We start from the raw sequence: 72,089 nt of genomic DNA on the forward strand, positions 1-72,089 counted from the left end.
ATATTTAAACACTTTGGTCAAAGCTGCTTGAGTGGCCTATGATTCTCGGTACATAAAGAGAATTCCAAATCACTCTTTCACTCTTGTGTTACCCCAAGAGTAGAATAATAGATCTAATAGTTGTCCAAGGAAGGAGAAATAAGTTATATAAATTATGTGAGAGGATTTGGTCTTGAATGCCCAGGGGGACACAATAGTTTAATTCATTAGTTACCTGGTTATTTTGAAATTAGCTATTTAGGAAGCAGATTTGGGGGTGGTGGTGTTGAAATCTAGTAACTGATTCTTAAAATCAATTGTTCCTATAAACACAAACTGGTTTGGAAATTGGCAGCTGACATCATTTATTGTCAAGTAATATGGCTCTTCTCTACTGAACTAATTTCCCCTGCAGCCAGTCTGTCTCCTCCATGTCTTATGAATGCATTCCTTTCTTCCAACCATTTATCAACCTGTTATACCCGCTCCAGGGTCTTCTCCTCTCCCCTTACTAATCCGGCGCTGTCTAAATCCTTCAGGATTTGGTTCCATCCCACCTTCTGTCATAAATCATCTTAAATTGTTTTATTCTCAATGTCGCCTTCTTTTTAATTACATACCACACAGGTTGGCCCTTCTGTTATATAATTGATGAATTAATTACACATGTATTCAGAATCCACTATATTCCAGACTTTTTGCTTAGTCTTAGGTGACAGAGAATGTTTTCATAAATGGCCTGTACTCACTTTTACTTTTCACTTCTGTATCTTGCGTTTTAGTTTTCTTTTGCAATGAAATGAAGTGATTTCCATGGGTAGGAATATCTTTTTCTCCTGCATCTTCAAAAATACCCATAATGGGGCTTCCCTGGTGGCGCAGTGGTTGGGGGTCCGCCTGCCGATGCAGGGGGCGCAGGTTTGTGCCCCGGTCCGGGAGGATCCCACGTGCCGCGGAGCGGCTGGGCCCATGAGCCATGGCCGCTGAGCCTGCGCGTCCGGAGCCTGTGCTCCGCAACGGGAGGGGCCACAGCAGTGAGAGGCCCGCGTACCGCAAAAAAAAACCAACAAAAAACCCATAATGGAGATGTGTGCATTATAATAATGGCTAACATTTATTGAGTGTTTACTAAATGTTGGCACTGTTAAAAGCTTTACATATATCCATACATGTCTTCATACCATGCTTACCATATAACTGTCTCCATTTTACAGGCTAAGAGCCTGGGTCAGAGAACGTTAAGTAGTTTGTCCCAAATTATACAGTGGCATAACCAGGATTTGAGCTCAAGCAGCCTGACACAGAGCACTTGGTCGCCCCCATTTCCATTCCCCAGCTGCACGTACACAACTATCTTAATCACTATGCCCTACAGTCTCTGGCCAAAAAAATGCTCAACACTAGATGATTTTGCAGTTTGTAATTCTTCATGGAGTCAGTCATGTGCAAACCCCACTGTGATTTGTACACAGAAACCCATAAAAAATTAACATACTCAAGAAAATGAGAAAAGAAGCCACGGACTGGGAGAAAATATTTGCAAAAGCCACATCTGATAAAGGACTGGTACCCAAAATATACAAAGAACCATTAAAATTCAACAATAAGGAAACAACCTGATTAAAAAATGGGCCCAAAACCTTATTAGACACCTCACCAAAGAAGATATACAGATGGCAAATACAGACACACCTCATTTTATTGTACTTCACTTTATTGTGCTTTACAGATATTGTATTTCTTAGAAATTGAAGGTTTGTGGCAACTTTGTGTCGAGCAAGCCTATCATTTTCCCAACAGCATTTGCTCACTTTGTGTCTCTGTGTCACATTTTGGTAATTCACACAATATTTCAAATTTTTTCATTATTATTATATTTGTATGGTGATCTGTGATCAGTCATCTTTGATGCTACTATTATAATTGTTTTGGGTGCCATGAACTGCATGCAAATAAGATGGCTAATTTAATGGATAAATGTTGTGTGTGTTCTGACTGCTCCACCCACTCACTGGCCGTTTACCCATCTCTCTCCCTCTTTTCAGGCCTATCTATTCTCTGAGACACAACAGTATTGAAATTAGGCTTATTCATAACCCTACAATGGCCTCTAAAGTGTACAGGTGAAAGGAATAATCACATGTCTCTCACTTTAAATCTAAAGCTAGAAATGATGAAGTTTAGTGAGGAAGGCATGTCGCAAACCAATACAGGCTGAAAGCTGGACCTCTTATACCAAATAGTTAGCCAAGTTATGAGTGCAAAGGAAAAGTTCTTGGTGTAAATTTAAAGTGCTACTCCTGTGAATACACAAATGACAAGAAAGCAAAACAGCCTTACTGCTGATATGGAGACTGTTTTAGTGGTCCAGATAGAAGATCAAACCAGCCACAACGTTCCCTTAAGCCAAAGCTTAATCCAGAGCAAGGCCCTAATTCTCTTTAATTCCAAGAGGGCTAAGAGAGGTGAAGAAACTGAAAAGTTTAAAGCTAGCAGAGTTTGGTTCATGAGGTTTAAGGAAAGAAGCCATCTCCATAACATAAAAGTGCAAGGTGAAGTAGCAAGTTGCAGATGTAGAAGCTGCAGCAAGTTATCCAGATGTTCTAGCAAACATAATTAATGAAGGTGGCTACACTAAACAACAGATTTTCAATGTAGACAAAGCAGCCTTCTATTGGAAGAAGAAGCCATCTAGGGTTTTCATAGCTAGAGAGGAGAAGTCAGTGGCTGGCTTCAAGGCTTCAAAGGACAGGATGACTCTCTTGTTAGGGGCTAATGCAGCTGGTGACTGGAAGTTGAAGCCATTGCTCATGTACCATTCTGAAAATCCTAAGGCCCTTGAGAATTATGCTAAGTCTACTCTGCCTGTGCTCTGTAAATGGAACAACAAAGCCTGGATGACAGCACATCTGTTTATAGCATGGTTTACTTAATATTTTAAGCCCACTGTTGAGACCTACAGCTCAGAAAAAGAAGATTCCTTTTAAAACATTACTGCTCATTGACAATGCATCTGTTCACCCAAGAACTCTTATGGAGATGGACAATGACATTAATGTTTTCATGCCAGCTAACACAATATCCGTTCTACAGCCCATAGATCAAGGAGTAATTTCAACTTTCAAGTCTTATTATTTATGAAATACATTTGGTAAGGCTGTAGCTGACATACATAGTGATTCCTTTGATGGATCTGGGCAGAGTAAATTGAAAATCTTCTGGAAAGGATTCACTATTCTAGATGCTATTAAGAACATTTTTGATTTATGGGAAGAGGTCAAACTGTCAACACTAACAGGAGTCTGAAAGAAGTTGATTCCAACCCTCATGGATGACTTGAGGGCTTCAAGATTTCAGTGGCAGAAGTAACTGCAGATGTGGTGGAAATAGCAAGAGAACTAGAATTAGAAGTGGAACCTGAAGATGTGACTGAATTGCTGCCATCTCATGATAAAACTTTCATGGATAAGGAGCTGCTTTTTCTGGGTGAGCAAAAGCAGTAGTTTCTTGAGATAGAATCTATTCCTGGTGAAGATGCTGTGAAGATTATTGAAATGACAACAAAGGATTTAGAATATTACATAAGCTTAGTTGATAAAGCAGTGGCAGGGGTTAAGAGGATTGACTCCAATTTTGAAAGAAGTTCTACTGTTGGTAACATGCTATCAAACAGCATTGCATGCTACAGAGAAATCATTCATGAAAGGAAGGGTCAATCAATGCGGCAAACTTTACTGTTGTCTGATTTTAAGAAATTGTCTGGAATTCCCTGGCAGTCCAGTGGTTAGGACTCCACGCTTCCACCGCAGGGGGCAAGGGTTCGATCCCTGGTCGGGGAACTAAGATTCTGCATGCTGTGCGGTACGGCCAGAAAGAAAGAAAAAGAAAAAAGAAAGAAACTGCCACAGCCACCCCAGCCTTCAGAGCCACCACCCTGACTGGTCAGCAGCCACCAACATCGAGTCAGGACCCCCCCCCCCAACAAAAAGATTCTGACTCACTGAAGGCTCATATAGAGGTTAGCATTTTTTAGTAATCAAGTATTTAATTCAGGTATGTTAGTTGTTCTTTTAGACATAATGCTATTGCACACTTAATCAACTACAGCCTAGTGTAAACATAACTTTTGTATGCACTGGGAAACAAAAAGTTTTGTGAGACTTGCTTTATAGTAGTAGTCACTTTATTGCAATGGTCTGGAACTGAACCCGCAATATCTCTGAGGTGATCTGTAAGCACATGAAAATATGCTCCACATCATATGTCATCAGAGAAATGCAAAGGAAAACAACAATGAGATACCCCTACGCATCTATTAGAATGGCTAAAATCCAAAGCAGTAACAACTCCAAATATTGCCAAGAATGTGGAACAATAGGAACTCTCATTCATGCTGGTGGGAATGCAAAATGGATCAGCCACTTTGGAAGACAGTTTGGTCACTTCTTGAAAAACTAAACATACTCTTACCACATGATCCAGCAATCACACTCCTTGGTATTTACCCAAAGGAGTTGAAAACATATGTCTGCACAAAGCCTGAGCAGGGATGTTTATAGCAGCTTTATTCATAATTGTAAAAACTTGGAAGCAACTAAGATGTCCTTCAGTAAGTGAATGGGTAAACTGAGGTACATCCAGGACAATGGACTATTATTCTGCACTAAAAAGAAATGAACTATCAAGCTATTAAAAGATATGGAGGAACCTTAAAGGCATATTATTAAATGAAAGAAGCCAGTCTTTAAAGGCTACATGCTGTATGATTCCAACTATATCCCATTGTGTAAAAGGCAAAACTATGGAGACAGTAAAAAGACCAGTGTTTTTCAGGGGGTAGAGATGAATCCAGGGAAGGAGGGATGAATAGGTGGAGCACAGAGGATTTTTAGGGCAGTGACATGACTCTGTATGATACTATATTGTTTGTTACATGTCATTTATACTTTTGTCCAAACCTACAGAGTGTGCAATGCCAAGAGTGAACCCTAATGTAAACTATGGACTTTGTGTGATTGTGATGTGTCACTGTAGGTTCATCAATTGCAGCAAATATACTCTGGGGAGAGACGTTGATCATGGGTGAGGCTGTGCAGGTGTAGGGGCAGGGAGTAAGTGGGAAACCTCTCTACCTTCCTCTCAGTTTTGTCATGAACCTAAAACTGCTCTAAAAAATTAGTCCTTAAAAAAATAGATATCTTCCTCATTGTATCCCAAAGTCTTCCCAGAGATACTCCCTGACCCGTATCTTTGAGTGTGTTTGACTCCTCTCACAGGTAGCTGGGTGCCCACTTCACCTTGTCCCTGGAAGGAGTTTTCCTGTTGCTTTGTGCTAATTCTCAAGCCCTTCTTAGAACTTTCCCCAGAGTATCTTCCATGTACATGGTGCTGGAGTAGGTGGAGACATATGCATTTATTTATCGATTCAAACATGCCCAATTTATTTAAGTTGTACCGTCTGCCCTGTGGCCTCTGGGAATGTGTGTAATTCTCAGAGGCAACCTTTAAACTAAATCAAACTGAAAAATTTATCTTTAAGTAACAACTTACAGATCTAATAACCAAGGAAGGCTGCACCCGAACACAGATGTTGTAAATCTATTATCTAAGTATCCTCTGTCCTAACACAATTTTCCCTAAAGCCTTTGAAATGTTAAATTTCTGCCAGACAAGCACACATGAATTCCAACAACTGGCTTGATGGATTTTTCACAGTTTTTTTCCATGAGTCATATTGCATGCTAGAAATATGCTGTAAGGAGAAGGCTATGAATGGGGTGAGTCTACTTAGCCAGAGAGTATGAATCACAAAATCTGGGGTTATAATGAGGTTCAGCCTGATGTGGGATGGTCAAGTTTGGGGGTAGGAGAGTCTAATGCCAGTGTATTGATAGGATGTTGTGTGGGATTATCAGGTCTTCTGCTCATAAATGCCGACTTGTGGTGCAGGAACATTTTCTATGGAGGACAAAACCAGCAATAGCTGGGCAATATCAGAAGCAATGTCCAGTCCGGGGGCCAAAGCAATGTGGAATTAAGCAAGGTTGTTAGAGATTCTATTGATCATGTGGAAATTTAGAGTTGAACCTCTATCCTAGCAGGCCAAGAGGAAGAACCAGGAACCAAGGACAAAGACATCATGGGGGAGGGCATCTTACTTATCCCTGCCCAGGACTGACACCAGGTAGGAAGGGCTGGACCAATTCCAGAAGCCAACCTAGTAGAGAGAGCCTGCCAGTTTCTTCATGTATTTCTTTGGTGCTGAGCCTGCAATTGGAAATAGAAGGAAGGACCACAGTACTCAAAGAAGCAGCCAGCACTGGCTAAATAAGCCACTGCTTTGGTGTCAAGTAGCTTCATGCTCATGCTCTTAAGGAAAGAAAAATCTACTACAAGTATCTCTTGGAAAATTCTATAAGGAATCAGCATCATCAGAGTCAAAGTGAGAACTGTTATTCCCAGAAAATCAGATGCTTCTTTGTAAGATTAATTACTGGGATTCACCAAGCCCTGGCTTTGAGCTGATGGAGAAAGACTGTGAGGGCTGTTCTTCCCTTTTCCCAATAATTTAGCCTATGAGGTGGCAGCCCCTTGGCTCCCAATGTCACCTAGACATTACGAGCCACCTCTACCCTCCCTTTGCCCTCCCCTCTTCACCATACCTGGTGGGTTATTTTCCAAAGTGGTCGTTACCAAACTACACTCTCACCATTGGACTATGAAAATTCTAGTTTCTCCAGATCCTCACCAACGTGTAGTATTGCGAGTTTTTCCCCCCTTAACTTTAACCATGTTTGAGATGGTATCTTATAGTTCTAATTTAACTTAAATCATCATTAACCAGTGATGTGGAACAACTTTTCATTTGTTTACCTGCCATTTGGAATCCTCTTTTGTAAAGTACCATCTCAAGAATTTTGCAGTAGCATGTTTGTCATAAATCAGGTGATTAATATGTGTGAGTTTGTTTCTGGGTGCTCCATTGTATTCCATTGGTCTGGTTTGGATCTAAACTTGTGCCCATACCAGTTGTATTTTTTAAATTGAGATATAATTGACATATAACATCGTGTAAGTTTAAGGTGTACAGTGTGCTGATTTGATACATTTATATATTGCAATAGGATTACCACTGTAGCCTTAGCTAATACCTCTAACATGTCACATAATTATCATTTTTTTTGTGGTGAGAATATTTAAGATATAGTCTCTTGGCAGTTTTGAAGTATAAGATACAGTATCGTTGCCTATAATCAAATGTTGTACATTAGATCCTCAGAAGTTATTCATCTTCTAGTTGCAAGTTTAACATCTTTAACCACATCTTCCCAATTCCCCCCAGTCCCCAGCCTCTGGTAACCACCATTCTATACTCTGTTTCTAGAGTTTGGCTTTTTTTAGATTCCATGTCTAAAGATATCATATAATATTTGTCTTTGTCTGGCTTATCTCACTTAGCATAATGCCCTCAAGATCCATACATGTTGTCACAAATGGCAGGATTTCCTTCTTTCTCATGGCTGAATAGTACCCCATTGTGTGTGTGTGTGTGTGTGTGTGTGTGTGTGACACTTAGGTTGTTCCACATTTTGGCTGTTGTGAATAATGAATTATCTTAATAGGCACAATTTTATAATAAATTTGATATCCGGTAGTTATATTTTCCAACTTTTTTCTTCTTTAGAATTGCCTTGGCTGTTCTTGGCCTTTTGAATTTCTATCTAAATTATAAATTGACATTCTTAAAATATGTATTCAGTTTTCTGACATATTTACCCTTTCCACTGTTATTTTTAATACTTTGCTACCTAATTGTGTTTCTATATGGGGTCATTTAATATCTGCCTAAAACACTCTCTCTAGAATTTCCTTTAGGGAGCATTTAATGAGTAGCAATTTTCTCAGTTTTTGCTTGTCTGAAAATGTCTTTAGATCACTTTTAGTTTTAAAGGATATTCTCACTGGGTATATAATTCTAGGTTAGAAATAATTTTCTTTTGGAACCTTAAAAGGCACATTCCGTTGTCTTCTGATTTACATAATTGCTGTATGAAAAACAGCTCTCAGGCTGTTTTAAAAAATAAATATTGTTTATGCCTTTGAAGGCAACTTGTCTTTTTTTTTCTAACTTCTTTTAGAGTTTTACTTTGGCTTTCAGGAGTTTTATTACGATATGCCTAGTATGGCATTTTTTTGTATTTATGCTTGTAGGGAGCTATAAAGCTTTTTGAATGTGTGGTTTAATGTCTTTTGTCGGTTTGGGAAATTTTTCAGCCAGTGGGCTAAAAAGCAGTACTTCTGTCCCATTCTCTCTTTTTCCTCCTTCCAGGAATCTAATTATAAGTATGTTACACTACTTACCATGTGTTATATGTCCTGCACGCTACTTTCTGTAATTTTAAACATTGTTGCTCTCTGTGCTCAGTCTGTATATTTTTCTACCAAGTGACCTTCCAATATACGAATCCCTTCCTCTGCTATGCCTAACCTGCTATTAAACCCTTGATTTTCAATTTTAGCCTTTACTATTATTTTTTGTTCTAGAATTTCTATTTTGGTTATTTTTTATAGATTCTAATTCTCTGTTGACATTCTCCATCTTGTAACCTATTTTCCTAAACATATTATTTTAAAGTCCTTGCCTTACTATCTGTGTCACCTGTAGGTCTGATTCTTACTTCCATTTTATTTTTCCTCTTGGCTTTTGGTCACTTGCTCCTGCCTCTTGACTTGCATAATATTTTTTTTAATTGAATGCCAGACATTTTTATGAAAAGTTGTAGGGTTCTGGATAACTTTATACTCTTCTAGAGTGGACTGAAAGTAATTCTGGCTATTAGGTACAAATGCCTTCATTTAATCAGGGACTGGGATGATTGGAGACTAGATTTAAGGTTCTATATGGGCTTGCCTATTTTTTGGTTCATACTTGCTCCTGGAGCATAGACCCTTAAGGTCGCAATTAAAACTCACCCATGAGTGCTTAGCCAACTTCTTGGCTCTTCCTGAAGTCCAGTCTTTTTCCCTAGCACCACAAGACTGCTAAAAGTTCTATATGTACGTGTATATTTCTCTGAGCTGCCATTTTCTGCTTTATCAGTTTTTTGTCTAGCTCAGCTTTGGAGTCAGCAAATGCGGTGAAGTCAGAAGGGACACAGAATGTCTCTGTAGGTCCTCTTCTCCAAGATATCAACCCCTGGAAGTCTTTGAGCCCTGAACTCTCATATCTACCCATCCCCAAGGTAGTGCTGAAAGCTCTAGGCTGTCACTTTCTGCTGGCCATATAAGCTCCAGGCTAGGGCTTGGAAAATTCCTTAAGGAAGGGAAAGCATTGCTCATGTGGCTTCTCAAGACATGGTTGCCTTTGCTGTGTTCTGACGACACCAAAAAGATCTTTTTTTAATTTGCTTGTTTCTGGATCTCATCAGGAATCCTTAGTTGCTTTCAATGAGAAGATAGAGAAGAGAAGAAGAGAGGCACATTATAAAAGGAAGCAAAAGCCCTCAATAATTTAGTTTTAAGCAATCAACATTGCTCACTTGGATTGAAGGTTGGGAACGATGCTGCAATGTATAGCTTTGGTTACGAGCAGTGGTATGCTGATAAATGTTTAACAACTGGCTCTCTGAAAAAAAATCTGATTTGTGGTGTTTTACAATTTCTGTGGTGTAAATGCTCTACCATGCCAAATTTCCAGCTACCAACATGATGTCACTGTACACAGAGTTGGAAAGAGATGTGCACAAGTGACTTTTGAGGGCTGCTGCAAGCTGGCTCTAGCATACCACTCCAGTATGCCACTAGTCTTCAAAGAGACCAACTGACCATTGCTGGCAACTCAGCTGCATTGAGTTCCTTCCATCCATGAAGGGCCAGGCGTTCCTCCTTATAGAAATATATATCAAACCTGTTATGGGTTTGCTTCCCCCTCCCCATCCCCCAGAGCCTCCATCAGTCCTCTCTTTTGTGACTTACATTCCTGATCCACAAGTATGAAATCCCATACAATGTAGCATCCATCCAGGGACCTACTTCATAGTGAAGAAGATTTGAGCATGGGCATATTGTCCACCACTGTCATATAATCTATATAATCTAGAAGGAAATGACCTCAAAAAATGCTGAAGTAGCCTTCTATTGCTGAAGCAACACTGTGCAAGGATAGAGTGGCATCCTTCAAGATACAGCATATACATTAAATCAGAGACCTTTATATGGTACTGTGTCCCCTATGGGAAGAATATATGCATCTGGGAACAAACAGGTGGAGTCAAGTTTGCCCCTATTTATCATTACACCCAGTGACCCACTGAAGGACTTTGTATTTTCTGTTCCTGAAATTCTGGTCTCTGCAGGCTGGTCCCCAAAGGGGATATAGTTACTAGAGGGCAGCAAGAGTCCCACCAAACTACAAACTATAAGTGCTTTTCCAAGATACTTTGGATTCCTTGTGCCCAGGAATCAGCAGATGAGAAGGGGAGTCACTAACTTGGCACCAAAAATATTATTATGTTCTGTAAATACAATGGTAAATAGCTGTTGGCATTCAGCTTCACACTGGAGAGCAAGCAGTAAGGCATGGAGGGGAATGTGGCATAAGAAGGAGGATAGAGGCTACTCAGCCTCAGCTGATTGTTGTGTTTGTCTCAGTATTTGGAGACCTTCCAGTTTTTCCAAAGAATCCATACATTTGTAGGTTGGTATAATATCTCCTGGTTTTCAGAGGCTGGATGCTGAGCCTGGGTCTGGGGTCTACATTGTAGGACTGAATGAAAGATAGCTCAACTCCTTCTCCTAGGGTAACACATTTTGTCATGGTGCACCTGGGCTCCCTGGGAAGCAGACTCTGATACGGAGATGAGCATGTAAAAACTTTATTAGAGAGTGTTCTTGGAAAGGAGGAAGTGCCAGTGGAGAGGAGGAGAGAGAAGCCACCTTGGACTGAAGGAGACATTGAACTGTGTGACACTGTCTCAACAGAAGCCCCAGCCAAGCCTACAGAGAGGTCTCAAGATGGAAGGACCCTTCAGAGCCATCCCAAGTTGGGGTGAGAGGATCCAGCTTTCACACCCCCACATCCATCTGACATTGGATGCAGGCTGGTCCAGGAAGGGGCTGTGGTCTGGTGTTCGGTAGCTCTCTGCTGCTAAGGCAATGCCCAAAGGGAGCTGAGGGTAGGTGACTCTGCTGGCAGCACTTAGAGCAGTGGAAGCAGCAAGTCGTTTATTCCTGGATCACAGCATCCACTACCAATAAGAGCTCCGAGGGGACCTGAAAAAGAGAAAGGTCACCTTCTTCTCTGGATTCAAGAGGGAGAGTATTGTATTTAGAGTTAGAAACACTGGTTACTTACGAAGGGTCCAGGGTGATGTCTGTGGGAACCTTGATGATCTTTACAATCTTGTTGAAATAGAATGTCAATCCTCCCCTGACAGTGAGGACTTGAACACAAGTTTGGCATTGCCATGCTGGGAAGTATAGGCAGGACTCCACACACAAAGAATCTTGATGGTCCCCTAACCAACCCACTCACTTTACAAATGAAGACACTTGGGCCAGAGAAGGTGGATGAGTTTCCTGATATCACATATGGCCAATCCCTGGTAGGTTGAGAACCAGAATCAGAATCCCTCACCCCAGCCAGGGGTCTCTTACTCTCTGCAACATCATGTCACCTCTAGGCTGTCCCATCTACCATTTTAGCCTTGCCACCTGGAAGCCTAGATTTTAAATTCAATTACAATGGTGACTTACATGGATACTGGGAGTCCTACATCGTCCATCCCCTTATGAATAAGAACCAATTAAAGTATTATGTCAAAGTAATTTATGGACTGTGTCTAGGCAAAAACGAGAAATTCGATTTGCATAGAGCACTATTGATTAGCATGCTGTACCATTGCTCTGAACACCATTCAGGACGGCGTTCAAGAAACTCTGGGATGAGAGGGAGATATAGAGATTCACAGTGCACAGAGAGTCTCTATTTGTGAGCCAACTAAAACATATCACCAACCCCAGCTGCCTCTGTCACCCCTCCCTGTTCCCCCAGCACGACGGCACTGACAGATCTAAATATGAAGAAGAAAAATGTCTCCGGCAGGCTGTTAGTTTGCTGCCTGAATTGTGTCAGGGAAGTGTAAATATAATCACATTTTATCCGCCAATCTGAAATGGATTTCAGGGGAAGGGATCACAATGTAAGGAGAAATCCCTTTCATTGTAGCATGCCTTGATTGAAAATAACTCCCTTGTTACCATCAGTAATGTGTTCAAGGGAGAAAAACGCAGGGCAGTTCATGACAGAATTACTAGGCAATTCAATCAAAACCCCGTGCCTTGCTTTGCAGGTTATATGGGAGACAGGTAAGTCCAAGGTTTACCTCAAGAGCCTGTGGATTGTTCTGAAAATCTTCATTTAAACATCGGTATCTCTGGTGGTTTACGCCGAAAACCATTGTGGAAACACTGTCCTCTCCAATGCAGACCTTTAATATCTTGGCTTGGCCAGTCCTATGCCCATCAGGAGAGCCTTTTAATTCCAGAGCGGGATGAACGGGCCCCCCCTTGTTCCCTCTGAGTCCTAAACATACTGCATTTATAGTGTAATCATTCATCTCTTTGGTCTTACTTTTCTATGAAATGAATATATCTATACAGTTGTCAATCAGACCTTCTTTTCAACATTTGATAGTCAGGATGAGTCGAAATAATTCATTCCCCAAACAGAGGCATCTGATATTTAATTGGACTGTGGAACCTTGGTGTGTGTGTGTGTGTGTGTGTGTACACACACATATATATAAGCATGTATTCATTCAAATGCTAAAAATATTTAAAATCAGTACGAAGCACATTGATGGGCTTTTACTCTTTCTCTGCTACAGTAGCCCTAAGAGCATAGCTACTGAGCCCCAGAGAATAAGCACCCATTTAAGGATGAACAAATGCATGAAGGACCATTCAGATTGTCCTTGCGGCAGCCAGCTCCCAGAGATCAGGCAGTCTGTTCCCAGTTGCTCACTGTTGTCATAGCACTTGTAACGTCGCTTGAATTAAGAGCAAGGGAAAGCGGCAGAGATCACCTTAGGTGTCTGCCAATAATGTGACTTGACATTTTAAGCTGGTCTCCTATTACTTTTGAACTTTTCACTGAGAAATATCCACATGACACCTCCTCAGAATTGTCAAGGCACAAATGTAGCCCTAATCCTCCCCACTCAGGCATTAAAAGGGAAGGAAAACAGAAGTATTCATGACACAGTTACATTCTTGGATGAAATTACTGATCTAAATTTAGAACTAGGCCAGGCTTTGAGGCTTGCCCTTCATTCGAGGTCTAACGCATGAAAGACCTCGTGTCGGGGACTTTTTCAGGCTTGCTTGGAAGGGGGCATTTAACCCAATTTGATCTACAGTGAATGCATCGGGAGCTGATTCTCTGCCGCTGGGGGAACCACGCTGCCTGCCCTGTGGTTTCTCGGCACTTTGAGAGAGATTCTTTTTGATGTCAGTGGGAGCTCTATTTCCAAAAAAGAAGCAGACAACATAGAAAAAAGGAGAGCCAGGGTCTCTGTTTCAGAAAATTTCTCCCCTGGTTTGTCAGCCAGTAACACCCACTGTGCCAAGGGCGGTGGCAATGGCATTACTTGGAGAGGGCTGGATGGGGGTTGGTGGGGTGACTTTTTCTTCTGATGAGAGAATTCGGATGGGATTCTCAGCTCAGACATTTTTAAGGCCAAACCTCTTTCAGTAGAGAACAATTAGGAGAGTCATCACTTGAGGCCATGTTGATTTTTCTACTATCTCAGCTACTTCACTAATGAAAAAAAAATTCCCTAAAAGCACACAAAGTCATTGTCCATCAGTAAAAGAGAGTGAATTTGAATTTCAAATATCTTTTCTTTCACCCAGAGCCAAATGCTCAGTCAGCACAGCTTCTTCTCCCCGCCCCCCACCTCAGCCACCCCCATAAACACCCATAATCAAGGCCTGAGGTAGGGCTTAAATTAACAAATGATTGCCCTTCTTGACAATGTCATTGAAAACAGCACTCAAGTACTGTCAGGTGCCTCTCTGCTGTACAACGTGCATCAATTAGCTTTTGCTGCATAAAAAATTAGCCCCCAAATTAGTGGCTTAAAACTCTACCATGTATAGGTCACATGGGTGGGCAATTAGGGTTGAGTGCAGAGGGGGCTGCTGGGAGCTGCCTCTGTTGTCATGGACTGGGCTTGCTCAAGTGTTGGTGGGCAACAGGCCATCCAGGGCCTCACTCACATGACAGGGAGTTGGCTGGCTATTGGTTAGGGGGACAGGGTAACTGGGCCAACATCCTCATCAGTCACCCAGCAGGCTAGCCCTGGCTGGCTCACAAGCTGATGGATGCAGGGTTCCCACGGACAGCAAAGAGATAAAACTGCAAGTCTTCTGGGGGCCTAGGATTTGAGAGTGAGCAGTGTCATTTCTACCACATTCTAGCAAGTCGAAAGACCAGCCTGGATACAAAGAGTGGAGAAATAGACTCAACTCCTTGACAGAAGCTCTAAAACCCCATGGCCAGTTTTTCAATCTAGCACACAAGGATTGCTGAGGTTCATGTTTTAATACAATAAACCCCATACATATGAACCTTCAAGTTGTGAACTTTCAAAGATGGGAACATGCTTATGCATGTCCAATCGTGTAAGGCGTGAGTGAAATTGCATCTTTCCCTCCATCTCCTGTTGCTGATGATCCTTCAGCTCTACCATCTCCTACCCACTCTCCCTCCTCCAGTCAGTAAGGCTTCTTGCCTGTTCACTCAATGCCAGCCTCTGTATGCCAGTTGTTATACTGTACTACTGTGCCTTTCAAGGTACTGTACTGTAAGATTAAAAATGTTTTCTTGGGCTTCCCTGGTGGCGCAGTGGTTGAGAATCTGCCTGCTAATGCAGGGGACACGGGTTCGAGCCCTGGTCTGGGAAGACCCCACATGCCGCGGAGCAACTGGGTCCGTGAGCCACAACTACTGAGCCTGCGTGTCTGGAGCCTGTGCTCCGCAACAAGAGAGGCCGTGATAGTGAGAGGCCCGCGCATCGCGATGAAGAGTGGCCCCCGCTTGCCACAATTAGAGAAAGCCCTCCCACAGAAACGAAGACCCAACCCAGCAAAAATAAATAAATTAATTAATAATAAAAAAAATAAATAAATAAAAATAAAAATGTTTTCTTTATTTTTTGGGTTTGTTTGTTTTTTATGTATTATTTGTGTGAAAAGTATTATAAACCTGTTACAGTACAGTACTATATAGCTGATTGTGATGGGTAGCTAGGCTAACTTTGTCGAACTTATGAACAAATTACAAATGGGCTCTCAGAACAGAATTCGTTCGTATGTAGGGGACTTACTGTACCATGTAGTGTAGCTGAGAGTGTCTCATGAGCAGGGGCCAAGTCTCACTTGAGCTATGATTCGTGGCTACCTAGCCTGGCAGAGAAAAGAAACTGAACAACTGAATACTGTTGAATGAAAGCAAGTTTTAAAATATATACCTTACAATTGTGATGTAGCACTAGGAAAATAAACACAGAAAATGTCATAAGTCAAGATAACCTTGATTACTCATATTGAGATAGAAACAGCCACTGGCCCCCTATCAGGGTTCTCCTTCTAATTGCCCCCCAGCCTCCAAATGACAGAGGAGTCATTTTAAGACTTCACCATCTAGAAATATGTCAGGCCAAACCCTCTCTCTCCTACCTGAGACCTATCCATAGAGGATAGGTCTGAAGCTTTCTTTCCTCTCTGGTGACTATAAAGGAAATGTCCTTCTCCTTGAGGTCAGGCTGGCTCACCCTCCCCATAGCTTTCATGGGATGACCGTGTGGGAAACCAAAGCATTAACCCCAACAAAAGTGACTCCCATATAACCAAAGGGACTGTTTTCTCTTTGCATGCAATTTCCAGAGAGAGCCTCCCCATTCCCTCTGAGGATGGTGTTTAGGACTAAGTTGAAGAAATCCCACAGGGCAGTGAATACAATTTGCCTTCAGTACCCCCAGCTACCTTTCTCTGCAACCCATTTTCCTTCCATTCTTTTCATGTCAACCTTTCCTGTGTTTGAGAATCCCTGTGTCTGTCTGCTCTCACCCAAGTTCTCAGCTCTCAGCAAGGATAACCTATCAGTGATTTATACCTTAATGGGTTATACCAGCTGCACTACCTTTTCAGAGGTATTTGCAGCATCCATGTTAAATCTGATCTCTAATATAAAATATAAGGCTTAATTGCTTGTTAAATAAAAGCACAGCATTGCCTTAGATATTATAAAGTACCTACAAAAGATATAAATTAATTTTGGATGGGAAATGAACTGTACCTTTAAAAAATGTGTGAGAGATGAGCGAGAGCCAGGGCTGAAAGCGCGGACCCCAGAGACGGGCATGGGACTCTGGCGCTGCTGCCGCCGTCATGAGGCCTATGTGCGAGCGCAGGTCACTGTCCACGCTTCCCTTCCGGGGAGCCTGTGCAACCCGTCACTGCCGGGGTCCCGGGATCCAGGGACAGCTTCCCTGGGAGAACGCACGGCGCGCCTCGGGCTGGTGAAATGTCACGCTGGCCTCTGCCGCTGCAGACTCGCCCCGCACTCCGTGCCCCTCCCTCCCCCCCGGCCTGAGTGAGCCAGAGTCCCCGAAGCGGCTGCTCCTTTAACCCTGTCCTGTCTGAGTGAAGAATAGACGCCCTCCGGCGACCTACACGGAGAGGCGGGCCCAATCCAAAGCTTAGACCCAGGAGCTGTGAGAACAAAGAAGAGAAAGGGAAATCTCTCCCAGCAGCCTCAGAAGCAGTGGATTAAAGCTCCACAATCGACTTGATGTACCCTGCATCTGTGGAATACATGAATGGACAATGAATCATCCCAAATTGAGGAGCCAGGAGTCAGTGCTGTGCCTCTGAGGTGGGAGAGCCAACTTGAGGACACTGGTCCACAAGAGACCTCCCAGCTCCACATAATATCAAACGGCGAAAATCTTCCAGAGATCTCCATCTCAACACCAGCACCCAGCTTCACTCAATGACCAGCAAGCTAGAGTCCTGGACACCCTATGCCAAACAACTAGCAAGACAGGAACACAACGCCACCCATTAGCAGAGGGGCTGCCTAAAATCATAAAAAGTCCACAGACACCACAAAACACACCACCAGACGTGGACCTGCCCACCAGAAGACAAGATCCAGCCTCATCCACCAGAACACAGGCACTAGTCCCCTCCACCAGGAAGCCTACACAACCCACTAAACCAACCTTAGCCACTGCGGACAGACACCAAAAACAACTGGAACTATGTACCTGCAGCCTGCAAAAAGGAGACCCCAAACACAGTAAGATAAGCAAAATGAGAAGACAGAAAAACACAAAGCAGGAGAAGGAGCAAGATAAAAACCCACCAGACCTAACAAAAGAAGAGAAAATAGGCAGTCTACCTGAAAAAGAATTCAGAATAATGATAGTAAAGATGATCCAAAATCTTGGAAATAGAATAGACAAAATGCAAGAAACAGTTAACAAGGACCTAGAAGAACTAAAGATGAATCAAGCATCGATTAAAAACACAATAAATGAAATGAAAAATACTCTACGTGGGATCAATAGCAGAATAACTGAGGCAGAAGAACGGATAAGTGAGGTGGAAGATAAAATAGTGGAAATAACTACTGCAGAGCAGAAGAAAGAAAAAAGAATGAAAAGAACAGAGGACAGTCTCAGAGACCTCTGGGACAACATTAAATGCACCAACATCCGAATTATAGGGGTTCCAGAAGAAGAAGAGAAAAAGAAAGGGACTGAGAAAATATTTGAAGAGATTATAGTTGAAAACTTCCCTAATACGGGAAAGGAAATAGTTAATCAAGTCCAGGAGGCACAGAGAGTCCCATACAGGATAAATCCAAGGAGAAATATGCCAAGACACATATTAATCAAACTGTCAAAAATTAAGCACAAAGAAAACATATTAAAAGCAGCAAGGGAAAAACAACAAATAACACACAAGGGAATCCCCATCAGGTTAACAGCTGATCTTTCAGCAGAAACTCTACAAGCCAGAAGGGACTGGCAGGACATAATTAAAGTGATGAAGGAGAAAAACCTGCAACCAAGATTACTCTACCCAGCAAGGATCTCATTCAGATTTGATGGAGAAATTAAAACGTTTACAGACAAGCAAAAGCTGAGAGAGTTCAGCACCACCAAACCAGCTTTACAACAAATGCTAAAGGAACTTCTCTAGGCAAGAAACACAACAGAAGGAAAAGACCTACAATAACGAACCCAAAACAATTAAGAAAATGGGAATAGGAACATACATATCGATAATTACCTTAAATGTAAATGGAATAAATGCTCCCACCAAAAGACACAGACTGGCTGAATGGATACAAAAACAAGACCCATATATATGCTGCCTACAAGAGACCCACCTCAGACCTAGAGACACATACAGACTGAAAGTGAGGGGATGGAAAAAGATATTCCATGCAAATGGAAACCAAAAGAAAGCTGGAGTAGCAATTCTCATATCAGACAAAATAGACTTTAAAATAAAGACTACTAGAAGAGACAGAGAAGGACACTACATAACGATAAAGGGATCGATCCAAGAAGAAGATATAACAATTGTAAATATTTATGCAACCAACATACGAGCACCTCAATACATAAGGCAAATACTAAGAGCCATAAAAGGGGAAATCGACAGTAACACATTCATAGTAGGGGACTTTAACACCCCACTTTCACCAATGGACAGATCATCCAAAATGAAAATAAATAAGGAAACACAAGCTTTAAATGATACATTAAACAAGGTGGACTTAATTGATATTTATAGGACATTCCATCCAAAAACAACAGAATACACATTTTTCTCAAGTGCTCATGGAACATTCTCCAGGATAGATCATATCTTGGGTCATAAATCAAGCCTTGGTAAATTTAAGAAAATTGAAATTGTATCAAGTATCTTTTCCGACCACAATGCTATGAGACTAGATATCAATTACAGGAAAAGATCTGTAAAAAATACAAACACATGGAGGCTAAACAATACACTACTTAATAACGAAGTGATCACTGAAGAAATCAAAGAGGAAATTAAAAGATACCTAGAAACAAATGACAATGGAGACACGATGACCCAAAACCTATGGGATGCAGCAAAAGCAGTTCTAAGAGGGAAGTTTATAGCAATACAATCCCACCTTAAGAAACAGGAAACATCTCGAATAAACAACCTAACCTTGCACCTGAAGCAATTAGAGAAAGAACAAAAACACCCCAAAGTCAGCAGAAGGAAAGAAATCATAAAAATCAGATCAGAAATAAATGAAAAAGAAATGAAGGAAACGATAGCAAAGATCAATAAAACTAAAAGCTGGTTCTTTGAGAAGATAAACAAAATTGATAAACCATTAGCCAGACTCATCAAGAAAAAAAGGGAGAAGACTCAAATCAATAGAATTAGAAATGAAAAAGGAGAAGTAACAACTGACACTGCAGAAATACAAAAGATCATGAGAGATTACTACAAGCAACTGTATGCCAATAAAATGGACAACCTGGAAGAAATGGACAAATTCTTAGAAATGCACAACCTGCCAAGACTGAATCAGGAAGAAATAGAAAATATGAACAGACCAATCACAAGCACTGAAATTGAAACTGTGATAAAAAATCTTCCAACAAACAAAAGCCCAGGACCAGATGGCTTCACAGGCGAATTCTATCAAGCATTTAGAGAAGAGCTAACACCTATCCTTCTCAAACTCTTCCAAAATATAGCAGAGGGAGGAACACTCCCAAACTCATTCTACAAGGCCACCATCACCTTGATACCAAAACCAGACAAGGATGTCACAAAGAAAGAAAACTACAGGCCAATATCACTGATGAACCTAGATGCAAAAATCCTCAACAAAATACTAGCAAACAGAATCCAACTGCACATTAAAAGGATCATACACCATGATCAAGTGGAGTTTATTCCAGGAATGCAAGGATTCTTCAATATATGCAAATCAATCAATGTGATACACCATATTAACAAATTGAAGGAGAAAAACCATATGATCATCTCAATAGATGCAGAGAAAGCTTCCGACAAAATTCAACACCCATTTATGATAAAAATCCTGAAGAAAGTAGGCATAGAGGGAACTTTCCTCAACATAATAAAGGCCATATATGACAAACCCACAGCCAACATCATCCTCAATGGTGAAAAACTGAAACCATTTCCACTAAGATCAGGAACAAGACAAGGCTGCCCACTCTCACCACTCTTATTCAACATAGTTTTGGAAGTTTTAGCCACAGCAATCAGAGAAGAAAACGAAATGAAAGGAATCCAAATCAGAAAAGAAGTAAAGCTGTCACTGTTTGCAGATGACATGATACTATACATAGAGAATCCTAAAGATGCTACCAGAAAACTACTAGAGCTAATCAATGAATTTGATAAAGTAGCAGGATACAAAATTAATGCACCAAAATCTCTGGCATTCCTATATACTAATGATGAAAAATCTGAAAGTGAAATCAAGAAAACACTCCCATTTACCATTGCAACAAAAAGAATAAAATGTCTAGGAATAAACCTACCTAAGGAGACAAAAGACCTATATGCAGAAAATTATAAGACACTGATGAAAGAAATTAAAGATGATACAAATAGATGGAGAGATATACCATGTTCTTGGATTGGAAGAATCAATATTGTGAAAATGACTCTACTACCCAAAGCAATCTACAGATTTAATGCAATCCCTATCAAACTACCACTGGCATTTTTCACAGAACTAGAACAAAAAATTTCACAATTTGTATGGAAACACAAAAGACCCTGAATAGCCAAAGCAATCTTGAGAATGAAAAATGGAGCTGGAGGAATCAGGCTCCCTGACTTCAGACTATACTACAAAGCTACAGTAATCAAGACAGTATGGTACTGGCACAAAAACAGAAAGATAGATCAATGGAACAGTATGGAAAGCCCAGAGATAAACCCATGCACATATGGTCACCTTATCTTTGATAAAGGAGACAGGAATGTACAGTGGAGAAAGGACAGTCTCTTCAATAAGTGGTGCTGGGAAAACTGGACAGGGACATGTAAAAGTATGAGATTAGATCACTCCCTAACACCATACACAAAAATAAGCTCAAAATGGATTAAAGACCTAAATGTAAGGCCAGACACTATCAAACTCTTAGAGGAAAACATAGGCAGAACACTCTATGACATAAATCACAGCAAGATCCTTTTTGACCCACCTCCTAGAGAAATGGAAATAAAGACAAAAATAAACACATGGGACCTAATGAAACTTCAAAGCTTTTGCACAGCAAAGGAAACCATAAAGAAGACCAAAAGAGAACCCTTAGAATGGGAGAAAATATTTGCAAATGAAGCAACTGTCAAAGGATTAATCTCCAAAATTTATAAGCAGCTCATGCAGCTCAATAACAAAAAAACAAACAACCGAATCCAAAAATGGGCAGAAGACCTAAATAGACATTTCTCCACAGAAGATATACAGACTGGCAACAAACACATGAAAGGATGCTCAACAGCTTTACTCATTAGAGAAATGCAAATTAAAACTACAATGAGGTATCATCTTACACCAGTCAGAATGACCATCATCAAAAAATCTAGAAACAATAAATGCTGGAGAGGGTGTGGAGAAAAGGGAACACTCTTGCACTGCTGGTGGGAATGTGAATTGGTACAGCCACTATGGAGAACGGTATGGAGGTTCCTTAAAAAACTACAAATAGAACTACCATATGACCCAGCAATCCCACTATTGGGCATATACCCTGAGAAAACCATAATTCAAAAAGAGTCATGTACCACAATGTTCATTGCAGCCCTATTTACAATAGCCCAGTGATGGAAACAACCTATGTGTCCATCATCGGATGAATGGATAAAGAAGATGTGGCACATATATACAATGGAATATTACTCAGCCATAAAAAGAAATGAAATTGAGCTATTTGTAATGAGGTGGATGGACCTAGAGCCTTTCATACAGAGTGAAGTAAGTCAGAAAGAGAAAGACAAATACTTTATGCTGACACATATATATGGAATTTAAGAAAAAAAATGTCCTGAAGAACACAGGGTAAGACAAGAATAAAGACACAGACCTACTAGAGAATGGACTTGAGGATATGGGGAGGGGGAAGGGTAAAAAAAAATGTGTGACCACAGAGAGTAAGGGGCCCACCTGGGATGGGGGAACTATCTCCATAATTCCTCAAACAGAACCCTCTGATCAATTAGTTATTTGCATCTGACTGAGGTCACATTGAAGGCTTGTAATCTTTCAAGCTGCCCCCTTGTTCAGCTCGAAATACCTCCCTTTCTTAGTGTCTTCCATCCAGATCCTGATCAGGAGTCTTGAAATACAACCCGATTGGGTATTTGCCTGTGGTTCCAAGGTGAGAATTGGAATCTTCCCCGAACTGGCATATCCCCCAAGGATCCCAGTCATCTCCCCTGCCTGTATTTGGAGCACTTTCTGATGTAGAAACTACTGCTCAGGTGGAAGAAGCCTGAGTCTTGATGGCATGTCCCAGGGGGATGCTCTATGATCACCCTTATTCTTACAAAGCATCTCTGGGAAGTCCCTGCAGAAGAGCACAAGAAGTGGACGTGATGAGAACTCAGCACCAAACACACAAAACCAACAACGAAACCCTCAGGGATTGCTCCAGTTTTAGTTAGGGCAGGGTCTGCACTGTCCTATATATGTATGCTTTCTCCATTAGAGTAACCATCCATTAGAGAAATAAAGACTGAAAGAAAGATGGAAGAAAACAAATAAAATGTACAGAGCCATGACTGACTCATTACTCTTCAGTGCACCTATGGGAAGGGGATGGATGATCTTCCCAAATAGCCAGCAGGCTTAGAGTGAGCTGAGGGACCTGAGGCCACACTTGGTCAGCCTGACTCCACAGTCCAGTCATTACCCCATTTGCCTCTTTGACTGTTTACAAAAACAAAGATTTTCTAACGAGAGGAAATTAGAACTGGAAAGATCGTGGGAACTATCTAGTTCAACTTCCATGGTTTTAAAGATTAAAATATCATCCTGATTAGTAAACAGTTGTATTAGTTTCCTATTGCTGCCGTAACAAATTAAAGCCATTAGAAACTTAGAAATTGTCATACTGAGTGAAGTACGTCAGAGAAAGAGAAATATTTATGATATTGCTTTTATGGGGAATCTAAAAAGAAATGATACAAATGAACTTATTTACAAAACAGAAACAGACTCACAGACTTAGAGAATGAACTTATGGTTACCAGCGGGGAAGGGTGTGGGGAAGAGATAGGGAATTTGGGATTGACATGTACACACTGCTGTATTTAAAATGGACAACCAACAAGGACCTATTGTATAGCACAGGGAACTCTGCTCAATATTATGTAAGAACCTAAATGGGAAAAGCATTTGAAAAGAATAGCTACATGTATATGTATAACTGCATCACTTTGCTGTACACCTGAAACTAACACATATTTGTTAATCAACTATACTCTAATATAAATAAAAGGTTTAAAAAAACAAACAAAAACTTAGTGGGTGAAAACAATGCAAAATTATTGTCTTGCAGTTCTAGAGGCCTTAAGTCCAAAATGGGCTAAAATCAAGGTGTCAGCAGGGATGTGTCCATTTCTGGAGGTTCTAGAGGAGAATCCATTTCCTCGCCTTTTCCATTCCAGCTTCTTGAGGCTGCCCACATTCCTTGGCTGATGGCCCCATTCATCTTCAAAGCCAGCAATGGCAGGTCTACTATTTCTCACATAACATCATTCTGACACTGACTCTTCTGCCACCTTTTCCCCATTAAAATTAAACGTTTATTTCTTAACAATTGGGTTCACCTAAGTTTTGACTTTGGGCCCACTCAGATGATCCAGTATAATCTCCTTATCTCAAAGTCAACTGATTAGAAACCTTCATTCCTTTTGTAACCTTAATTCCTTTTTTTTTTTTTTTTTTTGCCAAGTAATCTAACATATTCAGAGGCTCTGGGGATTAAAATGTGGACATAATTGGAAAACCATGATTCAGTCTACCACATTTGGTCTGCTTAGCTTCACACTAGAGTGTAGAATATCTTATTCCTAGATGATGCTCTTTGCCGATTTCTAATATTTTCCTATTAATGAAGAGCAAGATAATTTCTTTTCTTTCTTTTTTCTTTTTTTGATGTGGACCATTTTTAAAGTCTTTACTGAATTTGTTACAACATTGCCTCTGTTCCACGTTTTGCTTTTTTTGGCCACAAGACATGTGGAATCCCAGCTCCCCAACCAGGGATCGAACCTGCACCCCCTGCATTGGAGGGTGAAGTCTTAACCACTGGACCGCCAGGGAAGTCCCAAGATAATTTCTAAATATCTAACTGCTATTTCCTTCTTCCTGCGTCTAAAGTGCCCTCACATCTGAATTTTAAAAGGTCTGGGCCTCCATGAGTCAAGACTGATTTTTTTTTTCCTCTGAAATCACCATTTGGCCCTAAATATAAATATAGCTAAGGGGAAGTTTACATTGCACCTTGGAAAACAAGTTTCAGAATCATGCAAAATGAAGTAGGGTTGGGGATATCAATCTGCATATAGAAGAAGGAGGGAAGGAAGGAAGGAAGGCAGGAAGGAGGGAGGGAGGGAGGGAGGGAGAAAGGAAGGAAGGAAGGAAAAAATTAATATAAAACACCTACTCTATATCACTCAGTGGAACAAGTCTATATATTTATTCATTCAGCAAATATATACTGAACTCCTTCTTGATCGTTACCATGTGTCCGAGTCTAGGCTCTGGGGATACAACCCTAAATGAGGTAAATAGAGTTCTTGCCCACAAGAAGTAGTGGAAGATCTAGGCAATAGACAAATACACAAATAATGTCATATGGTGAGATTGTCATAAACATATCAAGAAGGGCGGGGGTATAGAGAGTGTTGGAAGACAGATGGCATTGCATTATTGCCCCCATGGCTCTGGAGGCAGATGCTCTTTCACCAAGGCTCAGTATGCCAGACAGAGGGATGTAAAGTGAGGAGTGCTGTGTGATTCTAGCAGCCATACTGTCCAGTGTTACATGGTCTTCGTATGTAAAAATCCCTGCACGTGGTACTTCTGCTCCCATGGCCAGTCCACAGACACATTATGACAGCCTCAGAAACAGGACAGTGTCACCTTGCGTGTGCTTCCATCTCCAGTGAGCTGCTGGGAGCCCACCTCTCTGGTCTTCTCATTGAAACTGAAGCTACTCTTACATGCAGGGCCAGAGGTATACAAATAAAGGGGCTCAAGTCCTTAAAATACCCACTGCTCATCCATCCTGTTTGCATCTCTGGACTTCCCAAATCTATTAACGCCCTCTGAGGTGCCAGTTTGAAGAACTCATCGGCATCAGCCAGGCCACTCTGTGGACAAAAGGCAGGAAACCAATTTACAAGAGTGCAGAGATAGTTTAAGGCCATTCCAAAGGGAGAAGTCAGGCCATCTGCCATGGCCCTGGTTCCTCCCTGGAGGGGAAAAGATAATGAGCAGTCACAGCTGCTCAAAGGGGAAAGACCACCATGTTTCTCTGCGGCCCCTCTGTGCAGCCTTCTTCTCCAGGTGCTCTGCAGCCCAGGTGTAATGGATTTCAGTGTTGTCCTACTTCTTCACTCCTCTCCTATGCACAACCTTTGCAGGGGAACTTGCAATCCCTTTCCTCACCACCAGGGGGAGAGTATGTTTTCTGCCCCATTGATATTGATTGGGCTTGTCCACATAAATTTCTTTGGCCAATATGATTTTAACAGACACATGCAAACAAAGGCTTGAAGCATGCCTGTGCGTTTTCCTCTTGTATTTGTGTCATGGCCATGAGAACTTGCTCTGAAGCCTGCTGGTCCAACAAGGATGAGAGCTCAGTGGAGCAGCAGGAGCAAATCCACAACTCAGAGCAACGATCAGCCAGTTGAGTCCAGATCAGCTGACCCCCAGCCAAGTCTGTGTACATGAAGAGAAGAAATGAGCATTGCTTTAAGCCACTGAGTTCCAAGCTGGTTTCTTACACAGCATTATTGTTGCAATTAGCTGACTGATACACAGGGGAGTGCAGTTTCCCCTGGTATAAATCTTGGTAGCAGTAACAAATATTCAAATGAGAGCTTTGAAGCCATCCGAGGGAGATTCTTTTGAGAGCAGCAGCCGAACATGGGGCCAAGTCAGTCCTGAAACATCAGCTTAGAGTCTGCACAGAAGAAGTCTTATTTACTAGAAAACACCAGTGCTGCCTCACTCCAAAGATCTGGGGTCATGCCTTCTCTAAAGCCGGCAGCTCTGCTCTGCATTTGACCCCTGCTGGACGGAGTTATTTTGGATCTGTTCTTGTGACTCTGGGGCTTAAAATAGTCGCTGCTGAGCCATCTGTCTTGGGATCCATCTCACTTCTGAAACGTGTAGCAGCTGTGGCTGAATTGAAACCAGCTCCTGTTAAGAAAGTGAACAATCTCTCAGCTTTTCTCCATCCTATGAGTGTGCCCTAGGGAGAAAATAAAATAGAGGGCATTTGGCTGCCAAAGAAGGATAAGAGCTTCAGAAGAGAACCTGGGAGATGCTGGGTAGATAGAAAATGAAGACTGGGACGGCTGCCAGAGGGTCTGGAAAGGAGCCAGGTTACATAAAGTTCAGACAGAGATGCTGCCAGCTGGAGGTGCAGGAGTAAAGGGGTAAAGGAGAACAGTACAGAGCATGGCCCTTGGGGTAGCAGAACAGCAAAGTGTGGTGGAAAGGTTACCAAGTCCAGGGTCAGAGGCCCCAAGCCAAAGACTCAGCTAGACCACCAAAGTTGTCACTGTGGAATCTTCTGCGAGTCTCTGCAACTCCCAGCCTGAGCTTTCTTACCATAAAGATGGACTGAGTGATACCTAGCTCAGGTTGAGAATCGATCAGAATAATACAGACAAAGACTAAATAAACTGTATAGACCTAAGCAAAATGTAGTCAGTCACACCCAGGTCTAGTGGTCATCTGTCTGTCCTTTTTGTGTTTTTTTGGTATATTTCCAGGACTTAGCTCAAAGTCTGGTGTATACATGTATGCACACAGACCAGTGCACACACACACACACTCAATAATTTAATTGTTAAATTAGTAAATGCCATTAATACATGTACGAAGAAACATGACTCAAATTCCTGGCAAAGTAAGAAACAGCTGTTGTCTTTATCCTGAAACCTTCAGAAGTTACGTTCCAATACAGAATAGTTAATGACAGAGAGTCGACTTGCTTGTCTGACACCCATGGTAGAGCAACAAGAGCCACTGTTGCCCTGAGCAGGATCCCAGCCCACAAGAAAAAGTTCATTGCCAGTGTGGAGCTGATGGGAACCTTGTAATAATGAAATGGGGCAGGCTGCTGGGGAAAATGCCCATCTTCTATCTCTCTTCCTAAGGCACATGTCTTCATTGTTTGCAGTCATTTCCACATGGTGTGTACACGGGCCCTGGAATTGGACACACCTTGTGTTGCCACTTAAAATCTGTATGATCTTTGGAATGTTGCTTAATCTTTTCTCTACGATTCATTTTCTCCTCTATAAAATGAATACTAAAAATATACTTACTTCAAAGGGTTGTTAAGAGCAGGAGTCAGCAAACTATAGCCTCAGGCCAAGCCCAGCCTGCTGCCTGTTTGTCTAAATAAAGTTTTATTGGAACATAGCCAGATTCACTTGTTTCCATATTGTCTAAGTTTTATTAGAACACAGCCAGTTTCACTGGTTTAAATATTGTCTAAATAAAGTTTTTTTGGAACACAGCCTGGTTCACTTGTTTACATATTGTCTATGGTTATTTTTATGCTGCAGAGTAGCTGGGACAGAGTTACTGAAACCTGCAAGAGTTACTATTTGGCCCTTTACGGAAACAGTCGGAAACAGTTGGCTAACTCCTGGTTTAAGGATTAAATGAAGTAACAAATGTAAACCTTTTAATACAGAGTCTGGAACACAGCTATAGTCATGAAATATTGTTGGTCTAAAATGGGGATAAATAGAAATAACTGCTTTTACGTTTTTGAAGAGAGGGTTTGTTGACCAAAGTCCAAGTGAGGGATGTGGATCCAGGCCCCACAGGAGTCAACAGAGGCGCCATAGGAGCCGATGGGAACCTCAGCTGGGTTGGCACAACTGGGTGTCCACATCAAAGGCAGGGGAAGAGGGACACAGAAACCTCCCGAGTCTCCAGGACAGAGACCAGGGCAAAAAGGGTTGGGAATCATGACACTGAGTCTGGGGATGGGGGACGGTAGGTGTTTTGGTGAGAGTTCTTGGCAGAGAAGGGGTTAACCCATTACATAAGGAGTATTTTTAGGGAAATGCAGGGGAAAAAAAGTGCTCTCCCGATTGGAAAGCTTGTGTGGTGTGTGAGCTACTCCAGGCGCCCTAAAAACCTGCTGGCTTCACAGGCGTGCTTCAAATGCCTTCCAGTGGCCACTTTCCCTTTACACTCGCATACAATTTTATCTCTTTTGGTCCACAACAAGTTATCTTTTTAATACCCTCTGTTAGTAAAGCTGTGCTTGGCCCAGTCAGGCATTTCCAGTGCTGGCTTAAAAATTTCAGTGGCTCACTCAACGAACATTTTAACAGGAGGGAAAAAAAAAATACACAAGAGAAGAATGTTTAAGTAGGCTGACTGCCAGGCAAGAGGGAGCATAAGAGTCGAGACAGAACTTCTAGAAACCTTTCTACCAATGAAAAATAAAAACAGGATCCTGCGAGCATTCTGAAATGGGCTGGATATCAAGTTTTCTCACTGCAGATGCACTCAGTGCTCCCAGTTTTATCCTTCCTGGACTTCAAGTAATTTTGGGATTGAGTGTCCATCACAGCTCCTGAGTCCTCTTCAAGAATTATTTCTTTGCTTTATGACTAGGATGTCTTAGTAGCAAACTTCCAGAGTTATTGTTTTATTATAAAAGATAGACATAAAGATCAACTATTGTCTATTGCATTGTGCAAAAGGTTTTCACCTCCAAAGCTTCATTGAATCCTCAGAACCCGTTTTCAAGGTTTAGAGAGAGTCAAGAAGAGAATGAGCACCATTAGGCTATACGGCCAGGTCAAAGAGCCAGCGGCAGAGTCACAATTTGAACCAAGTCTATGGGAGTCCAATCTCAGTGTCCTTTCAAGTTCACAAAACTACGTCATGAATTACAGCATCCAGTGTTGCCCAGAACACAGCAGGGGCAAGTGGAAACAGGTGCCTTATCTGGTGGAATAGAGGCTTCCAAGAAGGAGCACATAATTCTGGGGCATCTTGCCATGCCAGACTTACCTGCCCACCCACCCACCATTCTGAAGGGCAGGCCCCAGGGATGAGTCTGACCACACACTGCTTATCAGTAAAAATGGGCATTGTCACTAAGGTTCCAGTCAATACCCTTGACTTGTTTTCCATCTTAGGTTTCATCCTCTTTCCAATGAGACTATAGGTTGATGTTGCTTCTGAGCAGAGTCAAGAAGGACACTTTTGAAAGGAATTCAAACCAAAAGCATATTTTAATTTTCCTGTACTTGGCAGAGAGGCCACGAGGCCAAATGTGAAAACTCCAGGTCTTTGGACTTTTTTATGTGGAGGAACTTCTTTATGTGGAGACTTGGGATCTGAATTTTGCCTCATTCTTGGGACTCTTTCAGTCCATGACTCTTTCGAGGGTGCCATTTTCTAAGCTCTAGTCCCAGCGTGCACTCAAGTCCATTTCCTTGGTTTCCTTTTATTATGTAATACAGAAAACAATCTGGACTTCACAGAAGGCAATTCAAGAAGCACAGTCATAACGTATAGGTTTCTACTATCGTCTCCCTCCTGGTTCCTCTCTTTGTAGACGTGTGGACTGTGATTACAAGACAACTTTATTCTGTCTCTCATTGTCCCTTTAAACTTTATTTCACGAGGGAATCTTACCCTTGTTTTCTCTGCTCACTCTTAGACAATAGAGCATCTCGAAGTTATTTTCAATTACGAACACAGATGGATTCAGAGACTACAATGTTCACACCACAATTTAAAGAGAGACTCTGAACTTGGCTGGAAGCCCGCGGTAAGAAAGGGGGCAGAGGAGTCAGTATTCTCGAATTTCTCTTCCTGCTGCTTCCTCTCTGTATCCCCATGAACCCCCTTGAACCTCCTGCCCCAGACCCCTCCCACCCTCACAGCATCAGTCTCCAGGGACTGCTATTGGAGAAGGAAAGGGCAGAAGAGGTGTTGCTTGAACTGACTCTGGAGTTGTCTGGCTTTTTGTTCTCTGGGTCTGTTCAGATGTGTACAGTTGTTGCTTTCTCCTTTGCGGTGCACTTGGAGACTATTGGCTTGACCTCCTTGACCTGGGCACCAGGGTGGATGTATCTATTCTAGGTTGTGACTTACAATCTTTCTTCAGCCCCTGGGCATCCAGCCGTGGTCCTCTGGCCTCTTTCTGCTGACACTTCTTGGCCCCCTGCGCAGCCTGATTGAAAAGGATCCAAGATGACCCCATAGCTGCCTTGTCACCTATGCCTGCCCCATGGGAACACTGGCATTCCCCGTGGCCCTGCAAACCCTGTGCTGGCCAGTCCCAATGCCACTCTTCCCAGGCTCCATCACCAAGGCAGGTGGTCAGCCCTCCCAGTACCCTCCACCTGGGATATCCTGGGTCAGGAGTCTGAAGCAGTTCACAGTTCACTTTTCCATTCTCAGGCATCAGGCTCCTGTGTAATCCCAAACAGGGATGCCTTTGGAAGCTCTGAAGGGTGCTTTGAAGCCCCTTTTCCCTCACCTCCTCTGAAGAGGCAACTCAGCATGATAGCTGTCCTTTGAAAGGATATCCTTCCAGAGTATTCCTCATGATACCTTACCCTGCCCCTTTGCGTACCTGGATCTGCTAAGCCATAGAACAAGTTCTCTTTGTTTCCTTTTAAATAGCGGCATCTGCAGTTTAGAAGGAAAGCTACCAATTGTCACAAAGTGGAAACAGAGGCAGAGAGTATCACTCTACTTTCCTGCTCCCCTCTTCTCCCCTTTTCCTGGGAAAGTTGCCATCTTGCTTTGTATGATGAAAGGTCCTCCAGACACCACATCCTTTGGGAAAGAGTCCAAAAATAAAATTCTCATCTACATCCCCAACCAGACCCCTCCCCATCGATTCACTGTCCGATCTGAGCTGCGAGCTTCTCCCCCGTGAATCTGGGCGTTGATGCTATGGAAGCCTTCAGTGGAGATGCTGCCTGCTTGACCCCGCCCCCAAGAGGCCAACCATACAATGAGAATGAAATGCAAAATGTAGATATTGGGGAGGTCTAAGGAGTCTACAGGCGGGAAAGCAACAGAAGTTAGCTTGCAGGAAGGAGAAGGAAGTTCCTGAGAGATAAAATGCTACAGATGGAGGAGTCTGCCATGGTAGTCCAACCTGGTCATCAGGGCCTATGGTAGCAGGAAAGAAGAGCTGCAGGGTGATATGAAACACTGTGTCTCTAACAGTCAGTGCAACTCAGCTGTGGCCCCACCTGTCCCCTCTCTTCTCTCTCAACATCAAAATAAATAAATAAGAAAAGGGCAACATTTCCCTGCAAGCCAATGAGGAAGGTCACTGTCAGATCTGGAGACATGTGGAGGTAGAAGGACAGGCAACACTGTCACAGCCAGAAAATTCAGAGTTTAGGGGAGGATCGGCACGCCCTTGTAGATGGCCCAAGCAAGGGTAGTGAACCAGCCAGAGTTAGAGGCTGCAGCAGGAATTCCTTGTGAAACAGCTGTCCCCTCCCCTCTGGTGTGCGCCAGAAAGATACAAGAGGGCATGCAGTGAGGCCATACTGCTTGACAAGTGAGGGTTCTTGTTCCAGCTGACTCGGAGACAAACATTGAAAATGACCTTAATTAGCATCTAGAAGCTTGTAGGGATGAGCAGAATAAACACACCTTAACCTCAACATAACATCTATAAATGTACTATTCATCTGATGAGAATTATACATGCAAAGTATTAAGGGGAGTGGATCGGGATGGTCAGGAAGGGATGCTGGCTCAGCTATTCAGTGGTTGATGATCTCATTCAGTGGTTCTCAAAGCAGAAGTGACATCCTGGGACTTTCAAAAGATAAACGAGTCCTGGGCCCCCTACCTGGATCTCTGATTCAATGGTTCTGGATGAGTCCTGGGCAGATAGAGCTAAGAAAAAGCTGTGCAAATGAGGCTGATTCATACCCCTGGTTGAGAGCTGCTAAATTAAGTCTTGGACCAGTTTACATTTCTTTTCTACCTTTTCTATGTGCTTCTGTGTGACTCGTGACCATTTAATTTTTTTTAACACATCAATAAGAGAGGACCAGGGAAAAGGAAAAGTACAAACTCCAGGGGATGCTCAGATTCTTGTAAGTGGTTCAGATAAGGTTTCAGTGGCTGAGGATGATGAGACTGATGATTCAAGAACCGTGTATTGTGAGTACATTTTCGTAGTCCAGTTACCAAATATAACCAGGACTCACTCCACAGAAGGAAAATGATTTTTAAAAATTAAAAAGCATGGAAATCAAACAACTGTACTATTTGGAAATGTCAGTTGATGGATAATGAGTTACTAAGTGATTGTTTCAGAAAAAAAAAGGTAGATACTTTTTCCTCCTCCATCACATTTATATAGAGTAGAAATATTCTAAGTTTTCTGGGATTGGAGCACAGGTAACAAGATTAGCATTTTGTTTTTGTAGGGCAGTGGTGGCTCAGAGGGCTGGAACAGTCAGCCATTTTAGAGAAGCAGGCTTAGATTTGGATTACCAGCAGAATATCAGCCTGGATGGCAAGGACATCTCTACAACAGATCCTGACATCATTTGACACTTAGATTTAGATGGCCTGGAAATCTGTGCCACATCAGAGTGACAAAGGCCAGCTTCTTGGTGTCACCTGGGGCCTGGCCAACTAGACATTCCTGTGGTTCTGGAGAACGACCTTCTGCTTAGGAGTCAGTTTGCTGGAATTTGATATTTATGTAAAATGGCAACCTGATTATATTTACTTAGTCTATTCAAATCTAGGGGAAAGCAGATCGCCTACAGAGACCAAATATTTGGCTCCATGAAGACAGGAGAAACAGGCAGACCAAAAAGACAAACTGGATGCAATGTGCTCTAGATTCAAACAGACCATGATTCATTTCCTTAACACTTGGCTAAGTTATTCCACCAAGAGTCTCAGCTTCCCTCATGAAGAAACAAGGACGGTTCACAAAAAAGTCCATGTGTTCTCCCAGACACTTGATGGGGTTCTACTACCCCCGTCCCACGTCCTTTGACATCAGGCATGGTCAGGTGACATGTGAGCACAAGAGAGCCATGAGCACTTCTAGGGAGTTAACAGACAGTTTGCAATCCATCCTGCTTTTTCCTCTGTGCCCCTGGGACTGGCAACAGTGGCTGCTCCATTACCTAGATCCTGGAGTGAGGAAGCTTGGGAGGAAAGCTGCCAGCTGAACAATCATCAGACATGTAGTGTCAGTGATTAAGAACTGTTATAAGCCACTAAGATTGGAGGCATGTTTGTTATCACAGCATCACCTAGCTGATCCTCACTGACCTGGGAGTCAGTTCATTTTCAAGGGTGTAGAAAAGAATTGAAGCAAAGTCTGCAGAGCACCTGGAATGACGTTGGCATATAGCAGGTAATTAACTTATTCAACCTTAAAATGTATGCTAAGACATCATACACCAGATGCTGTACTGGATGCTGGGGACACACTGATGCATAAAACAAAAAGTGGCCTCTGCTCTCATCTGCTTACCGTCTAGAGATGATTCATAACCCGCGGACATTGTCACTGTTGCATTTTATAACAGGCTTGATTTGCATAAATGCTGGAGCAGGGAGTTTACCTATAGAGGAGGCTCTAAGAAGACATCAAAATGCACCGTGGCTGCCACATCCATTGTCAAGAGCTAAAATCATACGGGGTACAGGGCACAATATTTTTGTGGGGACGTGGGTACTTGGGTACATATTGCATTTTGCAAAAGAATATTGATGATAGCTCCTAGTTATTTTGCACTTGCTATGTTCCAAACCCGGTGCTAAATGTTTTCCACACATTATCTCATTTAATAGAATCCTCACAAGAATGCTATGAGACTGGTGTTATGATGCCCCTTGGATTATGAGCAAATTGAGGTTTAGAGACTAAACTACTTACCCAAGGGTACAGAGCAGTTAAGTGGCAGAGTCTGAATTTGAATCCAAATTTGATACCAAAAAAAAAAAAAAAAAAAAGCAAGTCAGAGGCCTATTAGACTATTTCAACCAGAAAGAAAAAGAGTTAGACTACCATTTTTTTTCTATACAGTTACACTTTAAAAATAGGCTTGGAATTCAACAACTGCTTCTTTTGCAAAAAGTTTATCTCACACGAGTTGCATTCGTTTGGCCGGGTGTATTTTTCTGTTACTGTGTTGTTGTGTTTGGCACCCTCGCCCTCAGTCTTGGCAAACTGGTCTCTGCACAAAGGCAGAGAATGGATAGATCAGATCAGGATGCTGTGCTTGTCAATCTTAAGGGGAAAACTTGGCCCTGATAAAATCCCCTGAGACTGGTTGCTTAGGACCACAATGGGGAAGGCAAATCTCTCAAGTTACAGAATAGTTCAATAAGGCTGTCAGCACTCCTCTACCACCCTCCACCCCCCAAGGTGTCTGGAATGCCCCCACCCAAGAGCCTGGAGCAGGATCGATGCCAGGAGCTCATCCTCATCCCCTGTGGCCGGCGGATGATTCAGAGCAGGCGCTGTCAGATCCTGTCTCTCTGAGATCCCAGTGTCATCTGTGCTAGGTGGTTTCATTCTGGGAGAAAGACAGGCACCAGCAAGGGTTCTAGAAACATTATTTCTTTCCTCGTTTGACTGACAGGAGCGAGGTGACAGGAACAGTGGGCTTTCACATAAAATGATGCCTCTGTCTCTGTGTTATTCCAGCAGTGGAGCTGGGAGTGCTCCACTCACAATAACTCATCATGTCCAAAACAGAGCTCATTATCTCTCCCTGCAAGCTGCCTCCTTTCCCCTCCCCAGCATCCCCTCTCTTGGTTAATAGCATCACCATACACTGAGTCACCCAGCTGGAGAGCTAATAAGTAGGCAGGAAGGAGAGGAAAGGCCTTGGGATGTGGAATTACAAGAGCAGGATTTAATCGGCCTCCTCACAATGGAGCGACTTTGGGCAATTTACCTAACCTCTCAGAGCTTCAATTTCCTCTCCCATCGGAGTTTTGATGATTATAATAATGATTGTGATGTATAAGATTTCCCCTCTGTCCAGCCTTGCTTCAGGGTTGGTTTGTTTTTTTTTCCCCTGCTTAACCTGTACAGTTAACTTTCTTTTTTTTTTTTACTCTCTTTTTTTTTTTTTCAGTTAACTTTCTTTAACTGTAGTGGCCAATTTTGCCTGGCCAGATCTGAGCCCTATGGCCCCCTCAGTTGGCTTGTCATTAACTATTTAGTCCCGGGCACTTCACAAGGACTAGCTTGTAGATTCAGCTTTCCCACTCACCTGAGTCCTTTCACTCCACTGTAGCCATGGGGACCTTCTACTTTTAATAAAATGCATCCATTTTCTGATTATAGAGATAATATACATTTTTAAACTGAAATTATAGAAAAGTATAAAGAACAGAATAAAAGCATCACATGGCATAATACTTCAAAGACAGCGACAGATGCTATTTTGTTATCTCCCTCCCTGCATGTGCTTATGAGTGCTTAACCCCGCTGGGACAGGACACCCTACTTGCAGGAAGCAATCCATCAATGGGCAGAGCAGGCAAGAGGGACAGTGGTGGGAGCATGTTTCTATCAGCTAAGGAGAGACGGGACCTACTCACATGGGCACCAAAGAGTCCTGAGCAACTTCATTGGACAGCAGGGAGGTTTAGTTCTGTCCCTAATAGCAGCCTCCACCCTTCCCAACACAGAATCCTTACACAAATTGTACATCCAGAAAAAAAGCACACTTCAGTCAAAGACAAAGTATACTATAAAAGGGACCAAGACAAGAACTGTATAGAAACTATACAAGAAAAAAGGTCAAGAGTGGGAGAAAATGGGCTTCCCTGGTGGCGCAGTGGTTGAGAGTCCGCCTGCCGATGCGGGGGATGCGGGTTCATGCCCCGGTCCGGGAGGATCCCACATGCCGTGGAGCAGCTGGGCCCGTGAGCCATGGCCACTGAGCGTGCGCGTCCGGAACTTGTGCTCCGCAATGGGAGAGGCCACAACAGTGAGAGGCCCGTGTACCACAAAAAAAAAAAAAAAAAAAAAGCCAGTGGGAGAAAATGGCATAGAGAAATGCATAGAGAAAAATGTGGTCTTTGAACAGAGGAATAGTGACACTACAGTTTCATTCATTAAAGAATATTTTAATAAAGTATCAATATTTAAAAATAAAGCTCAAAGCAGAAATGTAAGCACACAGAGAATATATGGCACCATAACAGAATGAGCTGAAACTGAAGCTGGCAGAAAGAAGTGAACAAGAAGGAAATAGAAGAGAAAAATAAAAATTTTGGGAAATACAAGCTACATTAAAGAAAAGATAAAGAAGAATGAGTATAGTTGAAAGCACAGTAGTTTATTATGGAGGAAAGGGTTGAGAAAATCAAGCAAAAATGAACATAAAAGAAGAACCAAAGAATATACATATATTCTATAAACGCATATATGTATATAGTATCTATCTCTATATTATCTATCCATATTGTGTTATATCTATCTACCTACTTACATATCTATGAAGAGAATAAAGTCAAAAGAGTTCCAACTTGTCATAGTCATTGTCCCCAAAGAAGACACTGAAATAATGAAACAAAAAAATTATAAGATTTTAGTCCAAGAAAACTTTCCATAAAATAAAGATCGAATCCACATAATGAAAGCACACCACGCTCTCAAGAAAAACTGACATGGAACTATTAGCACCAAGAGATATCCTAAGAAATAGTGACCATTACAGAAAAAGAAACAATCCTTTGGGCATTGAATCAAAATATCAAGGAAGCTGTAAAAATCATTGGATTGGGGCTTCCCTGGTGGCACAGTGGTTAAGAATCTGGCCACCAATGCAGGGGACATGGGTTTGAGCCCTGGTCCGGGAAGATCCCACATGTCACGGAGCAACTAAGCCCGTGCGCCACAATTACTGAGCCTACACTCTAGGGCCTGCAAGCCACAACTACTGGGTCCATGTGCCACAACTACTGAAGCTTGCGTGCCTGGAGCATGTGCTCTGCAACAAGAGAAGCCACAGCTCACTACAGCTAGAGAAAGCCCACACGCAGCAATGAAGACCCAACACAGCCAAAAATAAATAAATAAAATAAAATTTAAAAAATATCATTGGATTGGGCCTCAAACTTTTCCATATTCAGTGCTGGAGACAGTGGAGTCACACTCCCAAAATCTTCAAGGTAAGAAATGAAGACCCAACCATTTTATACCCAGTATAACTTTTGTTAAAGTACAAGGGCAAAAGAAAATCATGCTAGTACTGGCATAAGGATCAACATATAGACCAATGGGAAATAACTGAGAGTCTAGAAATATACCCTAGCGTTTATATTTGCTTGATTTTTGACAAGGGTACCAATTCAATTCAATGGCAGAAAGACTAGTCTTTTGATCTAATGCTGCTGGGAAAACAGGATATCAACATGCAAAAAAATGAAGCTGGACCCCTAATTCACAGCACATATAAAAATTTAGTCAAAATGATCAAAACCTTAAATGTAACAGCTAAACATAAAACTCTTAAAAGAAAACATAGAGTTAAATCTTCATGACTTGCATTAAGAAATAATTTCTGATATATGACACCAGAAACACAAGCAACAAATGGAAAAATAGATAAATGGGACTCCATCCAAATTAAAAATATTTGTGCTTCAAAGAACACCATAAAAAGAGTGAAAAGACAACCAACAATGGAAGAAAATTTTTGCAAATCATACATCTAACAAGGGGATTAGATCTGGAATATATAAAGAACTCTAACAACACAATAATAAAAAGATGAATAATCCAATTTAAACATAGGCAAAGCATATGAATAGATATTCTTCAAAGAAGTTATACAAGTGGGCAATGAGCACAAAAAGAAAAGATACTTAACATCATTGCCATCAGGGAAATGCAAATCAAAACCACAATGAGATACCACTTCATCACCACTAGGATGGCTATAATCAAAGAGATAGATAATAATGTGTTGATGAGAATGTAAAGAAACTGTAGCTCTTGTGCGTTACTGGTGGGAATGTAAACTGGTGTAGTCACTGTGGAAAACAGTTTGGTAGTTCCTTAAAACCATATGACTCAGAGATTCCACTCATAGTCACATACCCAAGAGAAATGAAAATCTACAACCACACAATAACTTGTACATGAATATTCAAAGCAGCATGGTTCACAGTAGCCAAAAGTGGAACAACTCAAATGTCCATTAACTGTTGAAATGATAGACAAAATGTGGTGTATCCATACAATGGAATATTACTCAGCATTATGGTAAGTGAAAGAAGCCATCACAAAGGACCACATAGTGTATGAATTCATTTATGTGAAATGTCCAGAATAGGCAACTCTATGTAGACAAAAAAAAAAAAAAAATGCATCAGTCGTTACCTAGGGCTGGTGGGGGGAGCGGGTTGGGGGAGGGAGGGAAGAATGTAGTGTGACTATTCATAGATACCAAGATCCTTTTTGGAGTGATAAAAATGTTCTAAAATTGACTGTGGTAATCATTGCTCAACTCTGAATATACTAAAAGCCATTGAATTGTCAAGTCAAATGGATGAATTGCATGGTATGTGAATTATAACTCAATAAAGCTGTTATAGGAAAAAGAAGAAAACCATTTTAAAGGGTATAAAAACGTAGAGAATACAAATCCCATAGGGTCTTGTTAAAGAAATACTAGATGATTAACTTCAGCCAACAAATGAACAGTAGCACTCTGGTAAACAGACTGGCTGTAAACATTGAATCAATCCAACTGTGGGATGAAGCTAAAAAAAAAATGTGGTTTCAAAACTGTGCTTAAGTATTACAGATTATAGTACAGTAAATAAAGTAAGAATCTCTCGGTCCATTCTGATGTAAATAAACAAAAGGAGAAGAAGGAAAAGCTCTACCTTATAGTACAATTCAAACCAATAAGTATAAAAGGATTGATGGAAACAGAAAATCACTATTTGGCAGCCATCATAGTGGTCCTTGGATATAGTGGACCTATGGTCACTGATTCAGGCAGGTATTGGTTCAGACATGCTAAGGTAGGTGGGCAGTAATATGATGATGTACATAGTATTGGTATGATCTCAGAATATACCCCCACGAGATAACAACCAGTTACAAAAGGGAAAATGATGTCATTATGGTAGAGAAACCTGGCATATACCAGCCTGACCAGGTGATCAAGGTTAATATCACCAGTGGTGGGTAGCTTGAGTTGACATCGTGTATACGTAAAGCACTGTGCTGAGAACACAGCATCATTTCTGTGATATCCCTACCAGGAATGCACAATCTGGATCTGGTGTTGTGGAGACGTCAGATAGACCCAAGCTGAGTGTCATCTGACAGCATGTGAAGCCTGTACTCTAAAACTGTCAAGGATGTGAGAGACAGAAAGATAAGGAACTGTTTCAGATTGGAGGGGACTTACAGACATGACAATGAGATACAGGACATGCCCTTGGATGGCGGCCTGGACCATAAAGGAAAAAAAGACATAGTTGAGAAGTTGAGACAGTGGCAAAATTTGAATGGCATCTTTGGATTGGATGGAAGCAGTGTGAAAATATTGACTTTCTGATCTGGAAGCTTGTATGGTGGCTCTGTAGGAGATTATCTTTGTTTTAGGGGACACATACTAGAGTCTTTACAAATGAAGGGATTTCATGTCTACAGCTTGCTCTCAAATAATGAAGAAAAAGAAGTTGTGTGTGTGTGTGTGAGAGAGAGAGGGAGACAGAGACAGAGACAGAGACAGAGACAGAGAGACAGAGAGAGAGAGAAAGGGAGGGAGGGGAATATGGAGCAATGCAATGAAATGTTAACACCTGGGGAATAGGGGTGAAGGAGTTATGGGAGTTCTTTGAACTTGTTAACTCTTCTGTAAGTTTGTAATTACTTCCAAATAAATTATTTTAAAAAGCAGAATATAAATATTACAAACCCTGAAAATGTAAAAATGTTGCCATGCAATCATCGAAAATCAAAGGGTGGTTAGCTCTGGGTCTGAACACGCTATTCCTTTTTCCTGGGACCCTCTCACTCCACATTTTAAAGTGATGGATTCTCTTGTGTCATTCATGGCTCTGCCCAAACATCCTCAGGAGAGGATGTCTCTGACCACCCTTGCCTCTGTTTTCTTTGAGACACTCATCACCAGCTGGCATCATACTAGATATTTAGATAACTAGCACTTGGTCTGCTGGGCTTATATTCTGCTATGTCTCTATTTATGACCCAGGATGCTATTAGGAACATGCACTGCATTTAGTTGTCGTGTCTTCATCTCCTCCAAACTTTGGTGCTTAGAAAACTGTCTGGCACCAAATAGGTGCTCATTAAATATCTTTTATTGTCGAAAAGCTGGGGTGAGGAAGGAGGGGAGAAAGCAGAGCATGAAGTACTCTGATTTCTCCTTTACAGCCAGTGGGACCAACAGATAAAATTTAGAGGGAAAACTGCTGTTTGTGTCATTTGTAGCCATTTGTGTAAGAAAGAGACTAAGTAAGTGGAGGGACTTCCTTGGTGGCTCAGTGGTTAAGACTCCACGCTCCCAATGCAGGGGGCCCAGGTTCGATCCCTCGTCAGGGAACTAGATCCCACGTGCATGCCACAACTAAGAGTTCACATGCCACAACTAAGGAGCCCACCTGCCACAACTAAGATCCAGCGCAACCAAATAAATAAATAAATAAGTTTTTAAAACAGAATATATATTTTTTAAAAAAAGAAGTAGGTGGAGAACAGGCTCCATATGCATCGGCTGTAAAGATTTAGCACATCTCCATCCTCCTGGACCAGGAAAGAACAGGGCACTCATGTTTCCCCACACACACCCCTTACTTCAAAGAGAATGTCTGGCTGACCCCATCCCATTTTAGGGCAGGCTATCACACTTGTGAAATCCATAGATCCAAGAATCGTACTGCCTGGGCTCAAATCCCAGTTCAGCCATTTCTTAGCTGTGTGATGTTGGGAAAGTTACCTAACCTCTCTCTTCCTTGGTTCACTCATCTGTAAAATGAGGACAATAGCAGTACCTATCTCATAAAGATATCTGAGGAGAAAATAAAATGTAAAGTGCCTAGAACAGTGCCTAGTCCAGAGTAAGTGGTAGCTATGACTATTGTCAAAAGATTTGGACCTTTTTGTTAATATCTTTTAATCAAACCACTATGGGATAAGTGACTTCCAAATATTAAATAGACCCCATTCTTTCCTCTAGCCTAGTCCCTCTAACGATGAAATTATTCCAGGATTTGAAAAAGAAATACAAACTGCCGTTCAATGTGTCCTGTGATATCATTCATGCAGAGACTACTATATGCCCACTTTCCTTCTCCTTGTTTTCTTGGGCACACAGGGAGGAGTGTGTGGCTGGGATCTGGACAATGGGATGTGGACAGAGTGACGCACCCTGCATGATGCTCCACGCCTCTTTCTTTCCCTCGTGTTTGGCCAACTGCAGAATATCCAGTAGAGAATTCTGAGGCTCTAGGGGATGGAGAGTCTGAGTCTCAGAATGAACCCACTCACCCATCTTGGGCTGCAGTCTGAGTGAGGAATAACCCTTTATGGGTTTAAGCCACTGAGTTTAGGGGCTTGTTTGCTAAAGCACTTAACCTGCTGGCAGAGAAATGCATAATGAGCCTACAGTCTTCAAGGCACTGTTCTAGGCTCCAAGGATACAGCAGTGAATAGAATAAGTAACGTCTGTGCTGTCATGGAGTTTATATCCCTCCTGTTACAATACAGATTATAAACTACTATACAAATAAATGATATGCCAGGTGGTGATGGTAATCCTTGCTAAGCAAAAGAAAATAAAAAAGAAACCAGGGCAAAGTGGATGAAGATTCATACAGATAATAGAGGACCATGTAAATAGTGATAAAACAAGGCATGGGACCGAGTGGGCATCTAATTTTATGAGGAAGTTAGGCTGAGCAGAACTCTGCACTTGAGTAGGAAATTGAGCTCTGAGCTTCCTGACAAGCAAAGGAAAAAGCAGAGCATGTTGAATTAAGTACTTAGGATTATGGGAATAGGTGTGTGTGTGTGTGTGTGTGTGTGTGTGTGTGTGTGTGTGTGTATTAGATAAAATGTTTTTCCAGTAGCAAACCCCAAAAGGAATTTATTTCAATAATCCCTTCAAGGACCTCAAGTTCAGAGGATGGAAAAGGTATTAACGTTCTGAGTCGTGCACAAAGAATTATGGATGAGTTGGGACCGAAAGTGGTGACTTCCCGGGAGGATAGCTGGGACTTATTGTGAGGCTGAGCCGGCGTTGACCAGCCTCTCTCTGCCTCAGTGACCTCCAGTGATTTCCTGCAGTGAAGCTTTTCTAAATACACAGGCTGTTAAACTCCATTGTGCTACTTTGACATCTGGAACAAATCCTTTTGTCATACACCATCAGACTTTAAACAAATAAGAGCTAATGAGTTATCCAGACGCCATGAGTTTGCCCCAACCAATAGTTACTTTGTTCACTCAAGGGTAGTATAGAGGTAACAGGCAGAAACATCGCTCTTGCCCCACCTTGCAAATATCTGACTTGTCTGATGTTTACAATGTAACATATTTATTTTGCCAGGTCTGCCCTGTATATCATCCTGTCCAGAAGCTCTACACCATAATGGTGTGGAAACAGTCTTTGTTTTGGAGCCAAGCCCAGCAGAGTTTCAGTCCCGGATTCTCTCTATCATTACCAGAATGAGCAAGGGTGCACCAGGTTTCTTCACCGTGGAACCTGGGCCTCATCGTGGGCCCCAGTTTCCTCACCTATACACTGGAGGTAATAGCACACACTCCATAAGGTGGGATTACGTAAGAGTTTAATACAATGTCTGGCACATAGTAGGAAATCAATAATTCTATTGAATCAATAAATCAATAAATCTATCTATCTATATATTTCTATCCTCAAACCACTTTTTTTTTTTTTTGCAGTACACGGGCCTCTCACTGCTGTGGCCTCTGCTGTTGCGGAGCACAGGCTCCAGATGCGCAGGCTCAGCGGCCATGGCTCACGGGCCCAGCCGCCTCGTGGCATGTGGGATCTTCCCGGACCGGGGCTCGAACCCATGTCCCCTGCATCGGCAGGCGGACTCTCAACCACTGCACCACCAGGGAAGCCCGATTTTTTTTTTTAATAGGACATATTTGGTAAGTTCACTTTGAGGATAGTGATTTGTTCTTTTTAATTTAAAGCCAATTAATCAGAGTAATGCGGCCTTCCCTCTACTGGATGCCTCTCCGAAGTCTCTTTCCCTACAGTTGACAACAGAGAAAAGCCTATTTGGGATAAAACGATGCACACGCTCCTTCTCAGGCTGGTTGCTGGGGGGGTTGGGGGGGATATTAGGCCACTGGATTATATTTGTGTGTCTGGTCTCTGGGGACAAAGAGCATGGGAAGGGTGGACCTACTTCCAGCTACAGTAGCTCAAAGCCATGAGCACCTGTAGGAGAGGAAATAAACCAAAGATGAGGCACCTGGAGGACCAGATGAATATGGGTGGGACATCAAAACGTCATCCCAAAAGGCAATCTGAGATGGAGGTTTGGGAGCACGCAGAACAAAGCAGCATACGTGGGAGAGGCAGAGGCGATTGGCCAGGGGGCGGGTGTCAGTGCAAAGGCAGAGAAACGGCAGCTGTGGCCAGTGCATGGTCTTCCCAAACCAGCCGCCACAGACAGTGGCTGGAGGACTTTATTTTTTTTAATGGCGTATAATTGCTTTACAATGTTGTGTTAGTTTCTGCTGTACGACGAAGTGAATCAGCTATATGTACACATATATGCCCTCCCTCTTGGACCTCCCCCCCATCCCACCCATCTAGGTCATCACAGAGCTCTGTGGAGGACTATTTATTTATTTATTTATTTATTTATTTATTTATTTATTTATGGCTGCGTTGGGTCTTCGTTGCTGCGTGCGGGCTTTCTCTAGTTGCGGCGAGCGGGGGCCACTCTTTGTTGCGGTGCACGGGCTTCTCATTGCGGTGGCTTCTCTTGTTGCAGAGCACGGGCTCTAGGCACGCGGGCTTCAGTAGTTGTGGCATGCGGGCTCTAGAGTGCAGCCTCAGTAGTTGTGGCGCACAGGCTTAGTTGCTTCCATGGCATGTGGGATCTTCCCAGACCAGGGCTCGAACCTGTGTCCCCTGCATTAGCATGCGGATTCCTAACCACTGTGCCACCGAAGCCCAGGAGGACTTATTTTTTTAACCTTTCTTTTAATAAGTTTTAAAATATAGGTATTATAGGAAAAACTACAAAAATCAGAACTATGTCACAATGATTTGAGAACACACAAAACCCTCCTGAGCACGATCCATCACCCAGCACCCAACCTCTATCCTCTTCTCCCTCCAGGAAAGTAACTGATCCCCTGACTAGGATATAGACTATCTTAATAACTCTCTTGCTTTTCTTTATAGTTTTGCCACTTTAGCGTGCATACTCATACACAGTGGATTCATTTGCCTATTTCTTGAATGTTATATAAAGAGAGTCATACACTATGTATCTTTTATATCTGGTTTATTTTGCCCAACATGATATTTGTAAGATGCATTCATGTTGTAGCAGGTAGCAACACGTCATTTATTTTCATTGCTGTGTGGAATTCCATCGTATGGATATTCTGTGGTGGATTTATTCATTCTGTTGTTGATAGACATAGGGGTTGTTTATGGTTTGGGGATACAACCCAAAGTGCAGCTATGAATATTCCCATATACATTTTTGGTGCAAGCAAACACATTTCTATTGAACGCGCATGCATGTGTGTGTTGCCTAGGAGTGGGACTGATGGTGTATAGGGTGTGAGTGTATTTGTGATTAGTTGAGAAGGCCAACTCTTTTCCAAAGTGGTAAAATGGCAGTACCATGGAATATCTGATCTCAATGGATCTTCCATAGATAGTTCTTTGAAAAAGGTCTCAAAGCTCCCTCAAGTCTTCAGCAGAAACAGTTTCCTGACCTAATATACATCATCCTGCTTATTTTAGCAGCCCTATCAAACTGTTGGATGCCACATACATTCAAAGAGTGATATTGCTCTTAGACTAGAATAAGAACTACTTCTACTGGGATCAGTTTGGTATATACATATACCAAATAATATAATTCAGTATACCATAATATTTTATAATTATACTAAACAGTAATAGTAAATGTTATATAATACGTATGAATGTACCAAATAGTAAATAATACAATCACTGGCTACGTATATTGTCAGACTAGGTGTGTCTCACTTTCTCATTATGAGAAAATGTTGATAAGTCCCACAGAATAATACTAAGTATCCCTTTCCTGATCCTCCTCCCCATGCCACGCCTCCACCCAATGTTAGGAAACAACAAAAAATATTTAGCAGCAGCTAGCAAAGATTGTTACCTGCCCCAAACCCAGAGAAGGCAGCTTTCTGTTCTATTGGCTCAGTAGCTGACTCTTTCATTTAGCCTTGTCTAAGAGGTAGGAATGTACTCAACTACCCATATCCAAAACTCAGGAATTTGGAGTTATCTTTCCATCAGACTTGTTTTTGGCCTGAGAGAAGCAGGCCCAGGTCTAGGATCAGTCCAGGTAGTGAGGGTATGTTTTCAAGATAGCCTCAAAAAAAACACGAGAACAGCAAAAATAAAAGTTAAGCTACATAATGAACACCCTAAAAGAAAGCGTAAGTAAAGCTTTTGGAAGAATTCTGCATCATGACAATTAAGGATAAAAGATAGGAAGACAGGAAGAAAGCTTTCCCATGAAATAGATTTATTTAATGAAGTGGAAAAAATTAGAAATAAATAACTGCTTTAAAAGAATTAGAACCAAATGGATACTTATTATGCAATGGCAAAAGATAAAATAAATAAAATGAAAACATCATTATTGGAAAGACGTTGGCTGCAAATATTCAGGCTATGGACCCTTTCCCTAGAAAAATGAGTACTTATAAATAAACATAATATTTTGAATTTAATTTTAGGAGATTCTGAAATTCTCATAAACTTCTGCTTGGAATATAAAATAGTAAAACCACTTTGGAAAGCAGTTTGGCAGTTTCTTAAAAAAATTAAAAGTACTCATGCGATGTGATCCATAGCTATTTACCCAAGAGAAATAAAACCATATGTCCACACAAAGATTTGTATGCTGATATTCATAACAGCTTTATTTGTAATAGCCCAAAACTCAAATCAACCCAAATGTCCAACAGCAGGTGAATGGATACACAAGCTGTGATTTATTGTATAATGGAATACTGCTCAGCAATAAAAGGGAATGAACTCTTGATACCTCTGTAAAGTACAAGAATCTCAGAAGAATTATGCCAAATGAACTATACTGCATATTTTCATTGATTTAAAATTCTAAAAAAAAAGTCCAAACTCATCCGTAGTGACAGAAAGATCAGTGGTTGCCTGGCAAGTGGTCAGGGGTTTAGGAATGAAGAATTACAGAGACACAGGAAATTTTAGGGCTGACAGACATGTTCATTATGTTGATTGTGGTGATGGTTTCATGGGTGTATGCAGACATCAGAAGTTATCACGTTGTGGGGCTTCCCTTGTGGCGCAGTGGTTGAGAGTCCACCTGCCGATGCAGGGGACGCGGGTTCGTGCCCCGGTCCAGGAAGATCCCACATGCCGCGGAGCGGCTGGGCCTGTGAGCCATGGCCACTGAGCCTGCGTGTCCAGAGCCTGTGCTCCGCAACGGGAGAGGCCACAACAGTGAGAGGCCCGCGTACCGCAAAAAAAAAAAAAAAAAAAATTATCACGTTGTATGCTTAAATGTGTGCAGTTTGTTATATGTCAGTAATTCCTCAATACAACTTTGTAAACCATTATGCAACACAGTCCGGACCGCTTCCAATAACAGTGCACACATTTAACACCTGTTTGGAACACAATTTTGCAAGATGCATCATAAATTCTTACTATTACTGTTATTACAATACAGGTGAAATGTAAAAGAATCAACCCAAATAGGCAATGATTGGGCAGTTTGTGGTAGGTGGTGTTATTCCCTGATTTGTCTTTTAGAGAAATGCCTGCTTGGAAATGTTACAGACTCACCTATCAGCGAGCATCCAGTTCTGTGGATGCAGCATCTTATATCAACCATTTTGTTCATGTTTATCTGCAATCACAGATTGTTGTGTTTGATTGACCCTTTGTTCCTTGTGTTTAAAACAGAATAGCTAAGTTCTTTAATTACTCCTTTAGGGACAGTTAATACACTCTAAGTGTTTCCTAAGCTTGGGAAAGTGATTGAGTGTTTCTGGTTAATACTTTTATATTCAAGGTTAATTATTGTTTTTTGATGATATTTTTAAATTCATTAACATCCTTAATAAAGTTGGCAACCATTGGTTGGTTAAGGGGACAAAACTATTAGTATGAAAGCTAGATTGTCAATGAAAGATCAGTCTATTCATTTCTTGGTCATAGACAACATGGGCAGACCCTATAAAATAAAAAATGCTTATCCTGGGTACCTTCTCTTTAACTCAATGATACAAAAAAGAGCTGTAAACAGCCTGGAGCTTATTATTTCAGCCAGACTGAATAACCACAAAGAAGACAGGGCAAAGGACATTGAGTACAAAGAATTCGGAGAGTGGATGGGAAGGTAGCTTATCTGTTCCTCATTGAGTGTGATGAATTGCAAATAGAAATTTACTGGAAGGGAAAGAAGAAGAGAATGCAAAGGTTTTTGGCATTTCACAGACCTCTGAACCTTAAATTTTAATGTTATCCTTAAAAAACAATGCATCCCTTGTTCTGGAAGGGAAGTGAGAACATGCAAACTTCACATCGGGCTTAAGCTGGCTTTCTGCTGATTGAATTCTACAGAAAGCAGTAGAGATGCATTTCACAGTCTGGAGCGGTCTCAGGGAGTCCTTCCCAAGAAGACGAGTGAAGAACTGGTGCATCCCTTGAGGAGGGTTAAAATGGAGCAAAGCAAAGCTACAGACATTGAACTAAATTCAGGTAAGAATTTCTGACACCATCACTCAAAGCAATGGATGTAATTAAGATAGAATGAAAATCATGGAACTGCTAAAACTGCAGAACTTTGAAGGTAAGGGTAATACCGTTCCACGTGGCTCCTTCCTGCCTTGCTTAAAAAAGTTATATAGTAAACATCAACAGTGCTCACAGCATGTTAGGTAAAAAAATGGGGAGAGAGAGAGAGAAAGAGAGGGAAAGAGAAAGTATTTGACTGTCATAGTTTACCTCGTCATTCTCCTGCTGAAGAATGGCTAATTGGCCCTTCACTGAATAAAAAACAGTAAATAAACACCTTAGCAGGGATAAAAATTTGTTCATATTCTGTCCCCAATTCACCCATTTCTCAATATATCTTTCTCCACTATCTAGTCTTTGGATTTGATATATCAGGATAATCATGGTACATAATCAATTACCTAGTTCCAAGTATTAAGTAGCAATACCAAACATTAGGTTCATTACTGCTAGTTGCTATCTCACACGCACAACACACACACACACACACACACACACACACACACACACACACACCACTATCTAAGTGACTCAATGTGAAAAATCATCCAGCACTTCACCACTTCGTTCATGCAAAGTCCAGCCAAGATATTCCTGGTTGGGTGGCTCTCTGGACAGCTGTCCTCTAAATATCGAATCTGACTCATACACTTTCCATTTTGATGGACTACGTCCCTTAGAGTCCCCTTCCAGCCTTCTGTTCTCCTGACTCACTGGCCAAGAGAAAGCAAGTGAACAGTCTTTCAGAAGATTTTAGGGGCCAGCCCTGGAGGTGGTCCATACATCACTTTTGTCCACATTCCCTTGGTCAAAACTAGTCACATGAACCCATCTAGAAATGAGGGGATCTGTCAGTTACGTGTTGCCAGATAGCAAAACACCCCATAACATAGCTCATGTACTTAGCTCACAATTCTGTGGGTTGGCAATTTATGCTGGATTTCACTGGGCTGACTCACACATCTTTTGGTTAGATTCTGCTTCTGGTGGTTGACTGGCTGTTGGCTGGAACAACAGGGATGACCTGGCCATAAATCTCTCATCACCCACCAGGCTAGCACAGGCTTGTTCTGTGGCAGCTTAGACTTCTAGGAGTGGAAAGAGAGCAAGTTCCAGTGTGCAGATGCTTTTCAAATCTCTCCTGGGCCAAAGAGAGAATGAATTTATGAATGAATGAATGAAACAATCTGAAGAGGAAAAAAGCTAAAGCGTAAATCTCAAAATATGCATGGCCTTTAACCAAGTAATAGCATTTCTGGGATTCCATCTTAAGAGAACAATCCTAAATAAAGGGCACAGTGTAATTTTTAATGGTAAAAGTTAAAGACCTCATGATGCAAAGGTTATGTAACCCATTCAGTGGAATATTACACAGATATTAAAATTGAGAAAACAATATAAAATTGATGTAATACATTGAATGATGTAATAACATCAAAACATCTATGATTTAATAGAAAGTTTAAAAGCAGGATAGTATATAACTATAGCAATGTTAAGAAAAATATTTATAATATAGAAGCCTTCCATTTAAAAAACTGAGCACAAAACACTAACAAATATTAACTGCGCTTACCTGCGTGGTGTGTGCAGTGATAATTATTTAGTTTTGTTTTAATCTTCACTTTTCTTATTCTCTAAATTTTCTTTAAGGCGCAGTTCTTGTTTTTATGGTGAAAAATAAACATTAACAAAGTAAAAGCACTAACATAGTGTTTGCTACAGTGAGAATGGTCACCAGGGGGCTGAGGACTCAGGCGGGGAGGAAGGAGGGTGGATCTGTCAGTACCCCCTCCCTAGCCGAGGGGTGAGATGTGTGACCAGTTCCATCTTTGCCCCCTTCCTGTGTAATGATGGTGTTCCAGGTGGCCCCACCTGCCTCCGTGCTTAGAGACGCCTTCTTAGTGGTGGTGGCACTTTTTCTCTGACTCATTCACACTGTCCCTCTGTCTCCTGCTGTTAAAGCGACTGGCTTTCTGACACGTTGGTCTGAGTTGAGGGCACCAGGCTGAGCAGAATCACCACTAGCACCTGCATGCTAATTAGAAAAAGGCACACTTTGTGGGCAGAAAGAACCCAGAGCCAGGAGGTGGGTGTGATGAGCAGACCCCACGCTGGATTTCAGCACCCTCTCCACTCACCCTCCTGGTTGCTTTCCCACCTCACCCCTGCAGGGAGCAACCTCTCTCTAGCACCCATGTATCTGGGTAAACCTAATTATGTTTGAAGCCAATGAACTCAGCGGAGTTCAACCAGCTAAGGTGAGATGTTCATTCCATGCCATCATTTCTACCTAACTCTGGATGTAAATGTTTGACTGCACTTAGACTTAAAGGTTCTAGAAGGTAGCTAGTGGGAAGCAGCCGCATAGCACAGGGAGATCAGCTCGGTGCTTTGTGACCACCTAGAGGGGTGGGATAGGAAGGGTGGGAGGGAGACACAAGAGGGAGGAGATATGGGGATAAGTATATGTATCGCTGATTCACTTTGTGATAAAGCAGAAACTAACACACCACTGTAAAGCAATTATACTCCAATAAAGATGTTAAAAAAAAAAAAGGTTCTAGAAGGCAAGGGAGACTTTATCAGAAACTTTACTCCCATAAACTCAGATCAGGGTGTTATACAAACCTTCCCAGTTGGCCTGCAAAATACTACATATTTAACTGCTTATGCAAACAGCAAGAAAGATTCAATTCATAGCATATAAAAGCTCGAAGGGAATTTCGTAAAACAATCGAGTTTATCTGATCATAAAGAAGACTAAAGACTTCAGGAGATTAATAATAATAGAAATACCATTCGAATGGTGATAAATAAAATAATAATAGTAACAAAATAATAAAAGACTAAAAGATGAAAGACTTGACAAGTAAATAGAATGTGTGGTCCTAGATTGGATCCAGGACCAGAAGAAGAACAATTGGGAAACTTTGAATGAGGTCTGTGCATTAGAAAACAGTGTTATATCAACGTTAATGTTCTAAATTTTGATCACTGTAGTGTGGTTATGATAGATAGAGCATTCAAGGAATCTGGATCAAAGGGATACAGGAATTCTTTTCACTATATTTGCAACTTTTTCTTTAAGTCTGAAAAAAAAAGTAACAAACACACCCACACAAGCATAGTCGCTCCACATCATCTTACAGATGAGGACATTGAGCATCTTAGTCACTGGCTCAGCGTCAGCGGGCAAGTGGGCAGTGACAGAGGGAGATGCCTCTGCTCTGCCTCCTCATCCAGGGTCCACCGTCTGCAATGATTCAGGCCAATGAGGCCCGTGGATGGGAGGATGCTCTTGGAAAATTACCCTCAGTCATTCTTTTTCTGAAGTCTTGGTCTACTCAGTGTGGTCAGACTTGGTTTAAAGGCTCCAGAAGCATGGGAAGGAGGGTAAGAGCCAATCCTGTGCCCTATCCAGGGCTTAGGCACCTCTGAGGACCAGTTCCCTCAAGGCACTGGGCTTTTAGGAAGTCTATAGTGTGCTGACTTCCTTGCTGCCTGAGAGAAACCCTCAGAGGGGCTGTGTGGAGAAGGTCACTGCAAGGTCATTGGACAATGGTCATTACAGTGTTTAGCAGAGTATCTAAGGGATGCTGGAGCTGGACACAGAACTGGGTTCTTCCAAGTTCTTTCAAGGGTTTTGCTCCCAGCGGGAGAGGAATTCAACTCACTGTACAAAATGGTAGTCCTTGCTCTTTACCGAGAAATGAATGCTTCTGCTAGATGAATGGCAGAGAGGGGTCCCGGTTGGGTGTCTCCATCTTTCCCACAAGTGCATGAGCTGGGGGAGAGGGGATGGAGCAGGCTTCACCCAGATCACACAGGCCTCCCCCTGAGGTCTTTTGGTGTGTGAGGCTGCTGACGGCCAGGTGGCCTCATCCAGTTCAGACCATGGAACCCAAATCTTGATAGGGTCTTTGGTTGGGATAAGGAGAGGCACATTTATTGTAACAGTCGTACCATTCACTCACAATGACTTGTTCTCCTGGGTCTTCAGGGGTCAAGCTGGTTTATTCTTAGGTACACCTGTCTTTGGAAAGCAAATGCCCCTTACTTAGACTGTCAACAAATATTGATGTTTTGAGCCTCCTTTCTACCTGGTGAATCCAATTCCTGATCGCGTGTGTGTGTGTGTGTGTGTGTATTGGCTCATTTCCTGTTAGCCACACCATTTATAGGCACTTAGAGTTCAGCTTTTCCCCTTTATTAAATCAGTGGTTATTCCCCCTGTAGAGGTTCATCTTCAAAAAAATGTTGTCCTCTCTTGACATCTCCTGTTTCCTCACCTCTTCTAGTTGTCCCTCTGGGTTTATCACCTTCAAAACATTTCTTGACTGAATTTTTTTAGTTGAGCTATGGAAGACACAGGGATAAATACATAACTTTAATCCATCTGGTTTGGCTGTATTGTACAAATGTAGAATTTTCAACCATTGAGGGTATAACTGTACAGCCGTGCAGACCGTTCATTTACAAGTCCAGGAGCATGGAGCACATAGACTCTAAGTGGTGCAATGTCAAAGCCCCAGGGAAGGGAACACATCAATCATTGCTTCTGGGTTCAAATCTGTTTGTGGAGAACTTGCTGAAGTACAGAGGCTGTTTGAACCCCTTCAGCGATCACATGGCTGGATCACAATCCTTTCTGAAGGTCAGTATGAGGCAGCATGCTCTTGGATGGAAGTGAAGATGGACTGGGGCCGTCATGAGTGGCCTGTAGGTAGCATAAGAAGACATTGGTGGGGGACATTTCCTGAGGACCCCATAGCCTTGCCCTTGGTGCTTTGAGTGTGGTTATTGTGCACCTAGGCACCCAACTGGTGATGAGTGGAAACTCTGACAAACACATGAAAGAATCAGAGCCAATAATATTTCATGGGGTGCGCTGAGTGGTCTGTGATGTGCTGACTCCCCCTCCTGCATCCTGGACTGACCCCCCAGCTCCCAGCCCACCAGCCGGCCCTGCACAACCCATAGCCCCTGAGGCCAGGACTAATTTCTCATCTTCCTTGCCTCCTTGAGGGGATTTCCCTGGATAGTCTGTGACTCTGAATCAGATAGGAATTATGATAATAATAGACATTTATTGAGTGTTTACTTAGCATCTGACCTCTAACTCTTATACCACTGCCCCAGACAGAGGATGTTAACTCCACTCTAACCTTCCAGTCCAATCAATTTAATTTAAAAAATGCTATGGAGGAACTTCCCTAGTGGCATAGTGGTTAAGAATCCGCCTGCCAATGCAGGAGACGTGGGTTCGAGCCCTGGTCTGGGAAGATCCCACATGCCGTGGAGCACCTAAGCCCGTGGGCCACAACTACTGAGCCTGTGCTCTGGAGCCCATGAGCCACAACTACTGAGCCTGCGTGCCACAACTACTGAAGCCCGCGGGCCTAGAGCTTGTGCTCCACAGCAAGAAAAGCCACTGCAGCCCGCGCACTGCAAAGAAAAGTAGCCCCCGCTCGCCTCAACTAGGGAAAGCCTGCACACAGCAACAAAGACCCAATGCAGCCAAAATAAATAAATAAATAAATAAATAAATAAATAAAAAATTTTTAAAAGTCTATGGAGTGTTTACCCTGTGTTGTCAGATCCCGCTGATTGGTTTTCTTGTTTGTTTGTTTGTTTTGGCTGTACCACACAGTTTGCAGGACTTTAGTTCCCCGACCAGGGACTGAACCTCAGCAATGTAAGCACAGAATCCTAACCATTGGACCGCCAGGGAATTCCCAAGATCTTGCTGATTTTTTGCTTCCAAAATTTTACTAAACCTGTTGCCTGCTTTCCGTCTCTTGTCCACCACCCTGGTCCATCCCTCGCCTCATCTCTGCCGCCAGAACAATCAATGGTCAGGGTCACTTTGCCCTTCTCCAAATTACCCTCCAGCCCAAGGGATCTTCCAAAACAACAGACCCTGGCGAGGTACCCACTTGTCAAAAACTCTCCAGTGACCCCCATCACCAACATGACACAGTTCTGCTCATTCTCTGAGCTCACAAATCCCCAGGAGGTGAGCCCTGCCTGGGTCCCCAGCCTCCTTTAGCGTCACCTACCACTTTGAACTTATGCCAAAAGCCATCATGCTGTTTCCCTTCCAACTGGAACTAGCTTTCTTCTTTTCCTTCCGGCTGGTTCTTTCCCACCCAATTCCAACATGGAGCTGTTGAGGTACCCAGCACACACACGTCTGTTCTAGGACTTACTGCTGAGCATGATAATGATCTGTTGGTGCATCCTTTCTAGACTCTGAACTGCTAAAGGCAGGTCTCTATCTTAATTGTCTTTGAATTACTATCTTTAGGAAGTAGCTAAACATGCTTTATAAAAGCCTCTTATAACACAGGTTATGTGTCCGACACTGCTTTTCTTACAAACATTTCTTACAAACATTTCTTACAAACATTTCTACAGTCTCCATGATAAATGTGCACTGAACATATGGTGTGAGCTGTCTTATACATATAACCTTTCTATGTAAGGTGATCTTTTAGAAACATAAACCTGATGACACCTTCCCTGCTGCCTCCTGGTCGCTCACCGTGCTGGGGCCACACAAACACAGTAAGCTCTGATCTACCCCAGTGCATTGGGCGTGCTGTTCCGTTAGCCTCAGAGCTTCACCTGGTGGACTCCTCTTTGTCATGCAGGTGACAGCTCTTCTGTCACATCCTCAGAAAGCCCTTCTCTGATGTAGACTCCTCCTCCCTCCCTCAAGTCAGGAGTCACTGCCCCATCAACCCTGTTCATTTTCATCACAGCATGTGTCTTAACCTGAAGCTGTCTTGCTCCTTTGCATAAGTGCGGCCTCCCACTGGAATGAAAATTGCCCAAGAGCAGAGACTCACCTATCTTGTCCGCTATCCCCTGAGCCCCGAGTACCTCCTGGCACACAGTCTCAGTGAATATGCCAAATATCTAATTTAGTCCTTCTTATAATCCCATGAGCTACGTGCTATTATGATCCTCATTTTACAGACGAGGGAAGAGAGGCTCAAAGAAGTTCAGTGGGGCTTCCCTGGTGGTGCAGTGGTTGAGAGTCCACCTGCCAATGCAGGGGACATGGGTTTGTGCCCTGGTCCGGGAAGATCCCACATGCCACGGAGCGGCTGGGCCCGTAAGCCATGGCCGCTGAGCCTGCGTGTCTGGAGCCTGTGCTCCGCAACGGGAGAGGCCACAACAATGAGAGGCCCACGTACTGCAAAAAAAAAAAAAGTTCAGTGAGTAGATTGTACAGCTATTCGAGAATCCAGGCCTGTTTGATGTTGTAGCCAGTGCTCTTTGTCTGACTACTGCACTAGTCTGTGCCTTACACTGAGATGGCATCCCAGTCTGGTCCAAGGCTGCACAGTGTCTCGCCCCCTCCCTGCCCATTCCTGAGCAGGAGGAGGAATTTCTGCTTCTCTGCCCTCATCCCTCAGGCTTTCTCTCCCTCCCCTTCTGCTTGGCTTGGCTGCACACACACTCAGCGCTGCCTTAGGCCACTCCACATTTTGGTCAGACTTCCTGTCGAAGTCAGGATGCCTGGCACTGCGTCTCCTACCTCCAAGTCCTGGACCGCTCTGTCCCCTTACAGTGCTAGCGTTTCCCAATGGCATGTGTTCTCCGATGCCTGATCTGCCCCTTTGAAATGAAGTGTACTTTTGAGAGGACAAGGGGCATCCTGGAGGCTAGGCTTTGGCCTGTGTTTAGGGTAAACCTGATAGCATTTGCATTGACAATCAACTCCCTTCTTGCACAGAATGGCTGAATGCCACAGCATCAATCTTGTATTTGATCTCTACATCACAGACTCTAAGTTTGTTTTTCCTCTGGGGACTGAGATCTCAGTTTTGATGATGGCATTTTTCCAGCTTCCTTACCATAGAGAAAACAGTCTAAAAACCATTCAAATGTTTATTCATTTCACACATATTTCTAGCCCCAACAGTATCTACCAAGTATGCTAAGTGACATAGATGTGTAAGATAGGACCAGCCTCTCCTCACTGCCATGGTCCCCAGGGATGGGAAATGTATAATGCCTTCCCCAAGGGAGTACTCATTTTTATTTTCACCCTTGTACTAGATTGCTCACTCCACCATCTTGACCTCTTAAATTCAAGAGAGCTCCCCTATGACCATGAAGAACACCTGAGGTTACATGAGAAACATTAGCTGGTGCATAAAGCTGTCAAACTCCCAAGAAGAACTGGTCCAAAGCAGACACTCCACAAGACAAAGATGGAGGAGCGCACAGGAAATGAAAGGAAGCATTTTTCACCTTCCAGTGTGGAAGAATGCGTAGTAACAGAGCCAGAAAAAGACCCAAGGAGGTCAATCAAGATGACTTGACATTCAAGTCAAGGTAAATTAGGTGGAGGGGAATGAATAAGGAAGAAGAAAACAGAGATCAAAAACCCAACACCTATACCCAAATGTGACCTGGGGGTCACATTTAACCTGGGGACCACAGAGGATGCCCCTCCTACCCATGACTTTGGGATAATGAGGGAGGTGGGAGCAACCAGGTAGGAGGGGTTCTGCAGAGCATTCAGCTAATTGGGGGGCTGTCTTTTTTTTTCCTGCTCCTGAAGCCTATGCCTTAACTTGCTTAGGCTTGCTGCTTTAGACTCTCCTTGGACCAGCTGGTTTGCACCGGAACAGAGATCATAAAAACTGTCGTCAAGTGATTAAGCTCTGTGATTTTAAAGACTTTTCTCTTCCCAGGTTTTGCCACCTTTAATTGACATTTTCACTCTCCGAGGCAAGGATGGGAGAGTGTAGGAGCCATATAAGAGCAGCACAGACTCTACTGCCTGGGGCTTGAGCAAGAATTCTGAGACTGTATCTTAAACGTTCCCTGGCTTTCTGTGGTCCTTTGCCTCAGATTCCCATCCGATTAGAGAAGGCATCTGCCCTCCCTGATGAATAACTATTCTAAGGTCCAGAATTTTAATTTTGATAGAATCTCACTTACATGCAAGTTTATACATTGATCCTATTTTTGGGAGGTAATTTTTACACTGAAAGGCCCACTTTCACATCATGCTGGTGGTTCGAAAGCAGAACCAGGGCATAAAAGAGAAAGAGAGAGAGACGAATGTGTCTTCTTCAAATCCACTTCTTGGGGCCCAAGTCTCCAGAATAGCATTGTCAATCAGGAAGATAAACACAAGATCTGCGCTTTTTCCCTTCAAGGAGCCACTGGTGAGTGCCCTCAGTAGAGGGTTGCAATTGGCTCTCCCCTTCTAGGTGTCCTGTCTGTAATTGTCACTAATGCCAATTCATTAGGTATTTCATTAACTAAGCTGAAAACCTATATCCTGATCTTTAGCTGAAAACATCTCTGAATTAGATCATGAAAATTAGAATAAAACTCATTCGCCGGTGGCAATTAATGAGTCATGACTGACTAAGGAAGCGGGAGTAGGGAGGGAGAGAGTGGCTCTCCTTCCACGCTGCTGATAGTTAAGAGGAAGGGAAATTACACCGCATTTTGTGAGTTTGCTGGAGCATGAAGCCATCACAGCTGGGAGCCACCAGACTTCCTGACCCAGCTCCTGGGCTTCTGGGTACCGCCTTCCTTTCAGCATTCAAGGGGAAGAATTCCGAATGTGGGTAGTGGAGAATCATCCTCAGTGTGGAGACCCAGCCCTCAGTTGGTGGTGTTCTTTGCTGGTGTGCCAAGTAGAACGCTCTTTATCTTCTAGTAGGTATGGAGGAGACAACCCCAGAGGTATGACTCCAATTTGTATCTCCTTCACAAAGGAAATTGAGGCCTGAAAAGTTAGGTGGCCTGTCCCTGGTTACACAAGTAATGTCCTGAAAGATGGGGACCCCAAGCCCAATCTCCCGACTCCAAATTCAATGCTCTTTCCTCTAAACCATGATGCCTGCCAACTTTTAGGCAACAATCCATACATCATTTAATACCTACTCTATGGGAGGTGGTGGGCAGATGATACAGACAGAAAGAAGGGTAACACATGGTCCCTGCCTTTCAGGAGTAAAGTATAATGAGGAGATACTGTCAGGCAACAGGCATTTAGAAAACAATGTGCCCCGAGAGAGGTAGGCAAACAGTACCCTTAGCATATAGAGGTCACAACCCTTTACTGCCTGGAAAAGTCTAGGAAGGAAATATTTCAATACAGAGATTTTAAGCATGAGATCATTAATTTGTGTCTGAGATTGGATTCACCCTATAAATAGACTCTAAAAGAAGAAACTGAGAGCAAGAAGTTTATTTGGGAAGGACATGAACGCCAGAGAGAGAATAAGGAATAGATAAAGGGAAGAAAAAGCAACCCATAAGGATGTATTATTAAGTCAGCTATCACAGTTTGTGCATAAACTCTGGGAACAGGTACCAAATGAGTGTCTCAGAATTATCTCACCTGAGGGGCGAGGGAGCTGGCCCACTCCCAAGTCAGGGTTGAGTTCCACTCCTGATGAGGAATGTTGAGTGCTTGGCACTTTCAGCCCTCTCTGGCTTGGTGAAAGCCTCAGGAACAGACATAGACCATGACAGTTGCAAGATACATGAACGTGTGTAAGGTCTGAGGGTTATAGATGAGGCACTGGCAGCATCCGCTCCAGTGGGCAGAAGGGGCTGGCAATTGCCAGCAATGCAGCAGCAAGGGGGCTCCAGGGAACATGGTGTGTTGACCGCAAAAGAAATAGAAAAATATTTGAAGCCTAAATTGCAGGAAGGAGAATGGGGGATGACAAGGACAAGTGGGTATATAGGTGAGAGCATGGGGCTCTTTTATGTCTTGTTTCATAATCTGAATGGTTCATATTCTGTTGTCCTGGTTGATTGGGTCTAAGACAGAGTAGGGAAGAAGTCAAGGATGGTTGTTGAATTTCTGGAAAAGGGTTTGGAGAAAGAGCTTGCCCACATCCTGGAGTAGCACAGACCAAATCTTAGTCCATGCAGTTCTGATGGGATTGGGTCCCTACAGGAGCGTTTTGGGCCATTGAGCCCCAGGAGGAGGGAGCAGGTGCAGGTCACTCTCCAGAATCCCCAGGCCTGACCAGACAGCCGTTCATGTCTAACTCACTCCACCTGGGTCTCACAGCAAGCCTGGGTCCTCAACAACTGTCCCATGTCACAGTTGGGAAACTGATGGGTTGCGGGAGCTGCTGCCTCTCTCTCCCACTCCTCAACCCACTCGAGACCCCACTTGGCCACTCACAGGTCCCTCCTCCCTGTGCTCCCTTCCACCCAAGTATCTCACTTGACAGTGACCTTCCACCAAGACCTCATTTCACTGAAAACAATATTCGCTGCCCTCTGAACTTCTTAGTGTTTCTGCCTGTTTCTCTTTTTTTTAAACTTACATCCTAACTTGTCTCCTGGGCCTCAGTCTCCAGCCCTGGCAAATAAGAGGATTACGCTGTGTCTGTAAGAGTCCCTAAGCTTTGGAATTTAAGTGCTTGCTTCTCTGTAGTCACATCAAAAAGGAGGTGGGGCTTCCCTGGTGGCGCAGTGGTTGAGAGTCCACCTGCCGATGAAGGGGACACGGGTTCGTGCCCCAGTCTGGGAAGATCCCACATGCCGCGGAGCGGCTGGGCCCGTGAGCCATGGCCGCCGAGCCTGCGCATCCGGAGCCTGTGCTCCACAACAGGAGAGGCCACAACAGTGAGAGGGCCGCATACCACAAAAAAAAAAAAAAAAAAATAGGAGGCGATGCAGTGGAGAGGCGGAAGAGGGAATGACCCCATCTCCTTAGACAGTTGGGAAGCCTTTATGAAGCTGTGTCATTTTAGACAGAGACACGGGAAGGGTAGGACTGCAGTGGGAAACCAAGAGATAGAGAAGAGGTTACATACGCCCGGAGTGAAAGGAAGTGACCAGATGACATCTAGGGTCCTACCCAAGCATGCAAGTTCATGATTCTGGGTTTGTATGGATACCTAGGAATCAAGTAAACAAAAATCTCTAGCAGAGTGCTCCCAGAACTGCCTGTGGATGAGGAGGTCAGCAGGTGACAATGACATCATTTCTGAAATTCAGTAGCTCCAGCCTCTGTCCCACCTGAGTCCTTCTCTAGAGCTGAGAAGCCACAGGAAGTTGTTTCTTAACCATCAATGAGTTTAACTTGCATGCAGTTTTTCAGGATTAGAAAAGACTCTTCTGACTATGAGCTTTAGCCCCCTGACATTTAGTAGATGCTCAATAAATTCCAGATGATGATTGTAATAATATTGATTTGTCTATAGAATTTCATGGAGAAACTCTATATGGATTCATCTACAGAATTTTCTGGAGACTTATGAAAACAAGTGAGATGATCCCCTGCATAAAATGATGTAGGAAGGGTCCTGCCCAGAGGCTGGGAAATGCACTGTTCAAGCTATGGAGCAGGATCTTGATGTGTGGTCCCTGAGCCGGCAGCATCAGCTTCACCTGGAAGAGGGGTAAAAATGCACATTCTCAGGCTCCACCCCAGACCTACTGAATCAGAAACTCTGAAGGTGGTGCCTTGCTCTTTGTCTTTTTGTTTGTTTGTTTGCTTGTTTTTGCGGTACGTGGGCCTCTCACTGTTGTGGCCTCTCCCGCTGCAGAGCACAGGCTCCAGATGCACAGGCTCAGCGGCCATGGCTCATGGGCCCAGCCGCTCCACGGCATGTGAGATCTTCCCGGACCGGGGCACGAACCCATGTCCCCTGCATCGGCAGGCGGACTCTCAACCACTGCGCCACCAGGGAAGCCCGTTGCTCTCTGTCTTAACAGCCCTCCAAGTGAGTCTTGTGCTTACTCTGGTTTGAGAATCACTCTTTATTTTGAAGAATTTATGTAATGCCTCTGTGTAAATGGATTTTACTCAATTTATTCAGAAAAGGAAGGAAGGGGAAAGGGAGAGGGAAAGAGAAGAAGAAGAAGGAGGAGGAGGAGAAGAAGAAGAAGGAGGAGAAGAAAAAGAAGAAGAAGGAGGAGGAGAAGAAGAAGAAGAAGAAGAAGAAGAAGAAGAAGAAGAAGAAGAAGAAAAAGTAGAAGAAGAAGAAGAGGAGGAGGAGGAGGAGAAGAAGGAGAAGAAGAAGAGGAGGAGGAGGAGGAGGAGAAGAAGAAGAAGAAGGAGAAGGAGAAGAAGACGAAGAAGAAGAAGAAGAAGAAGAAGAAGAAGGAGATGGAGAAGAAGAAGAAGAAGAAGAAGAGGAGGAGGAGGAGGAGAAGAAGAAGAAGAAGGAGAAGGAGAAGAAGACGAAGAAGAAGAACAAGAAGAAGAAGAAGAAGAAGGAGAAGAAGAAGAAGAAGAAAAAGGAGAAGGAGAAGGAGAAGAAGAAGGAGAAGGAGAAGGAGAAGAAGAAGAAGAAGAAAGAGGAGGAGGAGGAGGAGGAGAAGAAGAAGAAGAAGAAGAAGGAGAAGGAGAAGAAGACAAAGAAGAAGAAGAAGAAGAAGAAAAAGGAGAAGAAGAAGGAGAAGAAGAAGGAGAAGGAGAAGAAGGAGAAGGAGAAGGAGAAGGAGAAGAAGAAGAAGAAGAAAGAGGAGGAGGAGGAGGAGGGGGAGGAGGTGGTGGTGGAGGAGGAGAGAGAAATTCTCTGGAGTCCCAGCATGACCCAGCCAAAAGACCAGGTATCACTGAATCTGTCATTAGAGAGGAAGAGTTGGCCAAGGAGTGAAACAATAAGTACAAGGCCAGCAATATGGCTTCCAACCCTGGATCTTCAGGCAGTAGCTTTGTCATTGTAGCCACGTCACTCAGCCTCTCTGAGCGTCTGTGAGATGAAGGCTCCTGCCCACATGCTCTCTGGGAACGCATCCAGCCTGCCTGCCGCTGCCCACAGGGTAGATGCAGGATTTGCCCTCGGCCTCCATAAATAGAACCAGCCCATTACATTGATTCCTGAGCCGGTGTCCACCCTAAACCATAATATCCTGTCCATCGGGTTCAAAAACATTTCCCAAACTGTTTCCCTCCATTCCACATCGTGGTTGAGACTGGAGCTCTTCTGCTCATGTGCTTGGCCTTATACATGAAGTGACAGCCCATTTGCTTCCTTCTGGCATGACGCCCAGGGTTGCTTGCCTGGTCTGAGAGATGGACGGCAAACCATTTCAGCAGGTTATGCTTCCAAGTCCCCGAGCCAGGAGCCTCTGTCCGACAAGGTGATTGAGCCGGAGAGGCTGTGTGTTCAGCTCCCGCGGGACTCCCTTTTTCATTTACATTTCCAATTTCCAGGCTTGTCAACAGCTTCTGCCTCTCTTCTCCAAGAGGAATGGAAACTCAAAGCCAAAAGGTAAGTCCCCTTGAAAACTGCATGGAGGACTCAGCAGCCTGGGCTGTGAGACTCCTATTTGCCTAGAGTGATGGCCTCCTCGTGCTCTGGGTCACAAGAGTCATCTTAGGAGCCTGCCGCCCTCAGGGCTAAATCACAAGGAAGGAGAGTGGACCCCTCCCCCCAGCTGTGTCCTGACCTAATGGCTCCCTCTCTCAACAGACCACCCAAAGCACCCTGGGTCTGTGCCACTCTTTTTTGAAAATTGAGATCTAACTCACATTCTGTAGAAGTCACCCTCTTTATGTATCACCCCAAAAGGAAATGCTGTACTCACTGGGCAGTTACCCGCTATGGCCTCCTACCCCAGCTCCTGGCACCACTAATCTACTTCCTTTCTCTATGGATTTGCCTACTCTGGATGTTTCACACCAATGGAATCATATACTATGCAGCCTTTATGTCTAGCTTGTTTCATTTAACATAATGTTTGCAAGGTTCATTTATGTTATAGCAAGTATCCAAATGTCATTCATTCTTATGACTAAAAAATACTCCATTGTATGAATAAACCACATTTTATTTATCCATTCATCAGCTGACAGACATTTGTGTTGTTTCTAATCTTTTGGGTATTCAGAGTAATACTGATATAAACATTTGCGTGGCACATTTTGTGTGAACATAGTTCAGTTCTCCTGGGTGTATATCTAAAAGCGGAATTGTCATTATAAGTTACCTTATAAGTGGAGTTATAAGGTAACTCTACCTTTAACCTTTTGAGAAACTGCCAAAAGTTTTTCCAAAGTGGCTGCACTATTTTACATTCCCATCAGCAATGTATGCGGATTCCAATTTTTCCGTATCCTTGCCAACACTCGTTGTTTCTGTCTTTTGAGAACAGCCATCCTATGGGTGTGAAGTGGTACCTCACTGTGGCTTGAATTTGCACTTCCCTAATGACGGGTGATGTTGAGCATCTTTTCATGTACTTATTGCCCACTTGCCTATCTTCTTTAGAGCAGTGTCTATTCAAATCCTTTACCCATTTGTACATTGGGTTGTCTTTCTATTTTTGAGTTGTAAAAGTTCTTTATATATTCTGCATACTAGACTTTTATCAAATATATGATTTGAGGGACTTCCCTGGAGGCACAGTGGTTAAGAATCCGCCTGCCAATGCGGGGGACACAGGTTCAATCCCTGGTCCGGGAAGATCCCCCATGCCGCAGAGCAACTAAGCCCATGAGCCACAACTACAGAGCCTGCATGCCACGGCTACTGAAGCCCACGTGCCTAGAGCCCGTGCTCCGCAACAAGAGAAGCCACCGCAATGAGAAGCCTGCGCACCACAATGAAGAGTAGCCCCTGCTCGCCGCAACTAGAGAAAGCCCACGTGCAGCAATGAAGACCCAACACAGCCAAAAATTAAAAAAAAAAATATATATATGATTTGAATACATTTCCTTCCACTCTGTTGGTATCCTCTGAAGTAAAAAAGTTTTAATTTTGATGAAGTCCAAATTTTTTCCCTTTGGTTGCTTGTGCTTTAGGTGTCATATCTAAGAAACCATTGCCTCATCCACAGTCATGAAGATTTACACTTAAGTTTTCTTCCAAGAGTTTTATAGTTTCAGCTCTTACACATAGGTCTTTGTTCCATTTTGAGGTAATTTCTTGTATAGGGTGTGAGGTAAGTGTCCAACTTCATTCTCTGGCATGTGGCTATCCCGCTGTCTTAGCATCATTTATTGAAGAGAATATTCTTTCCCTACTGAATTCTTGTGCTGCTCATAACTCCTCGTAAATCCTGCCTCCTGTGACTTACTCCTTTGTGTGGGTTTCTCCAGTTAGTGTGGCTAAATGGTCAGTCTGCTGAGGGCAGGAACTGGGGACAAATCTTTAGCTCCCCCATGAGGGCTATTGAAACCCTCTGTGTGCACGCATTAATTGATGAGTCATTCTGGAAATCGCTGCAGAGTGATGCCTCCCTTCTAAAAATGTTTCACCTAGAGGCCCCAAGTTTCCTAATGGCCCACACCAACATGAATTTAGTTTAATGACGTTTAATAAAGTCCGATCCAGAAGCAGACATGGGGAAGAGTGGGGGACAGTGGCTTCAGATGAATTTGTGCTCCAAACCTGATGGGACAGCCTGTGAGTGCTTCAAGGGGAGGTCCTGGCAACCTGGTCCCTTCATCCTCACCCCCAACTGCTCAGAATGGTCCAGAAACACCAAGGAGGATGGGCCTTCCCACTCAGCCAGTGAGATCAAGGAGGGAGGGGAGATTTAAAGACTGTGCAAGGGAAAGCCAGACAAGGACGCGGGGAAAAAGTATTTAGAGACTGAAGAGCCTGCCAATAGAAAGGCCTAGGGGGACAGAGACATGGAGGGCAAAAGGGGGTCATGGCGCTGGCGACCTGAGAGATGGTCATTGCTCAGCTGCTCATGGAAGGTGGGTCTCCAGACCACCTACCTATATGGGAAGCTGCCCTGGGAAGGCCAACTGACCAACAAGGAAAATAAAAGCAGCCTCTGCCTATTCCTGGCAACCAATTGTTAAAATAATGGGTTTATGTTTCAAAGGTTACTTTCCCCGTGTTTGATCAATAAAATGTTCTTTAGATCAATACAAATGTAATTTCGCTGCTGGCAGCCATTTACAGCGTGCAGTGTAGGAGTCACTGCCCAGCGATCTCAGCTTGGGAGCATCATCCAAGCACGGGGCTCCACTAGCAGTGGGTTGTGCTTGAGAACAACAAGGATAAGCAAATAAGATTACCAGCCAATAAGCTAGATGTTGGCACCAATGTCTTGGTGTCTGCATTCATCTCTTCAACTCGAGGCTTTCAGTAGAAAGAATCTGGCTCTCCTAAATTTGTTTTTAAAATGAGATAATAAGAAGAGTGGAATTGCTGATGTTTATTTGGCACTTGCCATGTGCCAGAAACTATTCTAAGTGCTTTCTGCAAGTTAACTTATTTGAATCTGTCATAAACCCAATGAAATAACCCCATTCTCACCTCCATCTTATTGATCAGGATATTCAGGCACAGAGAGGTTGAATAATGGGTGCCAGGACACAGAGCTGATAAGGAGCCAGGCTGGGATTCGAACCCAGGAAGTCTGATGACAGAGGCTCTAAGTGCTGTACTGAGTCCTCCCTCAATCTGAGTACTACCTGTAGTCCCTGATATTTACTTATTAGATGCTCACCACATGCCACACCTGCCGGGCACCGTGCTTTATACTCTCACAAGGTTTATGCTCTTTATTCCACTAAACCCTTTTTCTATAGATGAGAAACTGAGGCTAAGAGGAGAGCCATAACTTGCCCAAGGTTTTATTGCCAGGAAGCAGCAGAGCTAACGTTTGAAACCAGGCCTCCTGAGACCAGTGCCACTGCGCTTTACACTCACCTTCAAGAAGGCAGTCGAATGGAGCTTCAGCAGCCACCTGGTGAAGGACCAAGGGAGCTCAAAATGAGGGAACAAACCCGCGGGCGCAGACTAAGTGAACCAGAGGCTCCTGGGGACCCCCTGCAATGTGAGCGTTCAGCCACAGGACTGCTTAGAGAAAGCCCACCCAACTCAAATCCCTGCTCATGCTATGGCTTTGCTGTCCACCTGCTGGAGAATCTGAGTGTCTCACTGGCTGAGCAACAGATTAGCCTGAGTTTGGTTTTCAGACATTCTCTGAGCCCTTGCTTTTACCGCTGGCACAGGCAGGCCTCTGAGTGAATGTGACTCTGGATGTTGCTCTGCTTTCTAGGTGGTTAATCTTCATGAAGGTGGAGCAGGTAGTGAGTCGAGAGCCCTGGATTGGGAGCCAGAATGCAAGGATTCTGCCCCCAACTCAGCAGCGTGTGTGAGTTCACCAGGTCACACTGTCTTGTCTCTGAAATCATGAACTTGGACCACTTCATCTCTAAAGTGTTTCCCAGCTCCAGCACTGCAGGAATCAGTGGAAAGGGAGAAGGCCAGTGCTGCTGAGATAGAGATGAACCTTTCATTCATTTCACAATATTTATTGAATGCCCATCATGTACCAGACATGGAGTTCAGCAACGGGCAACATGGACGACATTCCTTGTCCTTGTGAAGCTTAAATACTAGTGATTGGTGAGATGCCAGATTCATTCATCTCATTCATTCATTCATTCATTCATTCAATGATCACCTATCATGTACAGGTGCAGGGGCAGGTACTAAGGTTTCAAAAGTGAGAAGGTCAAGGCCCTGCCCTGGAAGCACTGAAATTTTAGTAGGGAAGTAAGACGTGTCAACAAACATGTCTTCATGTTGAGGTTGTGACCAAAGCCATGCTTCATCTAAATCTATCCCCAGCATCGTATAAGAACATGCCAGAGAGCAGGGTTTAAGATCCAGCACCAAAATGGGACAGGAGAACACGGAAGCCAGGGAGGAGGGCAGGAGGCCACCTGGCAGAATCCCCTGGGTCGGGGCAGGCACCCACAGGAGCCTCTTCCATATGCTGACCTTGAGCAAACGTTTATGCCTGTGTTAGCTGAATGAAAGGGGCTCAAACCGGACAGACCTCAGACCTTGCTCCGTCTTTGCCCCAACTCTGCAGTCTCAACGAGCATGGAGCAATATGCAAGCAAGTTCTAACCCTTCTCTGAAGCTCATCAAGCTGTTAGATGGTGGCCACTCTCTGCACCTGCCTCCACTCCTACTTGGGCCTTTTAGTTTGCCGGGTTTCCCCAGAGCACCAATCCCCCAGGAAGGGGAGCCCTGTGTTGCGCCCCAGCCAGCCTAGGTATCTTTCACCCCACTTCCTGGGAGCCAGAATTCATTCATGCTCCCCCTTACCTCTCCAGGGCATGGCCGAGAACTGTAACTTCCACTCTGTCTTCTCAGCATTCTTCCACCTTTCCTCCCACTTCTCCTTCCCCGAGGCTCAATAGCCCTTTGGTCTCAGGGGCAACAAACCCTGACACCATCATCTAGTTAAGAGAGACGACCTTTGACAGGTCACTTCCCCTCTGCCGACCTCAATTTCCCCATCTGTACAACCAGACTAACCTCACCTGTCTGGATGACCTGACAGAGCTATATTGAAAAGCAAACATAATTGATAGGAAATAATAAGCTAGGAAGCATTATGTGTGGAGATAGAGGATATTACAAGACACCCCAGAGCAGCAAGAGGTAGAGATTTGGAACCACTTCTTTCCACATTGAAAGATACAGATTAGCAATCCTTAAGAATCCCATGTGTGCCAGGCACTGGGAGAGCTGCTTTCATGTCCCAAATCTCATTGGAACATCACATCATTCCTTTCCATTTATAAATGGAGGGACATATGCTCTGCGAAGTGATATATTTTCCCCAAAGACACAGAGCTTAAGCGAAGGATCTGGCTCTTTAAGCCACAGTTACCCAGAGCATGAAACTCTCATCCACATGGTCTCTGGAAAAATACAAAATGTGCCGTGCTCCTACCTTTAAATATAAAGCCGCTGCTTTCAGACCCAATTAGGAGCAGGTAATTACCTGTGGGAAGTGGGGAGTTGGGCGGTCTGCCGGATCGAACAGAGAGTCTGTGAGCTAGTCTTTTCTAGTTATCAATAAAATGCTACAACAAAATCATTATCTGGCCACGTGTTGATTAAATATTTCATCTAGCCCTGGATGGAAAGTAGCCACAATCACCCCTCTAAGATAACATTGTGCATTGGTGTCATGGCTTCACTGCCTGTTTTTGGCAGAAACGTGCCCTGCTAGAGGTTGACCCAGTTTTCCCAGACTTCCGTAAAGAGGACGGTATAATCTCACAATCCTCAGCCCTCCCACCCAGGACCCTTGTTCCCTCCCCTAGAGGCTCAGCCTTCCTGAGCGAGGCAGGCAGAATTTCCACTGCCTGAGCCCTGGAGCTGGAGGCTAGGGGGATTAAGCCAGCTGCCATTGCCAGGTGGCGGGTGCACTGGAGGAAGCCCCTGGCATCCCGTGCTCCCTGGATCTCACCAGTCCAGAAGCAGTACCTGGGCTTCCAGCTCAGCTTTCCGGCCCAGCCCTACAGGGACCTGCCAGGAATGTGTGCTCAGCCTGGATCACAGCCTGTTTGGTGAGGTCAGCTGTGCATGGTCCAACCTCTTACCCTGGAGACTAGATTCTGCTCACCTGTGTCACCTGTGACACCTGTGACACCTGTGACAGTCATGATCCTGCTGTCTTCTGATTCTGAGTATTGTCTGTCTCTTGGTCATGGGCACCTGCCTGAACCACACCCGAGCTAGTTGACCGTTGATCTCCATGGACCCACTGCTGGCGGTCCACATCAGGGCCAAGAAATAAAAGGTCACTTAGCCCCGCCTTTCTCCTGCTGCACCAGCCTGAGCCTCCAGGGTCCCAGCATGCTTCCTAGGAGAGCCAGCGGCGCTCCATGCCTCTTCCCCCTGCTTTGCCAGAGTAGCTGGCTTCCTGCTTAAAGGACATTTGAAAGTCACTGAGCGAGCAAAGGACACTTGAACGCTGCCTGGCCCTTTTCCCCCTGGGGCTCTTTCTGTCTTGGCAACTTCCCACTGTTTTACTTGTTCCTTGAAACAGACATGTCATTGCAGTATCCAGGGGGGCTGATGTGCCGGCAGACTGCTTGTTATTGTAAGAAACAGCTGTCTTCAGTTTGGGGATTTTCCCGGAAAGGCAAGAGGAATAGAAATAGGGGGATGTTCACCCTCCACTGTGGGCAGGGGGAGAGAGTCAGATGTGGTTTGCCATTAGCAGGAAGTCTTCCGTTTGAAACACCACCTTAATTAACTGCAAAGAGTGATGGGCCAGGAGATGCTCTTGCCCACCCCTACCACACATTCCTCAGGCTTCATTCCCTCACTCATCAGTGCTTGAATTGGTGGACTCAGCAAAGCAGTTTGTCCTTCCCAGTGGGGATGAGCATCAGCCAACCCTTTGAGGGCCTGGTTAGAAGAAACAGATGAAAGAAGGAAAAATTTGGCCCTTCCTGTCTGACCGCTGGAGCTGGGACATGCATCTTCTCCTGCTCTCAGCACTCCTGGTCCTCAGGTCTTCAGACCCAGACTGCAATCTGCATCGTCTGCCTCCCCAGTTCACAAGCCCCAGTTCACTCAGATTGAATTACAACACCAGCCGTCTTGGGTCTCCAGCTTGCAGGTGTCCGATTGTGGGACTTCTCAGCCTCCATAATTGCACGAGCCAATTCCTATAATAATGATTTAAATATAGAGGATATAGATATAGATATAGATCCTACTGGTTATGTTTCTCTAGAGAAGCCTGCTTAATACATCCCATATGTTTGAGGGCTTTCCTTACCATGCTGTCATCCCATCACCCAAGCATCTGAGGCCATCCTCAGGGAATCTTGCCTCAGTGGGGAATTTGCCCTCTGGTCGAACATAAAGCAGTAAGAAGATGGTGGGCCTTGCAATGTGGCTCTGTGCTCACATCATGCGGACCTGCAGGAATTCTCAACCTAAAGATGTTTGTAAAGCTGCTTCCGTTCAGCCCTGGACACTGAGGTAGGGAGGAGAAAATGGGAGAACATAAAGTTCTGCACAACAGGAAATCACGCTAGAAAGCTGTGAAAATCATGTACTCTTTTGAGGCGTAATGGTTTTAATTTTCTCAGGCCCTGATCTCCCTGGCAACAATTTAGAAGTGCAGAAGCATTCATGAATCAAAGTTGGGCACGTCTGCATGTTTAATTATGTGTCATGGGATGGAAACCTTCCTTTTGATCTTAGAATTTAAAGGGATTTAGGCTTTAACAATTACATTTTTTTTTCTCCTCCCAAAGTCAACGTGGGCTATTGAATAGTATCAGCAAGGTTGGGGGTGGGAGAGGTTGCTGAGAAAGTCAGGGGGGATTTCTGTTCTGTCCGGGATGCAGTGATATACTGACCACGTGCTCCTATTCTTGGGGAATGAGTGAGCTGGGGAGGATGGTCCCCCCATGCTGTGAGCATCCCTGTCACCAAGGCCCCTGGCCCACTCCAGAGGATGCTGGGTCTGCAAAGACCAGAGCTTAGATTTAAGACAGGATAGGCCACAACAGTGAGAGGCCCACATATCGCAAAAAAAAAAAAAAAAAAAAAAAAAGATGACCCCTGATGAACCTCCAAGTCTCCCCAGCAACAGATTGATTCTAGATTGATTCCACCTTCAGGACAGATGTTACTGACCACCTAACATCAGATGTGAGATGGATTTCAGGCACAAATGGAAGGTGGATAATCCTCCATAGAATTTGGATCGCTCTTCTTTCCTTTTCTAAACCTCCTTTCCCTCTCTTTCTTCACCTCCACCCCTTCCTTCTTCACCCTACCCCTTACTTATTTGCTCCTTCCCTCTCTCCCACATATAATATATTTCAGTGATTCTTCTAAGCCCTCCATTAGGGGAACACTTATAAAGGACTTGTCAAAACACTTAAGGTTTGGATATAGAGATTTGTCACCCTTTCAGTGAAGAATTCAGGTGGGCCCAGAAGTACCACAGCATTGACACAAAGGTTATTAGCATCTACAATCCCACCTCAAAGGAACTGACCTCAACTGTTTATTCAGCTATACATTCACTCAGATGGAAACCCATCTCTTTATTTACTGAGTCAGTATGCCAAAGTCCTGAGTCTGTGAGGCCAGACTGTTTGTGTTTTTTCCTGACTCCACCATGTACACTCTCTCACTATGCCTCAGTTTCCTCATCTGTAAAATGGGCACGAACAAAAACCCTCACTGGGTTACAGTGAAAATTTAAAGATAATCATTTAAAGTGCTTGGTTCAGTTCGTGGATATAACAAACCACTCTTAAATTTAGTGACTTAAATAGGGTTTGCAAAGTTTTTCTGTAAAGGGACAGATAGTAAGTATTTTCAGCTCTGTTACAATGACCCAACTCTGTTGTTATAATGGGAAAGCTGCTCTAGACAGTACGTAAACAATCAAGTGAGGCTGTATTCCAATAAAACTGTATTTACAAAAGCAGGAGGCAGGCCAGATTTGGCTGATGGGCTGTGGTTTGCCAAGCCCTGACTTCAAACAACAACCATTTATTTGCCTCCTACTTCTATGGGTTGATGATTTGGATGAGAACCCACTATGCGGTTCTCCTGGCCTTGGCGAGGCTTACTCATGTATCCACAAGCAGCTGCCAGGCCAGCTGGGGCTGGCTGGTCTAAAACGGCCTCAGCTGCTCCCTGTGGCCCCTCATCTTCCAAGAGGCTAGTCTGGGCTTGTTCAAACGGAGGTTGGGCAGGGCTCCAAGAGATGCAGCCGAATTGTGCAAAGTCTCTTGAGGCCTAGGCATGCCCCTGGCTGTCACTTCTGCCACATTATATTTGGTCAAAGTAAGCCACAGGGCCCGCCCAGTGATTGGGAAACTGACTCTATCACTTGATGGAAGAGCTGCAAATTCACATCGCAAAAGTAGAAGATATACAGGAGGGAAATTATCACTGCCATTTTTGCAAACAACCTACACATTAGCACGTAGGAAGTGCTCC

Source organism: Hyperoodon ampullatus, assembly GCF_949752795.1.
Source record: "Hyperoodon ampullatus genome assembly, chromosome: 14".
Lineage (NCBI taxonomy): Eukaryota > Metazoa > Chordata > Mammalia > Artiodactyla > Ziphiidae > Hyperoodon > Hyperoodon ampullatus.